Here is a 70465-nt window from a genome sequence, read left to right as displayed (position 1 = left end):
CCGAATGCCTGGTTCCGGCTCCGGCTCCGCTCCTGGTTCCAACTTCCTGCTGGTGCAGATCCAAGAAGGCAGCAGAGATGCCTCGAGCAGTGGGATCCCTGCTACCCACACGAGAATTTCAAGATCAAGTTCTCTGCTTTTGCCGGGGTCCAGACCCAGCCACAGCAGGCACCCGGGAACTGAACCGGTGGGTGGAAGTTTCCCTCTCTCTCTCTTGCTCTCTCTCTTGCTCTCTCGCTCTCTTGCTTGCTCTCGCTTGCTCTCTCTAATTCCTGCTTGACCAACGGGAGCTCACTCAGTCTTCTCACAGCATCCTGAGCCGTGGGGACCTGTGCAGGTGCCTGCCTCTCCCTGTGAATTCTGCCCAGCACCCAGCGCCAGCCTCCAAGGTGGAATATTTCCACCTCCTCGGCTTTCCTCTTAGCCTTGCCAGAGATCTCACAGCATGGACTTCACATTCCGAAGAGTCTGGTTTGAATGACCGTGTTCATCACAGCTGTTTAGGATTTGATTCATTGATCTGTGTTATTCTCTTTGTCTCTCTCACCCATGCCCTTGGCATCACTTGTTTCTCGTGCTGCTTTGCTTGTCCTTTCTCTGTGACAGATTAAAAACCGGTACACTCACAAAGTTGTCTCCTGGCACGACCCGGAAGCCATCCCAGGTATGATGGCGTCACCGTCTTCTAAATGATCTTGTTTCTGTTTTAAATCTTTCTGTAACCAAGAACTATCGAGGCGATGCTTTGCATTCCCATATGGCTTTAATTGTTGCATTGAGCTTTTTGTTGGTATTTATAGCTGATCGTCAGAAAATAGGACTTTTGGAATTTACGGGGTTGGGTTCTTTGTTGGGACCCAGGTTAAGGTCAATGTTTCTCCCAGGGATTTTAGGAGATTACTTTTTTTTTACAACTACCAAATAAATATTGCTTATCCAGGTCTTCTCTTTGAAATTCATCTACCTAACATATTTAGAAAACAGAGACATTGTTGTTAAAGCACCCTACCCAGGCTGTGCTGAGCCACCTCCCTCCTGTCTCTCCAGCAGTTTAGTTTGGCACCTGCTGACGCTCCGTCATCTGGCTGTCAGTCACCCCTGGCTCTGATCGTCTCGTAATGAATTTCACTTCGTGAAGTCAGCCTGATTTTCCCCAAATCGTACTGTCTCGGGTAGGAACACCGCTCTCTGCGGATCTTTTCCTTTTTCCTCTCTGGATCAGTGTTGATGCTCTGTGTGTCGTGTTCTCCACGGGCGTGTTGAGATCAGATTTAACACGACAGTCTGCATCCTGTGAAAGTTCAATGCATTTACATTTATTACACGTGGTGGTGAGCGATCCTGATAGCAGTACCGAGACACTTTCCCTCTTACTCATCACGCTCTGCTATTAGCACAGGGGTACGGCCTTTTTAAAATGTTCTCCACCCGGTCTAACTCAAAGCCTCATGGTCACTCATTTATCCATTGGTCTGAGCAACATGTGTGCGCACCCTCTGATGTGTATGTCATTGTGCCAGCCACCAGGAACCACGGGTGAAAAAGACGTCTCAGGCTCAGCCACTGTGAAAGAGCTTACCCTCCACAGTAGGAGCCACAGGGCTTGGGCACTGTGCACAGCCAGTGACACCTTTGCTCTGAGCATCCCATACCAGAGAGCCTCAGGCACGTCCTGGCTGCTCCTTGCTCCTGATCCAGCTTCCTGCTCACACAGCCTTGAGACAGCAGGGGGCCCAAGCCCTCGCGTCCCTGCCACCCACACCAGAGACCAAGGTCGAGTTTTGAACGCCAAGCTGCAGCCCTGGCTGTTGTGGGCATTCAGAGAGCGAACCAGCAGATGGGAGCTCTCCACCTGTGTGCCTGTCTCTCCCTCTCTGCCATCCAAATAAATAATAAATAGATCTTTAAAAAGAAAGGGAATACAAAGAGAAGACCAGTGATGCTCATGGGTCCTCGGGACCCCTGGGCGGGCGTTCCCACTGCTTTGCCTTTTGTAACTCAGTGAGTTCTCATGGCCATAAAATGCGTTTTGGGCCAATTTGTGAATGGAGAATCACAGAGTCTGTGCGCTCGGCGTGTGGTTGGCGCCAGATCCAAACACAGCCATCAGCATGCGCACCCTGACCACGGTGCTGGGGCCACCCCTGCCAGGCTCCATGCTCACACAGTCACCAGCTTGCCACATCCAGGCCCCAGCCCTCCCCGCTGTGCCCTCCTGATGGTGAACCTCGGCTCTCACCCAGAGAAGCCCTTGGGCCACTGTCCCCATGAACCCCCAGCTCTGCTCACTCTGGCCCATGCCAGAGAGATGGCCTCTGCATTGTTCCCAGCTTGCCTGTGTCTCCCACGCCCATGGGACCTTTCCCCTCCCCACCATCATGAGCTGCGCAGCCCCTGTCACTGCTGGGTCCCAGGGCCTGGGTGCAGGGACAGCCAACAGGCCCAGAGGCACATTGCCCTGGAAGAGTCACAGCCGAGGTCCTGGGGGGGACACAGCCTCCGCGCCACCTGCACCCTGTGGCTCCCCCTGCTGCACCGTCTCCCACGCTCCCTTCTCCGGGCGGCCTGCAGGCTGTGCCTCCCTCTTTGAGGGTCCTGGGCTCCTAGGGGACCTGAACTCCACAATCCAACGCACTGGCCCTGGTTCTGACTGTGTCGGAGGGAAGATTTCTGACGTGGGGAGTTGTTTTCCTTTTCCGCAAAGCGTGGCCTTCGGGCCCTGTGTTTGTGTTTCTGCGAACGCAAACATCCTAGCCTCGTGCCCGAAGCTGCCGGCTCTGCCCAGTGTGAGTCAGCATGTTCTCTACTCTGTGCCCCGCTGGGCTCAGGGAGGAGCCCCCGCCAGGAAGTGGGGACCCAGTGAGCCCCTAGGGCGTCTCAGAAGTGCAGGCAGGAGGAGTCCTCACCCCAGCGGAGAGGGAGTAGAGAGACGTGTCCTCGAGGTGGCGATGCTCTAGGAGGTGAGGGGACTGGGCCAAGAGCAGTGACAGGGCTACTGGCATCGCTTCCTCTCCAGCACCCCAGGAAGCCGGACACAGGGGCCTGGAGCAGACAACAGGCAGACGCCAAGCAGGGCCCATGCTCAGGTGGGGAGGGGAGGGCCATGGGTGGCCCTTGCAGCAGCCCCGGCAGGAGGCACGCACCTTGCACACTCTGCTGCCGCCCGGGCCTGGTCCTTGGAGGCCCTCATTCTGCGTAACCCTGAGCAGGCAGGGCTCGATCGTGGCCCCTGGGTGCCAGAGAAGCGAAGTGAGGGCCACCCCTCCCCCCAGCCTCCGTCTTCACCGCAGGATGACCCTCCGGGGGACAGCACAGGCCCACACACGGCAATGACAAGCCAGCGTCCCCTCCAGGGGCAAGAGCGACAGCTGGGGCAGGGACCTGGACGCCCTTCATCTCATCTGCTTTACTCTCCAGTGAGAGGCAGAGCCAGCGCTGACTTCTTGAGGGTTTCCCGTCTTCACCCAAGACCAGCTCCCTGGGAGCCCCGCCCTGGGCAGCTGCGAGAGGGGCCTGGCCACCTCCACAGCCCTAGCCAGCCTGGCCGTGGGACTCAAGCCGAAGTTTCTAAAGAATAAAATCTAATCCATGGTCATCAACAGGGAAAAAAAAGTCCTGATTCAGAAATGAATAAGACTCAGGTCTTGTTAACAGAAAACACAGCGACGCTTTTTTTTTTTTTTTATACACGAAAATTTTAATTGCAATGCATTCCATCCCAGGAAAGTCACAAACAGTGAAATTTTAGCAAATCACGGCCATCAGGAGCAGGATGACAGAGCTGGGGGAGGTTTGCCGGAAGGGACCCCATCTGGGTGATGGTGTCCCTGGAATATGACAGCCACGTAGCACGTGGAACCTGAATGTCACAAGACAAACCACGTGGACTGCGAGCCCAGAAAACACCCAAGGACGAAGAGCGTGTGTTTCGTGTCCAGGGAGAGAGGCGGTAGCAGCGTGGAAGGCGGGACCGGGGAGCCTCCACCTCCGTCTCCTGGCTGTTGCCGTGGGAGCCCAGCTCCCGGGGGACAGCGCTCTGCCTCCCTGCAGCCCTCTGACATCACCTGATGCAACATGATGCAAAGCGATAGGCATCTTGTCACAGGAGAAGGGCGCGGGGGCGGGAGCGATCCCACAGCTGGCGTGGAAACCCTCAGGAGGAGCCGGCATGCAGCCGGGAGCCGAGGGGAGGGGCTCCGGAAGTCCCTGGCCGCAGAGTGGTTCCAGTGGCCACGGCTGGGATGCCAGCGTTGGGTCATCGTGCGGTGCGTCCTGTAGCGTGGGGACGATGGGGTGGAGCTCGTGGTCTCTGGAGTCGCGTCCAGGCTGCAGCTCCTAGGTGAGCGTCGCCTCCCCTGCCCCCAAGCTGAGGATGTCACACAGGGCAGCAGCTATCCTGCCAGGCCAGCAGGGCTGCCTGCTGTGTGGACAGAACAGAGTGCGTCCTGCACTGTGGCGGCTTCTCCTGCCACGTGCCCAGGGCACAGCGCGGCGGCTATGACGTTCACGACCTCCTGCAGCCTCCAGGGTGCGGCCGGGGCAGAGTGGAGGGTAGCTCTCTAGGTCTGACTTGGAGCACATAACACCTTGCAAGCAGCTGCCACACAGTAGGCACCCCGCTAACACCCACACAAAGGGGAAGGGGGTGATTTTAGCCTCAGGGTGATTTTAGCCTCAGGGTCAAGTCGCCTGCCTCCCACATCGGACGGACCACCCAGGCTCAATCCTGGTTCTTCTTCCTGCAAACGCAGACCCTGGGACCACAGCAGTGACTGCTCGTGCATTCGGGTCCCTGCCACCTCCACGGGAGCCCTGGAGTTGAGCTCCCAGCTGCAGCAGGGACCAGTCCTGGCCCAGCCCTGGTGTTGGGCATTTGGGGAGTGAACCAGCAGATGAGAATGGTCTGTCCTTCTCTCTCTCTGCTTCTCACATAGTTGTGTGTTTAGGTTAATGTACAATGCTTGATTCGTCTGAGGCTGACAGAGTGAAGTCTGCTATCGCGTGAGCTTCGCGGCCAGCTGGTGACTAAGCTCACTCGGGCAATGACGGGAGCAGACATGCGCTCCACACAGAAGGGAGCAGAGCAGGCCTCACAGGGTGCCCCACTGTCCAGGCCAGGACGCAGGAGCCTCAGGGGCCGAAGCAGGCCGAGCCGGACGGCAGGCAGTGCAGAACAGGAGCACGCTGGCAGGTGCAGGGCAGCTCTCAGAACCAATGCCGTTCCTCGATGTCGTATTTGCCTTCTCCCTCACCGTTCCGGCGTCTGAACATCCCCAGGGTGACTCACATGGTGGGTTACGTGGCTAACAGATGAGCTGAGGTCCACCAGGTTACGGGCTGGTTACTGCCTTCTTTTTTTTTTTTTTTTTTTTTTTTTTTTTTTTTTTTTTTGACAGGCAGAGTGGATAGTGAGAGAGAGACAGAGAGAAAGGTCTTCCTTTTTGCCATTGGTTCACCCTCCAATGGCTGCTGTTGCCGGCTCATCACGCTGATCCGAAGCCAGGAGCCAGGAGCCAGGTGCTTCTCCTGGTCTCCCATGCAGGTGCAGGGCCCAAGCACTTGGGCCATCCTCCACTGCCTTCCCGGGCCACAGCAGAGAGCTGGCCTGGAAGAGGGGCAACTGGGATAGAATCCGGCGCCCCAACCGGGACTAGAACCCGGTGTGCCGGCGACGCAAGGCGGAGGATTAGCCTGTTAAGCCACGGCACCGGCCCTGGTTACTGCCTTCTGACAGGCCCAAAACACGGGCGGTGACCTCGCTCCTCTTTGCTGAGCGTGCAAGGTGCATGTGCTTGGCCACCTGCCACCTCGCCGCTTGTCCCCAGGCTCAGAAAACCAGATCCACGTGGGGTGTGGGGCTGAGCAGCATGGGAGATTTAATTTTTCAAATGTTTAGTTTATTTACTTTCATTTTTATTTGAAAGGCAAAGAGAGAGAGAGAGAGAGAGATCTTCCAACTGTTGGCTGATTCCCCAAATGTCTGCAGCAGTCAGAGCCAGGCCAGGCCAAAGCCAGGGACCAGGAGCTCCATGTGGGTGTCCCCTGCGGCTGGCAGGGCCCAGGTACCCCGGCTGTCATCGGCTGAGTGCCAGGAGCATTAGCAGGTGGAAAGTGGAGGAACCAGGACTCAACCCCGGGCACTGAGGTGTGGAACGCCAACCTCAGCGCCGCGCCCAAGGCCCACACTGCCCTGTGGGTGTTTCCAAGAGTTTATTTTAACTGAGACAGAGTCAGTTAAAGAAAATAAATGTTTAGTTTTGACAACTGTCCCTCAAGTGAGGTTTTTTTTTTAAGCCATCTAAAAGATCGTATATGCAGCATGGGGACACCCAGTGTTTCTGCAAACCTGGATGTTGCAAATTGTGTGTAATCAAGGATTACCGAGGACACGTGTACCACGGTTTGTAACACTTCTAGCCGCTGCCTCGGCTATTTCTGAAGACTATCGGTTCTTGAGAAAGACCTGGAAGTCCGCGGCATGGATACGGCAAGGACTCCGGCTGCTCACGCAGGAGCCTGTGTGGGAGCCGCACACTGGGTGCCCCAGGGATCAGCACCCACCGGCAGTCCCAGGGCAGACGGGAAAAGGGCTCGGCTGCGGCGCCTGTTGAACTGCTCATTGACCATTTGGTGATGTTCTGCCCTGGGCCAGGCTTCGTGCTCGGGACACTGGGTATAAAGATGCACAAGGCAGGGCCGGCACTGGGCACAGCGCGTTAAGCTGCTCCCTGTGATGCTGGTTAAAGTCCTGGCTGCCCCACTTCTGGTCCGGGTCTCTGCTGATGCTCCTGGGAAAGCAGCAGGTGATGGCCCAAGTATCTGAGGCCCTGCTACCCATGTGGGAGACCCAAATGGGGTTCCTGGCTCCTGGCTCCTGGCTCCTGGCTTTGGCCTGACCCAGCCCTGGTCACTGGGGCCATTTGGGGAGTGAACCTGCAGATGGGAGATCTCTTTCTCTAGCTCTCACTGTCACTCTCCATAGCTCTCTGTCTCTGTCACTCTGCCTTTCCAATCAATCAATAAACAAATAAATAAGACTCACGAAGCAAACGTTCCTCGAGAAGCCATTGCAGCTGGGGAGAATGGAGTTCGTGGGGGCAGGAGCAGACACGTAAGCTGGAAGTGCGGCTCCGAGAGGACGTTGTGGTGATGCCCCGGGTCTCATCCTGTAAGCGATGGGAAATCGCGAAGGCTCTGGATGCGGGAATTGGCCTAGATGAGTCTTGAGATGCTCGCAGACATACACATTCAGTTGCAAATGAGAACGCAGGGGCTGGCACTGCAGCACAGTGGGTTAAGCCGCCTGCCACGCCAGCTGCCCACACTGGAGACCCAGTTAGAGCCCCGGCCGCTCTGCCCCCAGGCCAGCTCCCTGCACATGCACCTAGGATGACAGCTGAACATGGCCAGGTCCTTGGGTCCCAGCACCCACGTGGGCGACCAGGACAGCGTTTCTGGCTCCTGGCTTCAGTCAGGCCCAGCTCAGCTGTTGCAAACATTTAGGGAGTAAACCAGTGGGTGGAAGAGCTCTCCCTCTCTCTGTCACTCTGCCTTTCAAATAAATTAACCCCCCCTCCCAATTAAAATGTAGGCCTAAATTTTCTGGAGCTATACTTCTGATACTAATATAAGCACCCACAAGATGTATCGTAACACTGGAAGAACTAATAAAGTCTTTTGCCTTTAAAGATTTATTCACTTGAAAGAGTTACAGAGAGGTAGAGACAGAGAGGGAGAGAGAGGAGAGAGGGGGGGGGTCTTCACTCCCCAGATGCCCGTAAAAGCCGGAGCTGCACCAATCCAAAGCCAGGAGCCAGGAGCTTCTTCCAAGGTCTCCCACCATGGTTCCAGGAGCCCAAGGACTTGGGCCATCTTCTGCTGCTTTCCCAGGCCATAGCAGAGAGCTGGATCGGAAGTGGAGCAGCCGGAACTCGAACCGGTACCCATATGGGATGCCGACACTGCAGGTGGCAGCTTTACCCACTATGCCACAGTGCCGGCCCCAATAAAGTCTTAATATCTTTCCCCCTCTCTCTCTCTCTCTTTCCCTGTCTCTCTCTCTCTCTCTCTCTCTCTCTCTCACACACACACACACACACACACACGCACCACTCACTGAGATTATTCCTCACCACTGTTCCCAACACGACATTGTGCTCCTGCAGCCCTGGGTGCGGGCCTGTACGCGAGCCAGATTGCTCAGGAGTTACACGGCGACGGTGGAAGGAGGAGGATTGGGCGCGCGACTACCTACCCATTAGATCATGTTCTCTGTGTATATTTTTAGAAATCACCCACTTAAAAAGTTTTTTGTTTTTTAATTCAGGGCCAAAAAATCATATCCGGGGGCCGGCATGGTGGCACCATGAGTTAAGTTGCCACCTGCAGCGCCGTCATCCCATATAAGCACCGGTTCTAGGCCCAGCTGCTCCACTTCCGGTCCAGCTTCCTGCTCCTGTGCCTGGGAGGCAGTGGAAGATGCCCCATATGCTTGGGCCCTGCCACCCACAGGAGAGACCTGGATGGAGCGCCAGGCTCCTGGCTTCAGCCTGGCCCAGCTCTGGCTGCTGCAGCCATTTGGGGAGTGAACCAGAGCGTGGAAGATCTCCTCTCTCTCTCCCTCTCTGTAACTGTGCTTTCCAAATAAATAAGTAAATCTTTTTTTAAAAAAGTAATATCCATGAACAAATGTGTCCCTCCTTATTGGCCGATCGAATGGCATTCAGGAGAAAACTGTGCAGAACCTAGCAGGTGGCGGCAGGAGACACGGGAGCTGCCGGGTGACTCTGCAGGTGATGCCCTCGAAGTGCTGCCACGCCCTCCTTCCAGTTGGGTAACTTCCAGCTGCGCCTGCCTTCTGGTTCCAGGGAGAGAGCCCTGGTTTGAAACCCAAAGCTGGAAAAAAACCTTATCATTCAGAAAATGTTCCCAAGGATATCTGCTGGCATCATATCCACAGTTCACCAGTTTCACGCGTTCAAGACCTCCAAATGTAAGCGTGCTGTGTGCAAAACCAGGTCTTCCCTCCCTGGTGCAGGTCCCACAACCACTGAGCGGGAGCGGGTGGGGGAGAGCGGCCTGCTGTGAACCCTGTCACCTCTGGGGCAGCTTGTAAATATCAAGTCTTTGTCTCCCAGTCTGTGCTATAGACGCACAAAGGAAGGAGGTATGGTCCACCCTCCACAGCGAATTACACGCCAAGGCGGTCTCAGGAAACGTGTTCTCCCGCACTCCGTGACCCATCTGAATAAAATCCGCCGTAGCCTAAGGGCTAAGAGTGCCTATGGCTGCACCTGCTTCCCGCACTCTCAGCACAGGTGATGAGCCTCGGTTTTTTTTTTTTTTTTTTTCCAGAATGATCAGAATGAGGTGAGAGGTGAGGGAAGACACCGCCTCGTTGCCTCCCTCGCTCTACACCTGCAGCCTGGCTGCAGGAAGCCACAGGGAAGAACTCCAGGAATGTTTACTTTCGAACATACAGACCATTGTTCGAACTCAAACAGTTCTAGAAAGACATGGAAAATGCAGGTGCTGGCCCAACCTATACACATATCTAGCTGCATAGTCACACGGAATAGATACACAGTGGTGCTTCCAAGTGTTTTTTGACAATGGAATGAAAACATAAGTTTATTTTGGTGCGAAAAAGTTGAAATCCTTTCAACAGCCTTCTCACAGCTGAGTCGTTTGAAGATTCTTCATCTTGTGTGAATTTCAAAATATCGGCACCCAAATTGCCTGCGTTCGATTCCATTTCCACAGATTTTCTGACGCACCCCCGCACCCCCGTCGTCCGCAGGGATTTGAGCAGAACCGGTCTTTAATGGGCAAACCCTGACGCGGGGCTGGGGGGGGCTGCTTTGGGTGTGACTGTGTCCAGTTACCTGAGAAACCAGGACGCGAGGCTGTAGCGGTGTTAAGGGGGTGGCGGTGTTGTTGAGATCAGGGTCCACCAGAGCGGCAGCAGGTGCAGGGTCCTGGCGTTGACTGAGGGTCTTGCTTCCACACACCCTCAGGATGTCCCACAGCGGCTGCAGAGTTTTCATGCTTCTGTTCTGGATGGAACTCGCCGCCTGGCCCAGCGCCAATCCGTAGGAGCGGGCAGGTGAGCGAGCCAAGCTTTGGCTGACATCATGGCGCTGTCAGGGAGGCCCTGGGCCTCCAGGCTGCTGCAGTTGGAAGGAACTGGCTGCAGTGAGCTGGCAGAGGGCTCTAACGGCAGGCCGAGTTAAATGGCCTGGAACTCAGCTTACCAGTAGGTTAAACACCAACAGCCTCCTCGCTTCCCCAGCGCCCTTAATTGGAGCATTTTCCGCATTGGAGGCCTCCTTTTGAAATGCAATACCCCTGGGAGGGGTCACACCTTCAGCTATCAGCTCACACTTTGGGAGAGAGAGCTTAGCAGAAAGAAAAGAGATTTAGGCAAAATGCTTGAGCGGGAAGGGCAGGGGGAGGCGCTGCAGGGGAGATGGGTGGGCTCAGCAGGCGTGCGGGCCGTGGCACCAGCATTCAAGACCAACCCTCTGGGCTCTGTACCGCGACCCAGAAGCCTAGGAACCAGCGGCGGTGCTGCTATGTCAGCCTCCTCAGCTGGGCTTCCCACGGGATCTGCGGTGCCTTCCAAGTCAGGCTGGGGACAAACACAATAAGCACACGATTGGCCCCCCTGGAGGAGGGGGATGAAACTTCTTCCCTTCCTTAGACTGTGTTCAGACCATCGGGGGGGGGGGGGGTTGTGTGTGTGAGATCCGAAGACGGGAAGAAGTACAGATCATTGTGAGGGAGAGGATAAAGTCATTTATTTATGAGCACACAGAGGCAGGAGCCCAAAGCCCCGCCCCTTCCTCCCCGCGCCCAAGGTCTCTGCAGGAAACCCTAGGCTGGGAGGGGCAGGGAGGGGGCTCCCTTCCGCTGCAGGAATCTGCTTCGCATCCTCCCTGCTGTGCATAAAGCTCAGGTCACTGCCCAGAGTGCTTCCGGGTTATCTTCTGCGTCTATGGAGGAGTTTAGGACCCAAGCCTGGGTTGGCTTCTGTGGACCCGTGGCTGCGTGGCTGGCCCCTGGTGGTCCTAAGTGGTACCCAAAATTGCCTTGGGAATAGATTTTGCTAACAGCACCTCCGCAGCGCCACTTGTGACAAGGGACAACACACAGGTGCAGCCAGAAGACACCACACGGCGTGGCTCCGTCCCATTTTCTTGTTGCTTTTCATTTTCTTTTGCCACAAAATTTGTCACTATCACTAATAGCAGCGGAGGCGGAGTTTACTTCCGCTCAACCTCAGCCGACGAAAATCGTGAGCAGTAGAAAGATCAAAGCTGTTAGTGTTCTTACACGGGATGAGGTGCGCCAAGAGAACGTGCTGTCATCTGACCAGCGAATTCCGCGAGCTTCTCTCATGAATGGCGCTGCCTGGGGGTGTCAGACAGTAAGGGGCCACAGGCACAGCTGTTGTCTTTCCAGACAGCCTGGGTCAGCACCTTGCACACGGAGTCTCCTTCGTGAAACAGCTGGAGCATCTGGGGTCAGCCGGAAAACCCCGGGGACCAAGGTGGTCTCGGCGCCCTGGGCTGGTTGTGGACCTGGGATGCGTCACGCTGCCTCTCTCAGCTCCAGGTTTCTCTCTCTCTCAGGACTTGACACTGGCCACGAGGAATGGATCCCTTCGTGTTCCAGAGTTGCTCCAACAGAAGTCAAGTCCATCAAGGGGAAACTGAGCACGTGTCGCCGGGATGGGTGACGTGGTTACAGCCTTTCCCTCACCGTGGCCTCGCGAGCACACTTAGCCCCGGCCCCTGGGCTTCCTCCCGTCTCCCCTCCACGCCTCCTCTGCCCGGGTGCCAGTCTGCTCTTCCTGTCCAGTCCTAATGCACAGACCCATCAGTACAACCAGCCATATTTTGTGGGAAAGGGAAGGAGGAATTGCAACTTCTTATATGAAAAATTCAAACTATTGGAGGCCAATGCTGTGGCGTAGCAGGTAAAGCTGCCACCTGCAGTGCCGGCATCCCCTATGGGCGCTGGTTCGAGTCCTGGCTGCTCCACTTCTGATCCAGCTCTTTGCTATGGCCTGAGAAAGCAGCAGAGGATGGCCCAAGTGCTTGGGTCCCTGCACCCACGTGGGAGACCTGGAGGAAGCTCTTGGCTTTGGATCAGCCCAGCTCCAGCCATTGTAGCCATCGGGGGAGTGAACCAGGGGATGGAACTTGGAAAAACAGAAAGCCCTGAAAGCAAAGGCTTCCTACTGCGTCGGGAAGACGGCCTCCACCGTTCCCGGCCCTGATCAGCGTGGACCATGGAAGGGCGCAGGCGCCTCTGACGCGTGGGAAGGCAGCGAACGGAGGGCGCCGCACACGGGACCCCGAGCAGGCTTCCAGGTTTTCCAGGGATAATTCTTTGAATTGGCAAGCTAAACAGTTCAAGCACACTTTCACAAGACAGATATTTTTTAAATCTTTTCTTTTAAGATATATTTATTTATTTGAAAGGGAAAGTTACAGAGAGGGAGAGAGAGAGAGAGAGAGAGAGAGAGAGACAGAATCTTCCCTCTGCTGTTTCACTCCCCAAATGGCCACAATGGCCAGAGCTGCACCGATCTGAAGCCAGGAGCCAGGAGCTCCTCCAGGTCTCCCACGTGGGTGCAGGGGCCCAAGGACTTGGGCCATCTTCTGCTGCTTTCCCAGGCCATAGCACAGAGCTGGATCAGAAGTGGAGGAGCCAGGATTCAAAATGGCACCCATATAGGATGCTGGCGCTGCAGACCAAGGCTTCAACTCACTGTGCCACAGTGCTGGCCCCAAGACAGTTATTTTTAATGATTTATTTATTTGGAAGGCAGTATGACACACACACACACACACACAGATCTTTATTATACTAGTCCATTCCCCAAGTGGCCACAGCAGCTGGGACTGTTCGGAGCTGAAGCCAGGAGCCAGGAGCTCCATGTGGGTAACACAAGGGCCTGGGTCATCACCTGCCGCTTCCCAAGTGTGGTAGCGGGGAGCAGAGTAGCTGGGATGGGACCGGCACTCCGTGGAAATGCAAATGCAGATGTTGCAAGGGTTGGCTTAGCCCGCTGTGCTTGAGATAACTATTTTTGGGGAGAAAAAAACCCATGTTGCAAAGAATTCGTATGTCCACCAGGACTGACATATGTGTTCGCGTGTGTGTGCGCACACATACACACAGCATAGACACTCATATACCTGTGTATGGTCATCCGCAGAGGTACACCGTATGCACACACACAGACTCTCGTAATAAGCATTTCTACCAAATGTGTCCCTTAACCCTGGATGCCAGCGCCACACGGTCCCCGGCCAACTGCAGACACTCAGTGTCACCAGTGCTCATGGCCAGCACCGCGGCCTAGACTGGCAGCTGCATGGGAGTTTAGTTTTACACTTAGAATTCAGCACTGGCCTCTCATACGCAGTGGGACTTGGATAGTTAATAGTGCTCAATAGAGCTTCATAAAATACAGAAGAGGAGAGAAGAGAAGCAGAAGTCTGTGGGCATCCACAGGAGCGGTTGATGGAATCCACAGAAGAATTTGATGGTCGGGGCCACGAGGGCACAGGCGCAGCTCCTCTGTTAGCGAAGATGGCCATGTGTGCAGGACCCCGGGGTCCCAGCGGCTGATGGCCAAGCTCCATCACAGTACACGCCCGCCGTGCCCGGCTGTTCCTCTCCACAGGGGCTCAGGGTTCTCAGACACAGAATGACTCCACGAGAGTCAGAGGCCGGGTAACCCCCACCAGCAGCTTCCCGGGGTCTTCAGACACCAGCCCCACCGCCCACAGTGCACAGCAAACCCAGACGGCCCCGGGGCGTGACTCCTAGCACCAGCAGAGAGCCTGGCTCTCCTGCAGCGAGTGGGCCCAGGATAGACCTTCACTACGCAGGAGGTAGCCCGTGGTCTCCTTTCAAAGATCAGAATCAACTTTCAAATCCAGAACCTGGACCCCTTTCCTGTCCGTGCGTCTGTCCATCCATGCGTCCATGCATCCATCCATGCCTCACACCTGCCATCGTGGCGAGCGGGGACTGTGGAGGGGACAGAGCTGGTCCGAGAGCAGTCGGGACGACGCACAAGGCAGAATTACTGAGTTCGTAAGCGCACCTGTTCCATTTCGTCTTCTTTGGGCAGGGCCATTCTCCGTGTTCCGGGCTTACCCGCTGAGGAGCAAGGGCTCGCCCCCGAGAGCGGGTGCTGCTCCGGGGAGGACCGCAGAGGGGCATCTCTGAAGAGGAGGGGCCTGCGTGGGGCTTGGACGGCCAGGGGCAGTCCTCGTGGTGGAAGTGAGAGGGATGTGCTGCCGACACAGCCCTCCAGGTTCTGGCCCGCGGTCAGCACCGCTCGCCCTTCGCTTCTGCGCAAGGAAGACCACGAGCGCGGTGCCAGGTCAGCGATTAAAGAGGCTTTTGTCCCCGCGACCTCCTCCCCGTCAGCCCAGCCCTCGGTTACATCGGCCACCAGCAGCCTTCGCTCTGTTTACTTTAAAGAACAAGCCACTGTTTGATTCGGTTTCTGTTCTCAACATGGACACCGCAGGCTCTCGGGTCTCCATCCTGGGAAGGAAGAGCCGGAGAGCAGGCTCATTCACATCAGAGCAGGGGCTGCTCGCAAACACGCACTCTCGCGTTTTACGGAGCAGTCACTTGGGAAACGCGTAGGAATGTCCCAGGTGCCAGCGAGATCGGGCAGGTGCACGTCCGTGGGACCCATCGCTGGCTCTGGCCGTCAGCGCGTTGCTTTTCCTGCTGCACTGCATCAGAGTGTGTGTGTATTTCAAAAGCTGGCTGAGGTTCCAAGGGGACCACTGTATGACGTGCTGAGACACGGCCAAGGGAGATGGCTTAGGGTCCGTCACAAGTGGGGTCACGCTCATAGGAAAACAGGAATACGAACCACGAAGCTCAAAGCCGTGAAGATTGAAGTAGAAAATATTGTTCCTCAATTAAAAGACGCGTAATCCCCCCAAAAGAAAAGCCCGCCGCAGACCGACGAGTTTCACTGCCCACGGAAATGAGGAGTCCGAGCTCGTGGAAATGAGGTCGCTCCCTCATCCTCTTCGTGTTCGGCACTGGCAGCCTGTTCTAGTGGCCTGCTTGGTTGACTTAATGCAGTGCAAATTGAAGGGCAGAGAGGGGTAGGAATTCCATCTGACACACAGGTTGCACCAGGGTCACTGCCTGGACCTCAGGGTTTGCCTTGTGGCAGAAAGAGTGGCGGCTGTGGGCGTGGGGAGAAGGGGCTTTAAGGAAGCAATCGTGAGCCTGGGCCGCCACCTCCAGCGAACCGGCCAGCCCCGGGGCACAGGAAAGCAAAGCCCTCCTCCCAGTAAGACTGGGGGCAACTTCCAGGTAACAGCAGGTCTCCTAGGCGACCTGACCCTCCTCCCGGTAAGGCTGGGGGCAGCCTCCAGGTAACAGCAGGTCTCCGGACAGAAGCCGCGCTGGCCTGCGATGCAGCTCGATGCAGATCAAAAGATGTGGGATTTTTATCATGACATCGCTGTGGTCTTCTCCACAGATGCCTGGCCTGTGAAAGCACTGAGGCTTACGGTTCATGGGCTGCCTGGATTCATGGGGGGCTGAGAGACAGAACGCAGGACAGGCAGGAGCCATTCCACGAGCTTGTGACTGCCCAGCTCGTGAGCCTGGAGGGGACGGGGGGCACTGCCTGGCCCTGGGGGGCACTCGGCTGGTGCTGCTCCACCACGCCCCGAGCAGTCTCTCCATCAGCCGTGGAGACCGCAACTCATTCCAGCAGCAAACGCCGGCCGACAGTACACGTCTTGGACCTGTGCCATCAGCAGGTGCGCGGGGTAGAGAACGGAAGCTGGGCACCCTGGTCCTTGTATGCAGCCACTGACCGCCACTCTCAATGGCTGTCAGCAGGGTCATCCACTGGAAACCCAGACGAGAGGGCCAGCTCTCACCTCCCCGGCCAGTCTGGCTTTTCCTGTTGTTTACACGCTCAGATGAAAGTGGGCTCTGTTCGTCACCACACAGAACCTCGCATGGAAGACAGAACAAACTGCGCCAGTTCACTGAACTCCAAAGGCAGCCAGATTCAAAGCTTTTTATTTTTGAAGTGCCAACAGAACAGGTTTTTAAAATTATTTTATTTATGTATTTATTTGAGAAGTAGAGCTACAGAAAGAGAGAAGAGACAGAGAGAAAGGTCTTCCACCTGCTGGTTCACTCCCCAAATGGCCACAATGGCCAGAGCTGAGCTGATCCGAAGCCGGGAGCCAGGAGCTTCTTTCCGGGTCTCCCACACGGGTGCAGGGGCCCAAGGACTTGGGCCATCTTCTACTGCTTTCCCAGGCCACAGCAGAGAGCTGGATCAGAAGAGGAGCAGCCGGGACTTGAACTGGCACCCATGCAGGATGCTGGCGCCACAGGCAGAGGCTTAGCCCACTACGCCACAGTGCCAGCCCCAGAACCGCTGTTTTTAAGACAGAGAAAAGGGAAGAGTCTCCACAAGACGCTACCTACGTGAAAGACGTCCAAGGTGTCGGTCGGCATGGGAGAGCTGTGGCTTCCTCCTTCTGGGTGCTAAGAGTGCTGCATTCGCCCTGGAAACAGCAGCCTGCATGCTCTGAGCGCACACCGAGCTGCCTGAGATCTTCCCCACAAGGGTCTGTGGCCCCAGCCTGCGTGCAAACGCACAGGGTAATGAAGGCAGCGAAGGGGTCCCTCCTCCCGCCTCCGGGTGTAACATGTTATTCACGTGAGAGCCGTCAGAACCGTGAATTAGATGAGCTTTGATTAAGAGGCCAAATTCAATCCCAAGGTGCCCCCTTTCCCTTCCACCCACCCCTAAATCCAGCACCCAGTGGGGAATACTAGGCTCCCCCTGCCCTGGTAACACCCCTACTACCAAAGAAGGAGGGGAGGAGGAACTAGATGGTTGGGAGGATGACGTGTTTGGCACAGGTAACAGACGCCTCGTGCTGCCCCGGCGCGGCTGTCTCACCTTGTCACAGGACGCCTTGCTCACCTCGATCCACTCAGGTCCAAGGGGAGCCTTGCCTCTGACGAGCCACTGAGACACCGCATGGTGCTGCACAGCCACGTTGAGTCTTCTCAGGCGGGAGATGCGTCCCCTAAGATGTCTCCTGAGCCCGAGATGCTGTGGTTCATCCTCCCTGTAAGTGGGAACTGCTGGGGCTTGGGGCACAGAGGGTTAAGCCACATCCCACTTCGGAGGGCTGGTAGGAGTCCTAGTTACTCAGGTGTACAGCCAGCTACCAGCTGACGCATCCACGGACGCAGGGGGAGACGGCTCAGCTGCTTGGGCCCCTGCCACCCACGTGAAGAACCCGGATGGAGCTCCTGGCTCCTGGCTTCAGCCCAGCCCAGCTGTGGCTGCTGCAGGCATTTGGGGAGTGAACCAGCATATGAGCGCTCTCTCTCTGTCTCTCTCTCTCTCTCTCTGTCTCTCTCTCTCTCTCAAGTAGATGAAAAGACAGATGGAAATGATTCTTGCCAGCTAGTCTCAGGTGTGGAAGAAGCTCTAGCCTGGCCCTGAGTACAGGTAAGATGGCGCACGGATCCCCGTGTTTGTTCCCCAGAGTTGGGTTTGGTCAGGATCAGCGCCTTCACCCATGTAACCTGTCTGTTCACTGTGCTGAGAGCCGCACACGGGCAGCATCAGCAGGGCAGGGTTGGGGCCTCCGCCGCGGTGACTGATTTACAAGCCAGAGCAAGTGGCACCGCTCTGTGTCCTGGTGATCACAGGGCCCCCTGGACTTGGAAAGCCCCCGTCCTCAGCTCCAGGCTCTTCTGAGTCGAATGCTGGCCGGTGGTGTTGGAGGCGGGACTGCCAGGGGCTGGGGAGCCCTGGCTCACCCCAAATGCAGCTCCTGTTTTGTGAAAACAGAGAAGGGGTAAAGACAGGGACAGAGGCAGGGTCACACCCACCCCTCAGCCCACCGCCCCCTGGCCAGTGCCAAAGGAAACAGGCAGCCTGGCCTCTCCTTGTGCAACCTCGAAAATTAATTTGTGCAGGGGACCGGGGGTGGCTCAGGACGCGGATCACCTGAGGTGGCCTTTGCCCTAACAAAGGCGTCCCTTCAGTATGGGGAATCGGTGTGATGGCCCCGGAGCTCAGAAAATCACCCACGGCAACAATTAGGCAGAGTCTTCCCTGACTGCCAAAATCCCACGGAATGTGGGAGGGGGGAGAATTTGTATGTAATCCAATTTAGAGCAACACAACAACAGTATCAACAAGTGAATGCTTTGCGGTTCTCCGCAGAGAAACCCAAACCCAGCGTGATCCGGGCACAGAGCCCCCGCAGGCTGGGTCCCGGGCAGCCGCAGCCGGACTTCAACTGCTCCCCAGCTCCCCACTCCCCTGCCCCAGCCGGTGGTCTCAGAGGAGCCACTTAGCCTGCAAAGCCTTGGTTTCCTCTCCTCTTCTGTAACACGGAACACCCAGCCTGTACTCAGTAAATGCTGGCTGCCCTTCAGGTCACTGTGATAAACAGGCTCCACCCCCGCCAAGAGGGGACAGGTGGGGCAGCCAGACAGCTCGGTGTCCCAAATCCCCTAAGACAAGCTCGCCGGACGTGTTCTCGGTATTGGCGCACAGAGCGGAGAGCTGCGAGGCAGAATTGTGCCACTGGAGTCGTCACCTCCAAGAAGGGAACTTCAACGTGGCGGCGCCTTGCAGGAGGCTTCCACGAGGAACCGAGAGCGAGGGCCACGCACGCACGGGCCTCAGCAGCACGGGCCACGTTTTCTACAGAGAAACAGCGCTCACACGAATGCTCACAGGGAGAGGCAAAGCCGATGGCCATGGCCAGTGAATGTATCTATGACGCAGACCCCTCCGGCACCACCCGTCCCGGGGGAGGTGGGCTCGGGGGTGAAGCGCCTTCCCCCCCAGTGTCTGCTTTCAGTGACTCCTCGTGCTTCCTGGGGCAGGCACCATGCTGGCTGCTGTTTCCAAACCCCACAATGATCCTGAAACGTGGATACGATTGAACCAGTTATCTGGATAAATAACACGAGGTTCAGAGAGGGCACCTGCTTGGCTCTATATGTTGGGAGGGAGAGAGCCACTGGGCGGATGATAGATGACAGCGCAAGGAGACAGGTGATAGGTAGATAGTAGCTGGATTGCAGACACGTGGCTACGCCTATATTGACAATTCACGGTATTTTGTTTGGGTATTTTGTTTGCCTGCGTTCCTTCCTTTAGATGGGATCCTGAACGCGGTGGGCAGGGCAGCAGTTGGCCAGGAAGTGCCACCTGCTCACCACCGGGACAAGAATCGTTGTCCTGAGCTACCCAGGGACCTGCCCAGGGGCCAGCCTGGGAACCCCTGAGAGCCAGAGCCGCGGTTTGGAAAATTTGTATGGATGTTGGAGAACTCTCTTCCTGAAATCACTAACACAAGTCGAATGAGGGCATAAGCCAGGGCCTCACCGTGTGACGGCGACACAGAGGCAGTGACAAGAGAGCTGCTGGGAGATGCGGGTCCCACAATGCCTGAGTGTCAAGGGTCTGTCTGTGGTTCCCAAAGTGAGGCGAGAGCTGGGAGGTGGGACTCCAAAGGAGACAGACGCTCAGCCGACAGCGCCAGTCCCAGATTCCCTGGGGGTGCAGCAACTGTGCCCAGCCACGGGGCAGAGCGTCCAGACGAGAGACGAGGGGGCCCCAGGAGAAAGGGGAAGGTGCAATGAGGGAGGTGGCCGCAGGGAAGCAGCAGGCATCGCTCTTGTCCAGAGCAAGAGGGAAATGCTCCCCAGGGACCTGCAGCACTTGAGCCTGGACTTCCTTCTGGAGGTCACCGGGGTGCCCTTGGAAATGGAGAGACAGCTCTGGCCAGCATGGCGGACAGCAAGGGTCACAGCGGGGCTCAGCACGATTCCCCAAGCCAGGTACAGGTGCAGAGTCCTGGCAGGGGCAGTGGCAAAGAAAATGGACCGGAGAGATGGATTCTGGGGCTGACCCCTGACTGGGCTTGCGGAGGGCCCACGGGCACAGACTGCCCACGGAGGAGGGGGCGCGTGCCCACGGTGGCTCTTGGAGCGGAAGCTGCTCCTGTCCTGTGATTGTGAGAATTGTCCAGGCACTGTGCCAGCTGGGGCAGAGCCGTGTGCTCTGTTCCCACATAGACCTGACCCCCGAGACAACACTGGTCCTTGGCACAGGGAGCCTTTGCAAGCCCGGCTGGGGGCAGCATTTGGGACCCCCCCCCCCTCCCCGGCCTCCCCTGGGCCAGGCCCCCCGAGCTGCCGCCTCACCCCAGCAGGTGCACAGCCGTCTGCTGAGCTGCCTGGGTCACAGATTCCAAAGGCAGCGGCCCAGAAACAAAGAAGGCAGCAGGGAAGGCTCACCAGCAAGGCCCCAGCCTCAACGGAGCGTGCATTGCAAATGAGACAGGGCAGCCTGCGTGGCCGGGGCCGCAGTGTTGGCCCGTGGGGGGCACATGAAAGCGCCTTTGAGCCCCTCCCTGGGAAGCGGCTCCCCCACAAAAGCACCTCTCAGTTTCCCGAGGGTTTACAACCCGCAGGCCGCCCCCATGGTGATGTGGTTTGGAAATTAACCTTGCTTCTCTTCCCACTGCTGTTTTACATATTAATTAAAGTGTTTTCCTGAGATCAGGAAAGCCTGCGGCTGGCTGGCTTCTGATAGGGCCCTCATTCGGGACGCTGCCGCCCCAGCAGGGCTGCACACGGCTCAGCGGCCGGCTGGCACTTCCCCAAGTTTGCAGGCCCTTGCCGCCCGCCCGCCCCGCCCTCCTGACACGGAACTCCCGCTCCGGGGCCGGGGGTCTCCATCTCCCCCACAGGAGCCCAGCGAGAGAGATCTCCAAGGACCTTGCTCCCACTCCCTGCCCCCACTCGGCAGCTCACTCTTCCTCGGTCAGCCGAGCTTGGAAAGGAATGCACTCCGCTCCCGCACGGCTCCCTTCTGGGGAGCTTGGGGCGGGCTCAAGTCTGAAGACCACCGGAGGAGGTCAGCCTGCTCATTCTCAGCCCGGATATGAGCATTTGCAAAGCATCGGAGGCTCCTAGTGACCTCGAGGACACGCAAAGTGGGGCACAGCGAATGCACCCGTGACCCAAGACAGTAAAATGAACTCACAGCTGCTTCCCGAGGGGTCAGACAGGTTAGCCCAGTCACCTTGTCAATTCTGAACTGTAATTTGCACCGCACCTGGGAACGTCTGTTAAAGGAACATCTTCTCCTATGCTTTTGGAGGGAGGGGCAAGCCCTTTCCCCCCAGAAAGCCAAGTGCAAGGTGATTTGAGCCATGCAATGCATGTTAAAGGGATGCCTGCTAATCTACAAGGAAAGCCAGCTCGGTTTATATACCAGCAAAGCCGGCCATGCTGGAGTTTCTATAGCAGTCTGCAGCCGAAGCAGACACCAGTGGAGGTAAGTCCAGCTGATTTACGCAAAGAAAATGAAGCTACTCCTCATGTTTTCCCTCCCCGGCATGGGTGTCTAAAACCTCAGAGGCGTTGGTAATGCCAGGACTATTGCAGTAAGAGTTTAGGGTTCGAGCACAGGAGGGGGTTGGGGGTACTCCCTGCCACCTGCCATGTACCAGCAGGGCCACCAGAGAGTCCCTCCCGCAGCCACTTCTGGGGAATTCCTACAGGCGGCTCCTCTTTGTGTCCATGAGGAAGGCAGGAGCCACAGCTGAAGTGGCTTAAGACCAGGGAGACCTGGGGGCTCCTGCGGCTGAGCCCGCGGTGATGGCAGAGCTGGGGACCCCTGTTCTTCCTGCCTCCCCACTCCTTCGTCCTCCACATCACATCTGCCCTGGGCACTTGCTCAAGTCCACAGAAGGAGTGCCACCCCCGCCCCGCCCTCCTTGCTGAATAGCCTGGGGGGGGGGAGCTTCCAGGTCCTCCCAGTCTGCAGTATGCTAACCACGTCCCCACCCAGAGTCAGGGGCCCCACCAGGGAGGACTGGGGGCAGGGAGCAGGGGAGGGGCTGCCTGGGGCGAGGGCCACCTCCCAGGGAGGAGGATCTGGCCCCGGGCTGAGCCAGCAGCTGCAGGGGGCAAATGAAAACATCCGTGACCTCAGCGGCCTGGGGCGGCATGAAAGGTATGAGAACAAGGAGGTGAAAAACCGCAGCGCTGGCTTCTGCTGTCCCCTGCCATCCGTGGTCAGGGACATCCCTGGCCGCGGGGTCACCTGGGGCCAGGAGTGTGGGATCGTCCAGGCCTGTCTCACTCTTGCTGTGGCTACCTGCCTGCTTCAGGACAAGTGTGGGAAGTCAGGGAAGGGAGATGGGAAGTGGCGCAGAACCCAAGCTGACCATGGAGCGGGGACCAGCCCGAGAGGTGCCCCTTGTGCCTCGGGATGCTGCACAAGCAGCCCAGGCCGCCCAGTGGCAGACGCCAAGGCTGTGTCGTGCCACCTGTGCCCACGCAGCTGTGGGTCAGCAGGTGACTGTTCCTCTCGTTCCTTCCATGCCTGGGACAACCGGGCTGCAGGGTGACATCTAGTAGATACGCCTGGGATTGTCCCAAGGCAGAAGCTGCAAAGCTCTTTGGGACCTAGGTGTGGGGCTGGCCCCTGTCACCCTCCAAGCTCCTGTGAGCTACTGCTCAGGGCAGCGAGAAAGCAACTTGCTCCTCCCCTGATATGGAAAGCTGCAGAGCTGCACGCGAGCCGCAGGGTCCAGGGCAGGACGGGAGCCGGGGACCAGCCTGGCAGCTATGTCTGCAGGCAGCTGCAGGAGAGGAGGGCACAGAGAAGATGAGTGTCATGGCCAGGAGGGGACAGGGAGCTTGAAATCTCGGCGAGAGATCACTTTCTGTGTCTGACGGGCGGCGAGTCCGGCTGGGAGCCGCTGGCTGCGGCTCAGTCATGCACCATGCGGAATGGCCTTCAGTGACTTGGGCAAAGATCGTCAGGGTTTCTCTTACGAGTTGTTTGAATGTCTGCCACTTATTTTAAAACCAGTGGACTCTCACAGGACCTGGGCCAGCCACAAGGTAGGGGATCAGGACAGATACTTGCTGAATGATTGTAGTTGGGTCACCTGTGAGCTAACTCGTAGGTAAGGCAGGTGAAGCCCGGGCAGGTGGAACACTCGCTCTGTTCCCCATAGCTGTCATTCTTGGTGAGCTGGTTTTTTGTAGGTGGTAAAGGAAAGTGATGGACGACACAGGGGCATGAAGCTGTGTGTCAAGTTTTACTCAAACCATCTCTCACCCAAAAAGGATTCTGACAACTGTGCAGTGCTGCAGGGAGAGGCGTGGATACCCGGCAAGATAAGGAATCAGAGCCTACACCAGTTTCTTAACACCCTAACTTGGGGAATCAAATCCAAGAATAGCGTTCAATTACTTTCTCAGACTCTAATTTACTTTGGCCCCAGCTGCTGCTGCTGCTACTGCTTCTTTGTAAAGATTTATTTGTTTGTTTCAAAGGCAGAGTTACAGAGAGAGAGAGAGAGAATCTTCCATTTTCTGCCTCATCTCCCAGATGGCCGAAATAGCCAGGGCTGGGCCAGGCCAAAGCCAGGAGCTTCTTCCGGGTCTCCCACGTGGGTGCAGGGGCCCAAGCACTTGAGCCATCCTCTGCTGCTTTCCAGGCCATTAGCAGGGAGCTGGACTGGAAGTAGAGCAGCCGGTCACGAGCTGGCGCCCATATGGGATGCCGGCTTCGGCGTCACAGGCGGTGGCTTCATCCGCTAAGCGACAGCACCAACCTGGCCCCAGCTGCTTCCTTGACAACCAATCCCCTGTGTACTCAGCTCCTCCTCTCAGACCTCTTAGGAGAAGAGAACCCCGTGTCGGCTTCGTCACTGCCTCCTTCTGCCAAGACCCACACGGAGGCGCCCCAACGCCCTGGGCTAAGAGAAGCCCCAGGCCCAGAGAGTGGGGTGACCAGGAGACATCACTGGACATCAGTGGCAGCAAGCAGATGTGCCCGACAGAGGGAAGCAGGCCATGCTGGCACCGATCGGCAGGGAGGTTCACGCTACAAAGGGCAGAAAAGGAAAGGCAGGCAGGAGCGCCTGTTCTTGGGCATCGATCGTGCAAATCACGTGCGGGCTGCATCTAGACGTCACGTCTGTGGCCGTGATCCGGACGGGCAGGGGACAGTGGGATCCTGTGTGGGTTTCTCCCTTCCCGTGTGCAAGGCTCCCCTGCTCCCAGCACTGCAGGGCGGATGAGTGTTGCCGTGGGGACCTGCAGAGGGAGGGGTGGCGTTTGTGAGCTGGAAGGAGTGGGTAGGGAGGGGGTGGGAGTGTGGACAGACCCCTAAGAGGTCACCACAGAAATAGTGCAGGGGAGTGGCTGGGTTAGGGGAAGGGTGGGCATGGGAGAGGCGGAGAGCAGACTGCAGCTGGCCTCCCATGGTCACCTGCTCAGTGGGCTGGGGGTGCTACTCTTTATGGAAGCTGGGGAGACTGGCAGGAGAGGGGCTCTGGGGGCAGGGCTGGAGGCTGTGCCCATGAAGAGGCTTCTAGGGTGTGTCCAACAGGCTCACGGCCCCGTTATGGGTGGGGGGCCCAAGATACCCGAGGCCCGTCCTGTGACTTCCCTGGCAGGCAGGTGCCTCTGAGGCTGTGGCTCCTGGGAGGGACAGTCAAGAGCCCTGCCCTGGGAGTGGGTAGGGTGCAGCAGGGCAGACGGGAACATGGATGTAGGACACAGGACAGGCAAGGTCAGGGCACAGAGGAGCCGCCGTGCCACACCAGCGCCCTCCAGACAGCACCGGTGTAGCCGGGGAGCAGAGTCTGCATCTCGGGGGCATTCGTGGGAAGAGAGAAGTCACCGCAGCCACACGGAGGGCTGGGGCAGCGGGCGTGAGCAGAGCCAGGCCAGGGCCTCCCTTGCCTTCTGGTGCCTGCGGCCGGGAGTGCGCCAAGCAAGTCTTGCAAACACTCAGAGTCTCAGGTCCTCCTCTGCTCCAGGACTTCACCAAGAGGTGCCCAGGGCCTTGGGGGGTGGGGCAACTGCCGATTTATGCACAATGGAACAGAGACACAGGAGAGAGAGATACTCATTGATCCCACGCAGAAGAGACTCCCATTTGCCCCACGTGGGAAAGGGAGACCGCCATTCACCCCACACGGGAGAGGGAGACCCCCCATTTACCCTGTGTGGAAGAGAGGGACCCCACATTTGCACCATGTGGGAGAGGGAAACCCCCATTCTCTCCACACGGGAGATGGAGACCCCCTATTGCCCACATGGGAGAAGGAGACCCCCTTTCGCACCATGCGGGAGATGGAGACCCTTATTCGGTCCACATGGGAAAGCAAGACCCCCATTCACTCTACGCGGGAGAGCAAGACCCCCATTTGGTCCACGCGGGAGAGGGAGACCCCCTCTTCAATCCACGCAGGAGATAGAGACCCCCATTCGCACCATGCGGGAGAGGGAAACCCCCATTCTCTCCACACGGGAGATGGAGACCCCCTGTTGCCCACGTGGGAGAAGGAGACCCCCTTTCGTACCATGCGGGAGATAGAGACCCTCATTCGGTCCACACGGGAGAGCGAGATCCCCATTCACTCTATACAGGAGAGCAAGACCCCCATTTTGTCCACGTGGGAGAGGGAGACCCCCATTCGCACCATGTGGGAGATGGAGACCCACTTCACTCCACGTGGGAGAGCAAGACCCCCATTCAGTCCATGCAGGAGAAGGAGACCCCCATTCGCTCTACGCAGGAGAGGGAGACCACCATTCGCTCCACACGGGAAATAGAGCCCCATTTGCTCCACGCGGGAGTGGGAGACCCAATTCGCTCCATGCGGGAGAGCGAGACCCCCATTCGCACCATGCAGGAGAGGGAGACCCCCCTTCACTCCACGCGGGAGATGGAGACCCCCATTCGCACCATGCAGGAGAGGGAGAACCCCATTCGCTCCATGTGGGAGAGCGAGACTCCCATTTGCTCCACGCAGGAGAGGGAGACCCCCCATTCGGTCCACGCAGGAGAGGGAGACCACCATTCGCTCCATGCGGGAGAGCGAGACCCCCATTCGCACCACGCGGGAGATGGAGACCCCCATTTGCCTCATGAGAGCGAGGGAGAGCCCCTTTCACCCTGCACGGATAAAGGTGATCCCCATTTGCCCCTCGGGGTAATGAGAGACCCCCATTCGCCCCACATGGGAGAAGGAGGCTCCCATTTGCCCCGCACTGGTGAGAGAGAGACACCCATTCCTCCCATCATGCCAGATGATCCCTGGGGACAGTGGGACACTGGTCGGCTATGCCAGGTGGGACAGAGGCTGTCTAGGCCAGGCAGGTCCCCAGGGAGCCACCAGGGCAGCCGTCTCTGGCCACCGCCGTCCATGGCGGCTCCTCCCACTCCCCCTCTCCCCCAGAGGTCTGTGGAGCAAGGAAGGAGTGTGTCAGGGCCCTGACTTTTCAGAGTGACCCCTCTGCCCACAGTGGCTCCCTGCTCACCCACACTTCTCTCTCCTGTCCCCAGCACAGGTGCTACCACAGGAGCCGTGAGACGCCCTGAACCAGGACCTGCCCTCGAACCTGATTCCAGGGGTGGGGGCAGCACGGCAGCCCCCAAAGGCATGACTGTGGCCAGCGGGGATCTAAAAACACAAAACGGAAACCTGCAGACTTGAGCAAGGCATGCCTCGTGATCTGGGCTTCTCTAAGCGCGTGGGAACCGTCGGGCCGCCCACCCCGTCCCCCCGGGCACGAGTCCCACCTGCGTCCTCTTGCTGGTCATCAGCCGCTTTGGGGACGACACTGACCCTTCGTCAGCAGCGCTTCTGCCTGTTTGTGCACAGAGTGATGTCACTGGCCATGCACGCGTCAGAGAGGCGCGGAGAGGTGGAAGAAGGCTGGGTCAGACACTCGGACACAGAGACCGGATTCGTGCAGCTGTCTCACTCTGCTTGTACCATTGCTCTGTGGTTAGCTACTGCTGCCCACCTCTTTCTGGGCCTAATTTACAAATTAGACTTTATCACAGGTGTTGTGTAAGAGGAAAAAGAGAGTATTATAACAAGTTGGGGGTATTGTCCATGGTTTGGGGCACCTGCTGGGGGTCTAACTTGGGGCTGATGTATTACTTGATCACCCTTCTTCACCTGGAAAACATGTTTCACAACGAAAATGTCCAAAGAAACTGAACTGCAAACACAGCTGCCTGTTTGTTTGTTTCGTTATTTGAAAGGCAGGGTTACAAGGAGAGAGAGAGGTCTTCTATCCACTGGCTCACTCTCCAGATGGCCACCACGGCCAGGGCTGGGCCAGGCTGAAGCCAGGAGCCCGGAGCTCCATCCGGGCCTCCCATGTGACCCCTCTTACCTTTCAAGGAAGGACTCGAGTCACTCCAGGTGTGTGCCAAAGCCAACCCATGCAGAGGCATGCCACTCGTTACGGTGAGTGCTGTCTGTGGCTCTAGGGACTACGTGGAGCCCTGGCTCCCTCGCTCTCTGAAGGGACCATTATGCAGCGACGCCACAGCGGTCACAGGGACCGCACTCTTGTGCCCGCGGAGTGAAGAAAGTGAAGGCTGGCGGCGCAGCGCTTCAGTCGCCCTGTGTCCTGCAGGACACGAGCCCAGGCTTTCTCTGTTGATTTCCTAGCGACTTTGGCTGTTCCAGAATTCTCCACGAATCACAGAGTGAGAGGACCCTGTGCACCCTTCGTGGCCGCATACGTATCTCGACTTCTACTTACAAGGCTTCTGTCCAGCGACCCTCGTATACTGTTCCCAAGGCGTATTTTACAAGTAGAGACTGAAAGTTCGTGCTTTCCAGAGAAATGACACTGAAATGACTTCAACCTCTATTTTAAACTTACACGTGGACCTTGGTGCAGGTCGATAATTAAAAGTCTCACTTAACATGACCTCCACGTAAAGGAAAAACAATGAAAGGTTTGCTTTCTTCTTTTCTCCAAGATAACAGTTTATGGAACAGTTAATGGAACTTAAGTGCAACTCCAGAACCAAGGAGGACTTTGGAAAGCCCTCCGGCGTGGACTTCCTGTCCAGCAATCAAACACGAGCGGGGTCAGCCTTTGCAGTGCGCTCACCGTCTGCCCCTGCACCTGCTGCTGCGTGCTGAGCCCCCGCGAGCTGCCCTGCTCAGGCTGAACCGTGGTCAACCACACCTGGATGCCTGCAGGAACAAGAGGAAGCACCCCCCTGTGTGTGGGGAGAAGGCTCTGTGAAGGGGGCAGCTTTGCTTCCCCTGGGAGACTTGCAACTGAGAGGAGAGGGGAGTGCTTAAAGCTCCCATACTGCCTTACGTGGCGCTCAATGCACCTGCCGGAGGATGCCAGAGAGGCGGCTCCGGGATCCCGAGGGCACTGGAGGCAAACCTATGGGGCTGCACCTTGCAAACGCGGCCGGGTGATTCTAGATTGCATGGCTGGAGTTATACCTGCTCGCTTCCAATGGTGCCTTGGAGAGTGACCTTCCTTTGGACGACTCCCAGGGCATAGGGTGAGCCGAGTGGGTCTTAGGGGATTCTGGAAGCCTGCAGGCTGGCTCTGGCCACCTGGGTGGACATGGCCAACCTGGACTGAGCAGACCAAGGCTGTGGGAGGTGACCAGGAGGTTCATGTCTTCAGGAAATGGATCGGATGGGAGGACGGACGGAGCGTGTGTTGGTTTTAAGAGCAGCAACCAGAAGACTGGCTTCCTGCCTAGGTAGGAGTGGCTGACCTCTGCAGCCTGGGGCTCCGGAATGCTCAGCGATGCAGCCCTCGGGGCTGAGGAGGAGGCAGTGGGGCCAGGGTGTCCTTGGGCCCTGGTCACAGCCTCCAGGGAGGCAGCAGGCAGCCGCAGCCGCAGTGCCCAAGCCCACACTTGCAGGATTCCTGTCTCCGGGGCAGATGGGCGCGAGGGAGGAGCCCAGGTGGAGGGCTAACCTGTCTCGGCTCACTTAGGACAGAGGGTGGAGGAGAAGCAAGCCGGCGGTGTTGCTCCGGCTGGCAGGGTGCCCAGGGCCCAGGCTGGCAGCCGATTCTCCAATTCTCCGCGAGCTGCTACTTCCCCCTAAAGCAGGGGCTGTGCAGCTCCCTGCAGGCAGGAAGCTGGGCGCTGCTTCGGGCTGCAGCCTCCCCTGCTGTGCTTCCAAGCGTGGGGCAGGGGGTGTGCCTGGGGGCACGGTTGCCTGGTAGGGGAACCCTGCTGGCCAGCGCCCAGCACCCCGCGGTTGGGAGGCAGACAGATACCTAATCTGCCTGCGCACCGGCCCGTGGTCGTTCCTGGGCATGCCCTGCATTCGTGGAAAAACAGCCTGCCAGGGCACATTCTTTGCACAACTTAATCTTTGGCTGCGTTTACAGGATGAGCGCTCCTACCCTCCATCAACAATGAACCGTGCTGTGACACCAGGAACCTCGTCATAGCAGCTTTTGACTTTCTTTGAGATGCCACGGGTGTTTTTTTATGACGTGACCGATGCTGGTGGTCTTGATAACAGTCACACTGCAAACAACGCTGACGTCAGGAGACACCGAGAACACGCAGCCTGGTGTTTTGTTTTTATTCCACGTGCCCATTGGCATTGGGATTTCACCAGGAGCCTTCGGAGTGACCCCACGTGGCAGCCTGCCGCTCGGAGCCCCACCTGGCCACAGCAGGTGCACCCACCCCTGAGGTTCAGGGAGCAGCACCTCCACACCAGGTGCAGGTGCAGCACCAGAGTTGGGGGTCCCCCGAAGCCTCTGCTCCCGCAGCCCACCCATGCGCATGTGAGAATGGAGAGAGCCAAGCACGCTGTCCCCCAGCGCTGCCACAGCCCCGGGGCTCTCAGGAGGCCACACGTTGTGCTGGACCCGGCTCTGCACTTGCAGCCCTTCCCCCGTGTGGCGTCACACCTGGCCTCACCAGGGCACCCGTGTCCTGCCGCCCACGGAATAGACCTCAGAGTGAAAGGGGAGCTTCCGTTTGCTTCATGCTGCGCTTCCTCCTCTTCCCCATCTCTGGTTGGGAAGTAAAGCAAAGCTCTTTTTCTTTTATAAATGTATTTGTTTATTTGAAAAGCAGAGTTACAGAGAGAGAGAGAGAGAGAGAGAGAGAGAGAGAACTTTGCATCTGCTGGTTCGCTCCCCAGATGGCTGCAGTGGCCAGGGCTGGCGAGGCGGAAGCCAGGCACCTGGAACTCCAGCTGATCTCCCATGCAGGTGGCAGGGGCCAAGCACTCAGGCCATCACCTGTCACCTTCACAGGTGCATTAGCAGGGAGCTGGATCAGACGTGGAGCAGCCAGGACTCCAACTGCTGCCCATAGGGGATGCCGGCGTCACAGGCAATGACCCACCACAACGCCAGCTCCTAAAGCTCTTACGGCAGCCCTTACGTGGAAAAACTTTAATAGGTTATTTGGGAATTCTCACTATGAGACTGAAAAGCAGAATAGATGACCAGGAGCTGGATGACAGGCCTCTCTCCACGTGTCAGCCACAGGGCCTTTGCACCTGTGCAATGGGAGAAGAGTCTACACATTCAGAGAAAAGAGCCTGCGACCCAAGGATCCTCTCCCCCACCAGCCTGCGGCTGATCGCTCTCCAGTGCGAGAGAACTCAGGGAACACGGGGCCCAGAAAGGATTTTCTGCAAAAGGCTATGAGCTTCGTTGTCTTGTTTTTAGTAACAAAATCCAGGCAATTAGATGAATCAACACTAACCGTGCCCAGAGGACCAGTGGCGGGAAACCAATCAAAGTAAATAGGGGATGAATAGTTAAAGACCCTTTGAAGTGCGTTACAGAAGAGTGTGGTTTTTTAAAAACTTGTGCGTAACAAATGCAGGGAAGACAAAAACAGAGGCCACGGAGTCGTCAGATGTCTTAGGGATGCTGTGCAAAGCTTGCATGTGTATTTTTTTTTTTAAGCTTGCAACTTCTAAGATTCTGGATCAACGCTCCCGGAGGGAGCTTTTCAGGAAATAATATCTTGTGTAAACAAGAGCATATTGCAGGTTCAGCAGTTCCTCTCCTCTCACTCCACGTCCTCTTCCATATGCAGCCGGTGAGCCACGCGGGTGAGCTGGAAGCAGTGGGGGTGGCGGCCAGACCTGGGTGCACCTGCTCAGACACTGGGGCTTTTTCTGCTAGACAGTGGGGGGGTGTTCTTCACCACGATGGTCGCCCTGAGGGATCCCTTGTGAGGGTCACGGCCCAGAAGCGCTCCCCCAGCCCTGTCCCGTGCGAGGCTGGGCAGCAGTCAGGACCGGCCTAAAACCTGAGCTCTCCTCTCTGCGTGTAGAACTTCGCTTCCGACCCTCAGACGCTGATCTGACGAACACGGCCTGTAAGGAACGCTGATCGTTCTCCCGCCTGTTCAAATCTGGCCAGTGCTTTGCACCAACATCAACTTGGGACCCCACGCTAAGTCCCTCTCCCACCGCCCATCCTCAGAGGAGCCTTGATGAGCTCTAAGACTGGGGCCAGGGGCTTCAGGCCACCTCACGCCCCCTCTCTGGGTACCATCGCCCCTGTCCCGATGGTCACAGTTCTTTCTAGAACCTTCCAAGGCCCTGCTTGCCAACCCTTGGTAGTTTGAGCTCTCTTAAAACAGCTTCCAAGAGAGCATAAAATTCAGTACCAGGGGCAGAATTATTTGGGGAGGGGGGCTTGAACGTGGCGATTCCACCTGCCACGGTCAGCAGCACCGTTCGTGTCTGCTCACGCTGGATTCGCGACTTCCTTGGATTCTGTCTGCAAATCGCCCTCCTTAGGATCTCTGTGGCCTCAGGAGCAGGTGCCCCACGTGGACACATATCCTGCAATGGAGAGCTGGTCCCATCGGACAGGGTTCCGGTCACTGATTCTCTGCGCTCTTAGCCGCCTGCCCAGGCGCGCCACCCCTTCTGCCAGTTCCCTCTTGGCCGGCCCAGCTCCTGCTCAGGTGTCCCCTCCTAGGACTGCACGCCAACGTCATGGTCACCGCCTTCCCCAGGGGCCGGCACGTGGCCGACTCTGCCTGCTGGGGACTGAGGGGGAGACAGCGGGGGGTGGGGTAGCTCTGGGGTCGTCCCAGCACTCAGAGACACCCAGGGGAGAGGCACCACCTTTCCAGGGTAGTAGGGGAGCGCGTGCAGCTCTCGGACACACAAGAGGCCCAGTCTAAGACCCCAACAATCTGGGGCTGGCAGAGCAGAAAGACGCGAAGACCAGAGCTGCAAACCTGTTCCATCCTGAATCCCCTTCCTGTCTGCAGGCCTGGAAAGTTCCAGAAATGCAGGTCATCAGCCTTCTTTGTACCTGCGGGCCTGGTAAGGCTAAAGCCTGAGACAGGCCCGCTCTGAACATCTGCGTCCGCCCAATTCACACGCTGAAACCCTCACCCCCAAAGTGACGGAGCTAGGAGTGGGGTCATGGAGGGTAACTCAGGTCGGGGGTGGAGCCTCTGCGAGCGGGGGACTGGTGGCCTTGCACAGGGACCCCACGGAGTTGCCCGCCTCCCTCTGCCCCGTGAGGACCCGCAGTGAGTAGGTCAGAGCCGGTCTCCACCAGGCACATGTCTACGCCCCACCCTCCGACGGGCCAGCACCCAGCACGTCCCAGCCCGGGAGCTGTTGGGAAAGGACCGTGTGTTGCTGCGGGACTCCCGGTCTGCCGTCTGCGGTCACGCAGCCCAGGTGACAGTGGTCACGGGGCCCAGGAGACATCCAGTCAGGCCATCGGGGTCTCTAACTCACTGTTACAAACCCCAGTGGACACAGCTACTGTGTTGCGGCTTTATGCCTCCCCGCTCCAGAAGACGGTGTCGCGATGGGCAGGATGCTTTTGCTGTCTGTCGGGGGGCCTGCACCCTGGTAGTCAGGGACAGAGAGCTCTGGAGGCTGCCTGTGAGCTGTTCATTCCGTGGCGAGAGCTCCGGGCCACCCCGCGGGGCAGCTAGACTTGGACTGTGATTCTGGTCAACTTTAGAGCTTGTGGATCCTAGGTGGGCAGAGGGAATATTCTGGAACAGAGAAGGGAACGTAGGGATCCAGACGCAGATGGAACTCAGGTCAGAGGAACCGAGGGCCTGGATCAGGACAGGAGTCTCCACCTGATCCCAGCTGCGCGCGCGCTAGGGAAGTCGGGCCAGCGTGCAGCTGTGGGTGCTGGCAGGGAGCCGGCAGGATGCTGGGTGGCGTCCTCTGGGGCCATGGAGGAACAGGATGAAGAGCCGAGAGGAGAGAACCTGCCAGACTCTCCAGGGCTGGCATGGTTACTCACCTGTCCACCGCGTGGGGTACCCGGTTACACCGCGCTCAGACCCCTGTAGTGGTGTACAATGAAGAGGGAAGAGGCGCCGCCCATTTTCCAAGGACTCCTGGTCCCCGACCTTTCATTAGTGGCACGCACAAGCTCCTGACAGGTAGCCTGAGACACGGAGAGCCCCCTGCTCCGGCTGACACGCCGGCCTTCCGACTGGCGTCCTGGCTCCCACGAGTCAGCCTGGAGTCGGGGCTTGTGTGGCACGACGGACCCTGCACCAATGGGCACCCTCCACGTGCATGGGGTGCGGGCGGGGGCGGAACCAAGCCAGTGGCATCTCGCCCTCCATCCAGTTCTGCCTCCTGACAACACTCTGCTCCAAGCTCCTCCCTGGTGTGCTGGTGAGCACTTCCGGCATCCACACATCTCGGAAGAAACTCCTCCTCCATGCTGTACATGACAGACAGCACTGGTCCTGTCCTGCAGAGAGCTAGCAGACTGTGGGCACCCCAAACCTTGCAGATCAAGCCTCCTACCCCGCGGGACCAGCAGACCCTCCCGGAACAGCTACCTGGGCACAGCAGGTGGCCTTGGGGCAGCAGCTACCCTGGCCCAGGTTTCCACCCTCCAGCACGTGCTGGTCCTGACTTCCACAAAGCCATGGTTGCAAAGTCACCTTCCAACTGGCCTTGACGCTATTTGTTTGAAAGACCTATGTGGTTCTGATGGAAGTCACCAGGTGTCACTCATGTATTTCTGCCTCCTAACAGCTACAGCCCCTGGGGTCCGATGGTGTCGCCGCTTCACAGGGATTCGCAGATCCCTGTGTGTGCATCGGGGCCAGAGCCCAGGGCAGCCGGTGCCTCTCACGGGCTGCAAGCCCTCAGCCCAGCCATTCACCCTGCTCTTCCCCATCTATAGAATGGGGATAGCAATTCCCACCTCCTGCGGGGATGAGCTGCGAGGGAGCTCCTATGTGTGGAGCATCCGGGCCAGCGCCCCGCACGTAGGAAGGATGCTGGGTTTGGGTCAGGAAGGGGCGCTGCACGGAGCACGTTGATTTTGCAGGAATTCTGTGATTGGGGCGGGGGGGGGGCTGTCTTCTGCTCTCTAGAACAAATGTTGCTCACGCCAAAACCCCGAGGCACAAATTAGCAGAAGAAAACCCCTGGAGGCGTGTTTATTTCATAAATAATGTCTTTTATTTATTGCGTATGGCTATAAGGCGGCGTCCATGGTCAGTATAACTACACACGATGCACTAGGATAGTCCAGTTTATTCTTGTCTCTGGCCCTATATACAGCGTGTACAGTGGAAGACAGAGCAAGATAAGTTAAGTCTCTTGTCATATCACAATAGCAAGAAATATATTTAACATCTTGATATCCAGAAACAATACGTACCCAAAAAGAAAACACTGTTCAATAACTGTTAAAGTTTATATAGCAAAAAATATTTTAAATTTAAGGTAAATCAGGCAAAATGTACAAAGACCCAATATACATCGTGAAGTTTTAGCAAACATAACATCTATACATTTTGGTTCCATTCTGTAAACTAAATTAAAAATGTAAATATTGCATATGCCTTTTTTTCTTTTTGAAATGTACAGGATAGAGGAGAATTTAGCATCTTATCACCTTCGCGTTTTGCTTGCTTTAAGTTACAGGGTGAACGGGAACCACCTGTCTAGTGTCACGGCTACAGTAAGCACACATTCCGTCCTGTCGTACCTGGGGCGGGCAGGCAGCAGCCGCCGCCCGCCCGGATTCGCAGTCCCCATACGACACAGAGACGTCGGGACTTTCTATACAGCTTGATAGAGGACGCCACGCACCGAACTCAGCCTTCCGTCCAACAAGGTGACGTGTGACTTCCTACAAGGGGAACCTTGAGTGTCCAGGGATCACGGTACATTCAGCTCTGTCTTGCAATGCAAGCCCCTGTCCCAGCCGCTCCGCGTGGCGGCAGCAAGACCCTCGCATTGCCATTAAATACATGTTTAAGACATTGGATTTTTTGGTGTTTCTCTACAGAAGCCTCGATGTATTAATGCATTATTCTATAGTGATATAGATCTATCTATTTATATATATATATATTTCTTCTCCAAAACGAAAACAAAATAAAAAAGCAAAAAACCAACCAACCACTCATGTGTCCAATGGATTAGTGTAACCTCTAGGTGACGGTCAGGGGACGCAGGGCTGGGTGCACCTCCGGACGGTGCCCAGGGAGCAGCAAGGTGTCGGGACATTCTGCTGGCCCAGCTCAGCAGTTCCGGTGACGTCTGTGGTGACTGCCACAACACTGATACATTTTCAGAGACTGAAAACACGGAACGAGGGCAGTCTTGTCGGGGTCTGCCCGGCGAGGGACGCGTACCGTGGGATTCTTTTCTCTCTCCATGAATACCGCAAGGGCTGGAATGCCTTTTTTTCTTTTTAATTAGTTTCGTTTTTTTCTTTTTTGTTCGGAAGGCAGCCTCATTGGCCAGCATCATAGCATTATATAAAGACAATACAATTTTTGTTTTGTTTTTTAAATTAAGTCTACCAAACCCGCGCCACCCCTGAATTGCGAGCAGGCCTACGTGGATTTTTGGTTACAGAGACGCGAGCCCCGAGGCTCAGGACAGCAGAGACGTGTGTGCGGGTGAGCAGGACAAAAGGTTTCTGCCACAGACACACGGATGCAAAGCAGACCCGAGACGTCTGCTAACGTGAGAAGGAGACAGCAGCCCTGCCCTCCCCGGCCCGCTCCCCAGCCCAGCTGCCACGGTGACGGATGGTCATCACCATTCATCCACCTTCAGAGTCCAGTCCCGGATCTCACTCCCGTGGGGACGCGTCAGTCCCCCGCTGGGCTGTGTGTGGGTGCGCGTGGCAGGTGCCTGGCGTCGGACACGGGGCACACGCCCCGCCACGGCCCTGGCCACACTGCTGCGGCTTAGCCTTGAACTGAGGTAGGACTGTGGTAGCTTTGAGAGGGTGCCAGGAAACACCAGATTTGACCACTTCCATGGCTGTCGGTAGAATCTCCCAGCATGCTGAGGGGCGCCTTTGCTGAGCCAAGATGAAAGTGAGGAGGAGATTAAGACACTGGCCCTGACGTCTCGCGGCCAATGGGAACATCCAACGGTCTTTGAGAATCGCTCCTTCAGCTAATTCTGTGTTTTTTTTTTCTTAAAAAATCAACAACAAACAGGACATGGACAGCACGACGGTGAACGCCCCGCGTGGGGGCACGAGAGGCGTGGGCGGCTCGCAGGGTCACCGCTCAGATCCCAACACGGAGGGCAAGCTGCTTCCAACCCGGGAGACGTCGGCTTCCGCTCTGCTGGGCGTTTCACTCTGCAAAAGGAGGACAGTGGTCAGGGGCGCCGCCGCCTCCCACCCCTTCCCGCCCCGGCCGGGGACTGCACCTTCCTGCGCACTCGTGGGGAGCTGCCCGCCTGTGCTGTGCTAAGATCCCCGAGAATTCGCACCCAGCTGATCTCCCTGGGATTCTCACTCTTTTCTGCTTTCTCTGATCCTGGCGGGACACACACGGCCCGTGTGTCCTGAAGCTGAGAGGCCACCCTCAACGCTGGGGCAGCGATGACCCCAACACACGACCTCCCTTGCAGAGCCGGCAGCGTGCGGGTCAGCGAACGTGGCAAACACTCCCTCCACTCCTCATCTTCAGTGTCTTACTGCACCACTTCCCCAGGATGTGCTATCTCATGTGTTTTTTTTTTTTTTTTTTTTTTTTTTTTTTTTTTTTTTTTTACAATACTTATTTGAAAGGCAGAGTTACAGGGGGTGGGGAGAGAGAGAGAGAGAGATTGATCTTCAGTCTGCTGGTTTACTCCCCAAATGGCTGCAACAGCAGGTGTGGGCAAGCAAAGCTGGGAGCCAGGAGCCTCATCCGGGTCTCCCACGTGGGTGCAGGAGCCCACACACCTGGGCCATCTTCCACTGCTTTCCCAGGTGCATGAGCAGGGAGCTGGATCGGAAGTGGAGCAGCGGGATGCTAGAATTGCAGTCAGCAGCTTCGCCCGCTATGCCACAAAGCCGGCTTCTATCTTCATAGTTTCAAAAAGCTTATTATTTTTATAAAGCTTGTGTCCTCCTAAAATTTCACAGGTGGGGGCCGGCACATGGCCATGGTGAGGAGGCTGTTTGGGCATCGGAATTCCACAGCAGAGCGCCTGGCTCACACACCTGGCTCCGGCTTCCTCCTCTTGCAGACCGCCAGGCGGCGGTGACGGCGACTACTCGAGCCCTGACACCCACGTGGGACACTCAGACCGAGTTCCTGACTCTTGGTTTCCACCTGGCCCAGCCAGGCTGTAGTGGGTGTTTGGGCAATGAAGCAGCAGACTGCAGCTCTCTCTGGCCGCCTGACCACCTGCCTCCCAAGCTAAAAACCACACACACAAAACCAACAGGCACTCACTGCAATGACTGACGCTTCACCCTAAATGGGCTTGGGTTTTGTCATCAGGTCCTGATTTTGGGGGGACCCCACGACTGTCCCCTAGTAGGCCAAGACTCGCATTCTACCTACAGAAGGTTTGTGACCAACGTCTGTTTTATTTTTCCACAAACATTAGCCAACTGTCTCACTTTAACTCTAAGTCCGTATCTTAAAACCCACTTTACAACTAAGTTCCTCAATTTCTCAAATTGAAACACACAGTCATAAAAACGGAGGGCTAATGACTGCTTAAAAAAAGGGACTTTCCATTTTCGCTGATCCGTTCACAGGACCGCCGATGGGTTTCAGAATCCTGCGTGTGAAACCCAACTTTCACCAAGAGATTTGTCTGAACGGAGGACGCACGAGCAAAGGCAACCGTTTCAGACACTGAACGAGTCGGCAGCCGAAACCCGCCTTTGCCACATGGCCTGCTGCACACCAGCGAGCCGGCGTCAGCAAGATGCGGAGAGTCACGAGGACCACGGGGTGGGACCCTTGGGCAGGCTGGGTGTCTGACTCGTGGCGCCTGACCTGGACGATGGCCACCATCCAGGCCAGCCACACACTTGGCAATGGCCTCAACACCTGCTCTGGCCCCCGCCCCCAACCCCCCACCCCCTACCCCAGGGAGGAGGAGGAGCTGAAAACGCTCCAGTCGGCTGGAATTCGGGAACCGAGTGCATTTCTGCCTCTACGCTCAGTCGCCTTCAAAGCCAGCTAAGGGATCGCTCGCCCTGAAAATCCATCTGGCTCAGGAGGACCAGGAGAACAGAACACAGCCCCCAACAGGTGCACCTGGTACCCTCAACACACAGGTGTTTAGGCTGCCTAAAGAGAGACTACGGCAACAATGTATTTATTCTCTTATCCCTGTTGATCCTGCTAGAAACAAACCAGGAATTTCAGGGCCTCTCTGCCCTGCCCATCAAGCAGGGATCCAGTCTTTCAACTCATCAACAGCCAAAGGACAAAGACACTCTGTGAGCCTGCAGCCTGCACACACACGAGTCCAGAGCAACACACACCCAGAGGGGCTGCACACCAGGAGCCACACCTGTGTAGCCACACCTTCTGTCCTGCTTGGTGTGCTGCTACCACAAACCCATCCACAGAAGCACCTGTGTGCAGTTTCTTGAGTAGAAACCAACCAACGAAAACCAACTTCAGTAGGGATGACAGTGATCCACACAAAGGCCAGGCAGTCTAGGCAGTCTGGCCACTCCTCATCTTCCTTCTGCTGGCCCCTGGACACAGGACGCTCCGCATGGTCAGTAGTCCCCGTGCAACACTTCCACCCCCTTCTCTCCCACTGAAAGGAGCACACGAGGACGCCCACCAGCAGGGACACAGGGCGGCCCTGGAGGCGCCACCTTCAGTCTGCTCTACGTCCCTTGCCCACCCCAGAAGACATCAAGTCGTGGAGATGCTGTCATTAAAACAGACGGGGAACTTCCATGCAATACGTGGGCCGAGTGTCCGATGACAGCGGCTGGGCAGGGAGCTGGCGAGGGAGGAGGAGCCCAGTGCACCACACATATCCCATCACCCTCAGCCAGGCACGCACACTCCTCGTCACACGGCTCCACCCAAACCCCGCCTCCATGGTCCTGCACTCAGGCCCTTCCCAAGCAGCCCCCTTATCCAGCCTGGCGGGGGGGGGGGACTGACTGAGCCTGCATCCTGAGGGTGCTCACACTCATAACTGAGCCTGCATCCCGAGGGTGCTCATGTGATGGACCCTGCATCCCCAGGGTGCTCACGCTCATGACTGAGCCTGGATCCCCAGGGTGCTCATGCTTACGACTGGGCCTGCATCCCATGGGTGCTCACATGACTGAGCCTGAATCCCATGGGTGCTCACACTGACTGAGCCTGCATCCTGTGGGTGCTCACACTGAGCCTGCATCCCGTGGGTGCTCACATGACTGATCCTGCATCCCGAGGGTGCTCACACTGACTGAGCCTGCATCCTGTGGGTGCTCACACTGAGCCTGCATCCCGAGGGTGTTCACACTGACTGAGCCTGCATCCTGTGGGTGCTCACACGACTGAGCCTGCATCCTGTGGGTGCTCACATGACTGAGCCTGCATCCCGAGGGTGCTCACACTGACTGAGCCTGCATCCCATGGGTGCTCACATGACTGAGCCTGCATCCCATGGTGCTCACATGACTGAGCCTGCATCCCGTGGGTGCTCACATGACTGAGCCTGCATCCTGAGGGTGCTCACATGACTGAGCCTGCATCCCGAGGGTGCTCACACTGACTGAGCCTGCATCCTGAGGGTGCTCACATGACTGAGCCTGCATTATCCCTTTGTCTTCAGCGCACCACCATCTACAGACATTCTTACACAGGGGCTCTGTCTACAGCCCAGGTTCCTGCTACATCATGGACAGCCTTATGGGCCCCACAGAGACCCCCACACAGGCTCCCTGCACAGTGCCCCAGAGGTGGGCACCACTCCACCAACCAGGGGGCAAAACTCCCAAGAATGCAGAGGTCCCTGAATTAGGATGGTTACAAATATTGATCTGCATAACAAGATGAAAACCCTTTGCCTCTGAAAATCGAGTTTTCTACTTGTAGTGGCAAAGAGCCCAGTGTAGACCATTGGGGTTAAACACAAGAGAGAGAAGGGAAAATAAACTTTTCAGTTGCAGGAGAAATTCTTAGAAAAATAAACCTGATAATTCAGTATCTCCTTGAATTATTAAAAGCAAACACTCTAATATTTAAAAAAAAAAGCCCAATAAGGTGGGGTGTGATAACAAGCCTGAAATTCTAAGAAAAAACGGTACTTGAACTTTCTTTTATATTGGAACAAAGACCACTTAGGAGGAGAATACAGAGGAAGTGAGTTTAGGCAGTAAGTAGCCTCCCAGCCACATCTGCAAGAGCCCAGAGCATCTCACTCCCACTGAGTTAGAACCCCTTCCTGCTGACTGCACGACCAAGCCAAGGACACATGTGACATGGGACAGGCCAGCCTCATCTCCGGGGAAGGGTGAGGCGAGTAGCTGGTGCCTGGCTCTGTTTAGCACCTGCGTAGTCCCCCACGAGCCCCGTCTTGATGTCTCGTCCCCCAGTGGCTGGGCGCGCTCGGGCCTCCCACACCGCTAGCCACCACACTTGCAATTCCTCTACACACTCAGCTTCCTACCCGGGAGCCTGTGCTAGTTTGCACGGACACAGCCTCAGCAGATGGACAGCCGCATGCAGACCTGCCTGTGTCCGTTAAGAACCCCGAGGTGTGCACATGATCTTTTAATTCTGTTTTCCGCAAGGTTTTTGAGAGTGGCTACCATAGTGAAGCCAATTAATGCATCTATCATCTCATATGGTAACATTCTGGGTGACAGAGGAGAGGCTAAAATCCATTTACCAAGCCAAAATGCCCAGCAGGATACAAAGCTACCTCCTATGCTGTCCTGGGATCCTGGTACCTGCTGAACTCACACACCTGCTACTTTATATCCTCTGATCTGCATCTCCCCACTTCTTCCCCATCCCCCCAAGTCACGGTCACTGCTGGTTTATTCTCTGCGTATATGACATGGAGAGTTCACAGCTAAGTAAGAGTTCTTTGATTAATTCTTTAAAAACGGCCTCTAAGGAGATTAGATAGTGCTAGTGTCGAATACAACTACTAGACAGTGCGTGTGTGGGGGGGATGTACTGCCTGCTGGAGGAAGCCTCTGGTCTGTGTTCTGAAGTCCCCAGCACTGGGGGACTTGGTGATGCCCCAGTCAAGCTTGCTGAGATAAACCAAAATGAACCAGCACACGGCGTCCGCTATTTCTCACACGTGGAAAAGCAAAATAAAATTGTCTAAAGGACAAATCCTTAGAGCTGTCTGAGACCCAGAGGAGAAGACAGCCAGTTTCATCTCCCACGAGGACATTGTAGGGCACAGGAGTGGCAGCCACCCGTCACTGGAACACAGGCTTGGGCTGCGGGGAGACACTGCCATGGCCCTAAAATGAGCACTCGGTGCTCCTGAGGGGGCTTCAGAAATTCTGGGAAAATGCAACTAAAAGCCAAGTTGTTTGGGTGCAAACGTTTCTGCAGCATTTTCGTACAACATGCATCATCCATGAACTTTGTGAAGATTTACGTTTTTTTTTTTTTAACCAAAATAAACTTGAGGTTTCTGCGTGCGTGCTCCCCCTGGGGAAGACCTGACACCCTTGGGGACAAAATCTTCAAGTCCTCATCCTTTAGAAACGAATTGCCACCCAGCAAGACCCTACAAAAGCAGGTCGTAAGAGCGACTGTGAAGCCAGCATCTCCCTCGCCCGTGGCTCACCTTTGTGGTTTTCCATGCATGGTGCAGCATGACCCCAGGTCAGTCCGAGTGTGACTGAACACTCCCTGCACAAGATCAGCAGGAGCCACACCCAGGGGACCGGCAGCCGGTAAAGGGCCCCGAGTCTCTTCCTGCGCTGGGGCCATTTGAGAGTGTGAAGGTCAAGGGAGAACCTTGGGGCTGGGATGCAACTCACACGGAAGCCGCAGGCAGCCTGGAAACAACGTAACTCTGCGCTCAGATTCTGTGCGTTTCTGTACGTTTTAGGCTCACGTAAGAACACTTACTTTACGTAGGCTAAAAATATTCTTTAAAAGGTTTCTTTATATATTTGACATGGTCCAGATGGACACAAGGGTTGGGGCTGGGCCAGGCCAAAGAAGCCAGGAGCCCAGAACTCCATCCAGCCTCCCTGTGGGTGCGGGGTCCTCTGCTGCCTTCCCAGGCGAGTTAGCAGGGAGCTGGAAGGGAAGCCGGGGCAGCCAGGACTCAAACCAATAGGCTGCTGGTGCCACAACAGCAGCCCCCCTAAAGAGTTTATGTCTGACATCATTTAAGTATTATTAGAACTAATTACTACATTTTTCCCATGAAATAAAGGGACGGGGGAATGCCCAAGACACTCACACGCACACCTCTAGGCAGCCTGGTGCTGGCCATCACCTGGACAGAGCCCTTCCTTCAAACACTCAGATAACAGGGCTAAGTCCCCTTGCACTCTGAAGCATCCACACACGTGGGACTTCAGCCCTGTGTCATTTCAAAGCCCCCATGTGGATGGGCACCCAGCTAGGTGGACGGATGAGGGACAAACCCCACTGACTACCACAAGGGCAGACTCCCTTCCCCTCCACGCAGCCCCAGGCATGCCCCCCGCCCCCTCCCCCCAGCCATCTCAGCCATGCGCTGTGGTGCCCGGCAGCTGGCAGTATGACTCAGGCTGGACCCCTCTGCTCCTTTGAACCCCATGCCATCCGCATGGCTGGGCCAGACGCAGGTGTAGACGGCACGGAGTCGGGCCCCAGCAGCCAGCCCTGTCACTGCTCGGCTTCCTGCCGTGGGGGCCCACTGCAGCATGTGAAATGTGTCGGACAGTGTGCACTCCTGGCCTGACTCACAACCTCTGGCTGAGGTCCTGCTGCCTTCTGTGTGGTCAAGCAGGACACGCGTGTAAGCACACGTGTGGGACCGCAGACTCCTGAGACCCCGCCACCCCAGCCGTGGCCAGCACACCTGCCATCAGCCCCGGGCTCGCTCCCCCTGCCCAGCTACACCCTCGAGGATGACTCCTGGCCGCTCACCAACCATGGAGGAAGGCACAGCGACCAGGGCAGATAGGTCCCGCCATGAAAGGAAGCCGCTTGTCTCAACGGGAGAGCCGGGAACAGAAGTGGGATTGTCCCCCCGGGGGTGACGCTAACTAGCACTGCGGCCGCCGGCTCCTTCATGCCGTGGGCGTGAGACAAAACACCCGGAAAGAGGCCCACGTGTGCTCAGGGGGAGACAGGGGCGGCTGCCAGGGACCTGAGGCATGGCCCCTCCCCCAGGCAGCCAGCAGCCCGGGCTCCCGCTGGCAAGGGCTGAGGGGGGAGGGACACCCTTGCCTCTCCCCCATGTATGGGACAAGGCGCGCAAGCCTGCAGCCCGCGCTGAAGTGCTTCCGCCACAGCCCAGAGGGAGTTACACCCAGACAGGCACTCTTTACTGAAGTTTCAGTAATGAAAAATGAAAGTGCCGAGGTACCAGCTAGGACAAAGGCCATTCACCGGGCAGGGAAACGAAACAGAAGGCAGCAGCTGATCGCCAGGCCTTCCTTGGAGAAGTGGGGGCCGGAAACCCACAGGGGTGGCCAGCATCACAGGGCCGGCCACGCCCAGGCCGGGTCAGGTTACAGCAGGTGCTCTCTAAGCCCAGAGCCAGGGCTGCCACAGGGACCCTGATCCCCTGCCTCTGTCCAAGCAGCCTGAGCTGCCCCAAGAGTCCCGTGTCCTAAAATGGCAAGGAGCCCGCCTGCAGCCCTCCCCACGCTGGGGACCCAGAGCCCAGCATTCCCCAGGGCAGCAACCCCCCACCCCCACCCACACACACTGGGGTGTTTGCAAAAGTTCTTCCTGGGAGCCTCAGCTGCCCAGGCCCTCCTGGAACGTCCAGGAGGCTGCGCTGCCCATGTGGCTGGGGCCGCCAGCTGTGACCATCAGCCTCCTGCCTCTCAGGCACAGAGGCAGGGGCCAGCCTGGGGAGACCTGTGAGATGTGAACGGAAGTATCCCCGCCGGCCAGCAGCCAGCCATAGGGACATCCAGCAAAATACACACTTCATTTCCCAAACTGCGCAAGGCAGCAAAGGAGGGGGTGAGTGCTGAGTGACAAGACAGCGCTGCCCACACCCCGGGTGCCATGCTTTCCTTCCCAGGCTTGTCACCGTCGCCTGCGTGCCCTTCCAAGCCACCTCCCAAGGGACCCAAATGACTGAAGCCAGGCCTGAGTGGAGACTGAGCACTGACCACACGCTCCTGTCATGGTCTCGGCAAATGGCCTCCTGGACAGCGTCCCTCAGCGATGCGCCACCCCGGGATGTCACTCCGGCCGAGGCACAGCTTTGTCCAACTTGGCGACACCTGACGGGGCTCTGTGCACCACAAGCTGTCGCTTCCCCGATGTCCCGCAGAGAGCCAGCAGGGCACTGTGCACTCCCACATGGGACGAATGACGACCCACAGGGTTAAAGTGAGCGACTGGAGGGTGACACCCTCATTGTAATGCTATCAAAACGGACGGGCTGGGGTGAGCCTTGGGCACCAGGGGCCAGGGGCCAGCTGGGACGCCGGCATCCCGTATCGGAGCGCCTGGGTTCCAGCCCCAGCTCCCCTGAGGCAGCAGCAATGGCTCAAGCACGTGGGTCCCTGCCACCTACACAGGAGACCTGGATTGGGTCCCCGACTCCCGGCTTCTGCCTAGCCCAGCCCCAGCTGGCGTAGGCATTTAGGGAGTGACTCAGAGACTGGAAGCTCGCTCTCTCTCTAATAAAAACAAACTTTTTACAAAACAGTTAGGCTTACGGCACTGTGTGAAATCATCATTCTTTTTATGTTTCAGAAAAATTAAGGAAACCAAGCCCAGACTCCGGACCAGGTGCCAGCGGTTTCCACACCACAGGGGCAGCAGCCCTCTGGGCTTCCCGCCTGCACCCCGGCCCCTCCAACAGCAGGCTTCTGTGAAGCCAGGCTCTGGGAGACACAGGCACTATATCACAGGGTCTCTGCACGCCCGTCCCTCCCCTGTCCACCCCAGGACCTCCGCACGTCCACCTCTCCCTGTCCACCCAAGACCTCTGCACGTCCACCTCTCCCTGTCCACCCAGGACCTCTGCTCGTCCACCTCTCCCTGTCCACCCAGGACCTCCGCACGCCCACCTCTCCCTGTCCACCCCAGGACCTCTGCACGTCCACCTCTCCCTGTCCACCCAGGACCTCTGCACGTCCACCTCTCCCTGTCCACCCAGGACCTCTGCACGTCCACCTCTCCCTGTCCACCCAGGACCTCTGCACGCCCACCTCTCCCTGTCCACCCAGGACCTCCGCACGTCCACCTCTCCCTGTCCACCCAGGACCTCCGCACGTCCACCTCTCCCTGTCCACCCAGGACTTCTGCTCGTCCACCTCTCCCTGTCCACCCAGGACCTCTGCTCGTCCACCTCTCCCTGTCCACCCAGGACCTCTGCTCGTCCACCTCTCCCTGTCCACCCAGGACTTCTGCACGTCCACCTCTCCCTGTCCACCCAGGACCTCTGCACGTCCACCTCTCCCTGTCCACCCAGGACCTCTGCTCGTCCACCTCTCCCTGTCCACCCAGGACCTCCGCACGCCCACCTCTCCCTGTCCACCCAGGACCTCTGCTCGTCCACCTCTCCCTGTCCACCCAGGACCTCTGCTCGTCCACCTCTCCCTGTCCACCCAGGACCTCCGCACGCCCACCTCTCCCTGTCCACCCAGGACCTCTGCACGCCCACCTCTCCCTGTCCACCCAGGACCTCTGCACGCCCACCTCTCCCTGTCCACCCAGGACCTCCGCACGCCCATCTCTCCCTGTCCACCCAGGACCTCTGCACGCCCACCTCTCCCTGTCCACCCAGGACCTCCGCACGCCCACCTCTCCCTGTCCACCCAGGACCTCCGCACGCCCACCTCTCCCTGTCCACCCAGGACCTCCGCACGTCCACCTCTCCCTGTCCACCCAGGACCTCTGCACGTCCACCTCTCCCTGTCCACCCAGGACCTCTGCTCGTCCACCTCTCCCTGTCCACCCAGGACCTCTGCACGTCCACCTCTCCCTGTCCACCCAGGACCTCTGCTCGTCCACCTCTCCCTGTCCACCCAGGACCTCCGCACGTCCACCTCTCCCTGTCCACCCAGGACCTCTGCACGCCCATCTCTCCCTGAATATTTTGCTTCCTCAGGACTTCAGGCTCCTCGGTGTCACAGCCGTCTTGCCTGTCCACCTCCCGCTTCCCGTTCCAGAGCACCTACCTCCACTGACAACGCTGCTTCAACATTGAGCCTCCCCCCAGGTTCCAAAGGTCAGCGACTTACTAAAGCTCCACTCCTGCATGTCTTTCTTTTTCCCTTGGTAGCTAAACCAATTTCTCTCCGGTCTGCATGCTAAAATTTCCCAAACATCAAAGTATTTGAAATATCTTGAAAGTGCTTCAATTACCTTTAAAGGAGCAAAACATGAACGTCGACCAGCTTGGCTAACCTTGAACTCTGAGCCGGCGCGGCTCTGTCCTGCCCACCTCCTCCTGCTCCCCACCTTCCCCCTGCCCAGGCCATGAGTGCCATGCCTGTCATTTGTCACTTTCTTCTTCGTCTGAGAAGAACAGTGAGAGACGGTAAAAGGTGCCAGCGGCTCCCAGCCCAGCCTCTGCTCCGGCCACAGGCCCTGGCTGCAGGAGCCGCGCTGGGGTCACCGTGCTGGGCATGGGGTGGGGGAGGGGCGCCGGTGGGCGTCACGCAGGAGGGCAAGAGGGGCCCCTGGACAGGTGTTTGCATCCGGGGAGGGGAATGGGTCAGGCCACAGCCCCAACATCACACAGCTGTGGCGTTGAGGCCAGCACGCACGGCCCTATCTGGAAATTACTCGTGCAATGAGTCACCGTTAAGCAATTCGGAAGCATCAGATTTTTGAAAAGAACTATGATTATGGGAAATTTTGTGGATCCCTTACGGGAAAACGGAGCTACACTCCAAGCAGTAAGGCTTCCATGACAAGGCACAGTTCTGCAGAGGCAGCAGAACTAAACACAGCCTGAACCATCGGCTCCTCTGCAGGGCGAGCCCGTGAGTGCGCCGGGAAGCCGTGCGTCCAGAGAAGGAACTGCTGTCCCAGAAATTCGGGGGCCGAGAACAAGCAGAGCGAGCAGGGGAAGGAGAGCTAACCGGCCAGCTTCCGAGCTGGAAGATTCTGGAAGACTCGATCGATAACAAAGGCAGGGCTGTCAGCAGGACCGGGCAGCAAGAGCTCAGAGCAAGCTGACTCCAGCCGGGCCCAAACACTTCCTGCGCTGTGGGTGGGGGAGGGGCAGGGACACCCGTTCTGTGTGTCCGGCCACGAGTCCCGAAGGGTGGGCACCTGCTGGGGGGCGGGGGTCCGTGCACATGGGCTGTAAAGATGGGGCAGATTGTTCCACATTTCCCTGTGTCTCCCAGACCCCTCCCCATGCTGGCAAGAAAAGCAGCTGCCTGGCCACGGTGCGCTGAGACCCGGCTGCGCCACCCACACGGACCCGGGGGCTTCTCTGGGTGCCTGTGCCGGGAAGATGTGGCTGTTTCACTGCAGAGCTGTTCCTCTGGGAGCTCCGGCTGCCTCAGCCTGCACAGCGAGGAGCCGGCTGTGTGCAGGAAGCCCTGTCTCCACCAGCCCCTGCAGCCAGGAGCCGCACACTCCTCACAAGAAAATCCCCGTTCCGAAGCCTCATCAGGACAAAATCTCCAGGATGTTTGCAAACTCCTTCACACGTACATTTACCATGATTGCATGTGGCTTTCGTATCAGTATTTCCACATGGTTTATTATGAAAAAAAAAAAATTTTTTTTTTTTTGCTTACTCAGTTAAAGTGAGTGTTTTGAAACTGACTGCAATGAATTTACACTCTTGGATTTATACGGCTCCAAAGGAGAAAAGAAAGATCTTGCAATGCCGCAACTACCGCACGTTGCTAAAGCATACTTGAAGTACACTTTCAATTGAATTATACGCATTGGCTCGACACGTAGCAGTCAGTGTCACGTAAGTTCCTCCCAGCAGCCTCCCCCAATGCAACTGCAAGTGTAGCCGGCAGAGCGCATGGGCACCTTGCAGATCTGTTCCCTGTGGCAAATGCTACTTGGGTCACTTTCCCTGCGGAAGACAAGGGAAAAACAAATGAAGTCCACCCTGTCTGCACAACACCACAGAAGCGGCTCACGGCAGCGGGTTATTCTAGGAGACGCTACCCGGGGTGTCAAGGTGTGGTCCCAGAACTAGAAACCAGGACCTCCTTCCAGGCAGGCACTTCCAGAGCTCCGGCGCGCCCGCAGCGCAGCACAGCCCTGGTACTTCCACCCCTGGTCTCTTCCAACAAAAAGCGACCGCCAGCTCACCCGCGCCTCGCTTAACCCCGGGCAGCGCCCAGAGTCCCTAAAGCACCATCTGCACTTGCGTCACTTCTAAATTTAGTAAGGGCACCTTAGTCGCCTTCCAACCTTTCTCTCTGCACTTTGTCTCCCCCACCCCTCCCCCCAGCCACCCTTACAGGCACCTGGAGTCCGGAGCCTGACGCACCTGCTGAGGGCTGGGTTGGGCAGGGCAGGGCAGGGGCCGGGGAGACCCTGGGGGCTCAGGCACAAGTTGCTTTGTGCCTCCAGCCCTATCTGGCCCGCGCAGCAGCAACATGTGCGTTACCGCAGGGCAGGGGATTCTGACCGTGACTCTTCTCAAGCTCAGCGGAAACACCACCACTCTCATCTGTCCCTGAAACACTCGGGGCATTTCCCAGTTCTGTTTGTGCCACGAGGCAGGCTCCAGCCAGCAGCGTGTGCGCGACAGTGACAATGGCATGGCTGGTTTGCAAACAAACTCATCATTAAACAGGTTAATGGCTCCTATCTTGGGAAACTGTTAGCGGACTCACTCACAGTGAGGAGTGTATGACATTTCACTTACAGGATAAACGTATCTGAAAATCACTGAAAGTGTACAGACATCACAGCCTGATCCATTAGCTACCACGTGAACCTGCACACAGCAGCGAGGACCCGGACCAGTCGGATGTCGCAGCCTTCAGATCTGAACTCTCCTGAGAATTGTCCGTTTTCTCTTCTTTTCCAACACTTTCATGAACTCGACTATTTGTCAACCGCAGCCAGCACCACCCAGGCGGCGCTGATCAGCCCATCCCCTGGGCTACAGCTTCCTGGATCCTGCTCCTGCGCTCTCCACTTCCGGCCCCAGCGCACCTTTTAGTCTGTGCAGGAAGCAGTCTACTGGAGTGTTTCAAAGAGAAAATCCTGCCACGGCTTCCAGGGCCACGCGGCTGCTCTGGAGGGCACAGGCCCCGGGAGGAAGCTGCTCACAACCAACCCAATGCAACCTGCCATCCTTTGCATTGCATTCCTGATGGTACTCACACACGGCTCGCCCACTAATTACATCAACGACCTTGAACACGACACCCGGCCTCCCGAGGCCACTGTTTGCACAACCTCAAAATAAATACGCAACGTTCTATCACTGGTGGCCAACGCATTACCCTCAAGATGCCCTTGCCGTGGTGTTGGCTTTCGGACGGTCACCGCGCTCTGATGCACTTGGTGCTGGGAAGGATTCTGGTGGCATCCACGGTGCTTGTCTCAGACACACGTGGGAATGGCTGGAGGAAGGAGGCCAAGTTTTCCACCTTGTAGAGCAGCCCAGGCCTGGGAAGCCGAGCTGGACCTCCCCGGGCCCTACCCCTCCCTACACACGAGCTCCTACTGTGGGATCTGCAAAGGCACCAGCAACACCGCCGAAACCAGAGCCCTCCAAGAACAGCAGAACTTAAGCTCTTCAAACTGGCAGATGCAAAAACGGGCTTAAAAAAATACAGGAAAAATTAAGAGGGCTTCTCCTACAACGTCCTATCTTCCTCATTAACTCTCCCAATGTGCTGGGAAACTCATAATATGCCGTGGAACAAAAGAGGGAAATGAAACAATTAAGTCTCACCCGAGGGAACTGAAAACCAAACTGGGGGCTGACAGCTGCCCGAGGCAGGTCTGCAGGCAAACCCCGGGCAAACCCCGTGCCCCAGCTGCCCCGCCCACAGGCAGGTGAGGCGAGAGGGAGCGAGGGGCCCAGAGCAGGGCCAGCAGAGGTCCGAGGCAGACCCCAACCCTGCTCCCCCTGGCTCAGGGGTTTCGGTAAGCCACTCGGCTTTTCCAAGCCACAAGTTTTCGCTCTGGAAAACGGGGCTGGAGCTGGCTCTGCATCACCTCAAGATGCTCCGGGTTACCCTGAGATTGTCCGGGTTACCCCGGGATGCTCTGGAGCGCCCCACGATGTTGTTCGTAAGGAAATGTCCCAACGGCATGACACGTTCGAGGTAAAGCATCCGTGCACCACCGCACGAGTCCTTTGACCCATGCAATGGCCTCTCAATACTGACCACGGCTGCATTCCACTACATCCGCCTTCCACAGTTCCAATGTGGTCACTGTCCTCCAGTTTTGGGACTGTGAGTTACACTTGGGCTTCGGAGGCAAAGGGTGAGCTGAGTACGGCCACAGAGGAAGTCATGAGGATTGAGGGTGAAGCATTAGTACCATGAAGGCATGAGTCATGCTGAACATAAACGCGGCTTTTAAGATAACCATGAAAAATCACATAATACAGTGAATGATATCATACTTATTTTTATGCTTTGAAAAAAATGGAAATCTAATCCTATACCATAATACTTCACTCAAGTATCAGGACTGACTCCACATGGAGAAATTCAAGTAACAGGAAGTCGGTCATTATGCTTGAAGTGACAGAGTTTTAACATGATTAGAGACTGAATCATTAGTATCTGAGTTTCAGTTACAAAAAAATTCACAGTCAACCTCTCGGAGAATGATGGGTAACATACTATGGAACTACACACACACACACACACACACTCCAGCCCCAAATATTTATTTTTGGAAAACCAGATACCCTTTAAAATAAGAATTAAAAGACCCAGTGATTAAAATGCATGTGATCATTTATCTTTTTTTTATTTTTATTTATATTTATTTATTTATTTATTTATTTTTTGACAGGCAGAGTGGACAGTGAGAGAGAGAGACAGAGAGAAAGGTCCTCCTTTTTGCCGTTGGTTCACCCTCCAATGGCTGCCGCGGTAGGCGCGCTGCTGCCAGTGCACCGCGCTGATCTGATGGCAGGAGCCAGGTGCTTCTCCTGGTCTCCCATGGGGTGCAGGGCCCAAGCACTTGGGCCATCCTCCACTGCATTCTCTGGCCACAGCAGAGAGCTGGCCTGGAAGAGGGGCAACCGGGACAGGATCGGTGCCCCGACCGGGACTAGAACCTGGTGTGCCGACACCGCAAGGCGGAGGATTAGCCTATTGAGCCGCGGCGCCGGCCTATTTTTATTTTTTGACAGGCAGAGTGGACAGTGAGAGAGAGAGAGAGACAGAGAGAAAGGTCTTCCTTTACCATTGGTTCACCCTCCAATGGCCCCAAAGGCCGCTGTGGCTGGCACACCGCACTGATCCGAAGCCAAGAGCCAGGTGATTCTCCTGGTCTCCCATGCGGATGCAGGGCCCAAGGACTTGGGCCATCCTCTACTGCACTCCCGGGCCATAGCAGAGAGCTGGCCTGGAAGAGGGGCAACTGGGACAGAATCCGGCGCCCCGACCGGGACTAGAACCCGGAGTGCCGGTGCCACAGGCAGAGGATTAGCTTAGTGAGCCGCGGCGCCGGCCGTGATCATTTATCTTTAACGTATACTGAGGATCAAAATATTGGGTCGGGGCCAGCGCTGTGGCATAGCAGGTAAAGCCGCCACCCCATATGGGCACCAGTTCAAGTCCCAGATGCTCCACTTCTGATCCAGCTCTCTGCTATGGCCTGGGAAAGCAGTAGAAGATGACCCAATTGCTTGGGCCCCTGTACCCGCGTGGAAGACCTGGAAGAAGCTCCTGGCTCCTGGCTTCGGATCGGCACAGCTCCAGCTGTTGCAGCCAGTTGGGGAGTGAACCATTGGATGGAAGACCTCTCTCTCTCTCTGCCTCTCCTCTCTCTGTGTAACTCTGATTTTAAAATAAATGAATAAATCTTTAAAAAATATATTGGAGCAAATATTCAAATTTCAGCAAAGGTACAATAAGCAAGACACACTTTATAAATCTTCGTTGCAGGTGTAAATATATAAAGCCATTTACCAGCTCCCATGTTATACTGTCTCTGGTCAAGAAAAAGTCACCTTAGGCAAACTCAGCAGCTCTCTAGTCTAGCAGACATCAGCACAGCTAGACTGATGTTTCTATCATGTGCAAGCACACAGCCAGCAAGTTTTCACCCAAATCTCCTTCCGTATTCTAATATAATGAACTGAACTAAGAACTAAGACTTCCAAACACACTAGCATCATGTATCGCCGGCACCCAGAGAACAAGGTCCTGGTAAAGAGTTAGTCTCCTGCTGTGTATATCATGTTAGGGCTCAGCGCCTCTGAGTCTGTCGCTGTCATGAAGGAAATCAAGCGCTCAGCTCAGCACTTCCGACTTCACCCGTTCTGAGAAGGACACCCGCCCTGTGCTCTGGCCTCCGCCCTCTACCTGAGAGGACGGGAACACATTCTGCCTAAGGAACGCAACACAGAAAGAGTGTCCCTGGGACAGCTGCGGTTCACAAAACCCAGCAGGTGGCAGGTAGCGGAACAGTCCCTGCCGGTGACTCCGGGACCCAGGAACCCTTGCTGTACATGGCTGGTCCCCTACAGCACCCTGCCCTCCTGGCGTGGAAACGCACATTCTGTGTGCAGAGAGAAGTTCTCGGGGAATCCACCTGTGCCCACCTGGGTGAGAGCTGCCCGAGGGGTGTGTGTGTGGGTGCATGGGGGGGGGCACCGTGTCTTCTGCACCCTCCGTGTTTTTCCCACTCCACTCGGCAACACAGATAAACGAGCAAGGTTGTATTGTCCCTTTGATCGCAAGGTGAAATGGGAACACTTGATTCTGCGCTGCCCTCACCCCTCTCCCCGCCCCTCCCGCCAAGAAAACAAAACAAAAAACCCTGTGCAGTTGCCAGATCTGATATCAAAAGTTAACCAGCTCTTGGAACTGTGCTTCTGCTGCAAAGCACATTAGTGGGAATTTTAACAGAAAACCCATTATGCCCGGGCTGCTACTAAAACCTCGGCAAGTTCTGCTCCCCAGAAAGAGAGCCTCATTTTAATACCAACAGTTCCAAAGAAAATAAAATTAAAATTCCCTTTTTGGGGGGTGTGGGAGAACCAAAGAATCAAATGTGTCCCCACCCTGATCTGACAACCAAGGAGAACGCAGCGTTACCCATCAAATGCGAGTGACAGCCTCATCCAGCCAGCTCGAACAAGGAGACCTCAGATCAGAGAACGGACAAATAAACAAGGGAACACATACGGCTTCCCTATTTCTTCTAATTCAGCCTCCAGTAACAGCCGGTTTTTAACCATGTGCATTCCACGTCCACGACAGGGCTTCAGAAAGCTGGCCGGAAAACGTGGCTTAGGAAGAAACTACCACGGATTTCAAGTTTTTGCACCAAAATAAATTCTATCTTTCACCAACTTTTTGAAGCGCCCTTGGATAGCCTCATCTGCTCAACAGCTCTTAGCACTTCAATCATCAAGGGTACTCAATCATGCAGCTTTGGATCAGGACAGTGTTTTCCTTGCATGACTTAATGGGCCACCCCCTTGCAACGGGCCATGGCTCAGGCGCAGATCTTCAATGCACAGGGGAGCAAGGCAGCGGTCATGGGAGACCGTGCCGGAGCTCCGACGACGGGGCGGGGAAGGCATCCACTCCACTCTCAGCTGCTCTGAGCTCTGTTCCGGCGCTGGGTGAACCTGTGAGCACCCTGTGCACCCACGTCCCTTTCCTGACTGTAGTCGGGGTTTCAGTCTCACTGGCTTCCCAGTACCTCCCTGCAGGAGCGCTTGCGACACTCTTGACGCTCATGAGCTCCGCGTGACACAGCGAGGGGAGGCTTGTAATCACTCCCATTTCACAGGCAGAGAAAGTGAGAGGGAGGCACTAGGCGGCTCGCCCAGGCCCACAATGACTCACGAGGATCAGCAACCAGAAACCTTGCTTCCTGATCCTGGCCCAACGTTTCCTTCTACCACGCACTATTTTTGTAAAGGTTTCTCTTTCAATAAAGGAAATGGAACGGGTCATGTGACTTTCATTCATGAAAGCCTGTGTGTGTTTTCATTAGCACCTTGGTTGTCTGTGCGTACAGAGCAGGCAGGAGCCAGCCAGCCAAGGCAGCTTGTCCCAGGACCCCGCTAGAAATACAAACTCTCTTAGACTTCAAAAGCCAATACTTTTAAACAGGAATCGTGATGTCATTGTTTCTGGAAACTGACAGTCCGACTGTCAAACAAAACTGAAATCCAGACGATTCTTATCTATGCCGTTTCACACACACAGAGACTACGGTGGAGCAAAGTCTCACCGTGGTGAAAACGACACTATTTATTGCATATTTTATGGTGTACACTGGTCTGCGATCCTAGCAGAAAAAAAAGCCACATAAAATGCATGTTTAAAGCACAGTGGCTTCGGTGACACCTTTGCAGACAACAAACTTCAATGGCAGGGAGGTACTCCTGCACCTGCCCACACACACACCCCGGTAACCCGCCCTGAACTTTTCAACTGGTGTCTGCGTCCAAGCCCCCTCCTGATTCCACCATGGACGACCACCCGGCACCAACTGCTGTGTCTCCAGTGCCACCGATCCAGCTCCCAAACACCACCCTCGTAACCCCAAATTATCCTGCCTCCACGCCACTACAGGGCCAGCAGCTCCGTGCGGGGGGGGTGCGCTTTCCACCCCATCTTCAAAGGAACCCAGCGCAAGCCTCACTACAAACGCCGCTCCCAGAGGAGGCGTGCAGCCTCCGAGCCTTACGCGCGTTTCTGGCTGCGTGGGTGAGCTGAAGGTGAGCGTTGGTTCTGAGTTTCTAAATGTCCCCTCCCTGAGGGGACAGAGCACAGTGTCCCTGCAAGCCGGCTAAGACGGCACACTCAGCCTCATGGTCCCTCTGCTCACGGTGTGCCGGTGAGTTTGCCAGGAGCCAGAGCTGGTGTGCCTTTTTTTTTTTTTTTTTCAGCTGTGGTTCTGCCACAGCGGACACAGCGTGGTGATCTGGGAGGACATTCACCCGGACAGCCACAGACTTGGGAGAAACGGCAACCACACCATCCCTCATCTTTGTTCAGCCGGCTGGGAGCAGAGAGCTGCGGTTTGGATTCCAGAGAGGTTAATCCCATAGGCTGGCAGGAATTTCACACTGTGGGAAACCCAACAAATCAGCTAACTCGGGTCTCTAAATAAACTTATCTCTCGCAGTTCAAAATTCTCCCTCGTCTGAGAAGGGCCTTATCTCACACACAAACCCCACGTTTGAGGATCTGCTTTATCAGAAAAGTCTGGAGTTCTTTCGGGTCTGTGAACACAGCTGAGCCCCCAGCCCCCGCCTGCTGCCACCGAGACCCTGCCCTGGAGCCCCCCGGTTTGGGTCAGGTCTGTGCCCCTGCTCACTCCACCAAGAGCTGGGGGGGTCCCCTCTGCTCAGGCCGGTTGGCTGGGTGGAGTTGTTACAGTCAGACTGTGCAAAGTATACTTGCTTTCACACTTACTACAACATATACCCATCTGGGCAGAACAAAACAAAAGTGCTCGAGTGTGCTGACCTCACCGTGGTGAGCCCACGGGCCACACCCTGGGGGCCGGCTGGCCCGCGCCAGCACAGACCGGTGCTTTGAAGCAACTCCCAGCACAGCGCCTTCCAGCCGCGGCTGCGCTCTGACAACGCATCCGAGGCGCCCGGCTCCGGATGCTAGGACGCAGCATCTCCCATCTTTTGTTCCACACCTCTAATGTTCAAAACGGAAGTAGCTTTTCCTCGGGGGGGGGGGGGGGCGGAAGAATGGCAACGCGGTCACTCTATAGCTGTGGTCCTACACCCACGGACCAACTCTGCCACGCACAGGCTAAGCCACCCGCGGGACTGAGGCACCGCTCAGAACAAAGGCTCTGCGGCCAGCTCCCTCTCCTGGTCCTCGCCCTGCCCTCTAACCTGCTGGCTTATTGCGCGCGCTGCTCAACGCGCCCAAGAAACAGCTAGGGAGGCAAAATCCATGCTCAACCCTGACCCTCCCGTCCCGCTCCCCTGCCCCTGCTGCGCCTCCCGCCCCAGCTGAGCCCCAGGGTCCCGCGCTCTGCCCTGGCCGGGTGTGTCCTCCCTGCAGGCCACGCGGACACGCAGGGTAAGGGCGCGCAGCGGGGCTGGGGGCCGCCCCCTTCCCAGGCCAGGCCCAGGCCGTGAGCTCACCTTTCACGGCCGCCGCCTCCTTCAGGCGGTGGGACAGGAAGTCGATGCTGGCGTAGGCGTTGGCCGAGGGCAGCGTGCCCGCGCCGGGGCCCCCGCACCCGCCGCCTGCGCCGCCGCCGCCGCCGCCCACGGCACTGAGCAGGCCGCCCAGGCCGCGCGCCCGGCTCCAGGCGCCCTTGTCGGCCGCCTGCGGGTGCGGCTCGTCCCGCACGTCGATGGCGATGTAGTTGAGGCCCTTCTGGAAGCCGGCGGACGTCTCCCTGCGCATGGGCGAGCCGCCGGCCCCCGGGCAGCCCAGCAGGCCCGCGGCGGGCAGGCCGGGCGTCCACGGCCGCGCCTGTGTCTGCGTCTGCGGGGCGGGCGGCTGCGCGCGGCGCGGGGATGCGGGGGGCTCCTCGCCCGCGCCCGCACCCCCGCCGCCCTCGCCGGCTTTCCTGAGAGAGACGTTTTCCACCGAAGCCGAGTTGTGGCGCTTGGAGTTGTGCGCGAAGGACGGGGACACGGGGGTGACCGTGGTGGTCGACGAGAAGGTCTCGGAGCTGTGGCGGCGGCGGCCGCCCTGCGGGTCGGCGCGGATGACCTTGGCCCCCCGGTGCGGGTCAGCGGGCTGGCCGGCCTGCAGGAAGGCCTCGACGCCCGACACCTGGTCCATGAGGCTCAGTCTCTTCAGGCCGGACGTGGGGCTGGATACTCGGGCCCCGTCGGGCTTCGGAGGCGCCGCGATGGGCTGCGGCGGGGTGGCGGCCACGCCGAAGGCCATCTCGGTGTAGTCGTCGTTGTCGCCGGTGTTGGAGAGCGCCCGGGCGGCAGCGCCGGGGCCCTGGGCCGCGGGGGCGGGGGCGGCCGGCGCGGGGGGCAGGCGGTACAGGTCCCCCGGCGCGGGCGGCGGCGGCGGGCAGCACGCGGAGGCGGAGGGGCGAGGGGGCAGCGGCGGGCACGGCGAGGCGGCCTCGGGCGACAGGAGGCCGTCCAGGGGGCCCGCGGCGTCCGCGCCCTGCGTGCCCGGCCGCGGCGACCTGGGCGAGCTGAAGTCCAGGTTCATGTAGTCAGAGAGCGGGGAGCGCTGGCGGCTGTCGCTGCCGGTGCCCGGCGTGCCCGAGCCCAGCGACGAGGCCGGGCTGCTGGCCGACAGCAGGGAGCAGGACGAGGCCGCCGACGCCAGCAGCGGCGCGGCCGGGGGCGACAGGCGCGCGGCCGCCTCGCCGAAGTCGATGTTGATGTACTCGCCGGGGCTCCGGGGCTCGGGCGGCAGCGTGTCCTCCTGCGGGCCGGGCAGCGGGTGCAGCCCCTCCAGGGCCAGGCGCGTGGGCCGCACCGCCCGGCAGCGCTGGCTCAGGGGGCCCTCCGGGCGGCCCCCCGGCCTCAGGGGCGAAGGCACTGCCTGGGGAGCCTGCTGCGGGTGTCCGGCCTGCGCGCTCCCAGGGGTCGCCTGCGGCTCCAGCCTGTCCTCTTCGGGGATACGCCCCACCGGGGAGCTCATGAGCACATAGTGGTCGCCGCCGCACGGGTGCGCGGCCTTGTGGCAGCGGGGCAGGGAGCCCGGGCAGCAGCCGGTGCCGCCGCCGCCGCCCTGCAAGGCCGCCGAGAAGTAGTCCGGGGGCGTGCCCGCGGCGCCCGCCTCGCCGGGGGACATGTTGAGGTAGTCCCCGTTGGGAAGCAGCTTGCTGTCGGCGCTCTCCATGGACAGCTTGGAGCCACACCACATGCGCATGTACCCGCTGTCCTCGGGGGAGCTCCCGGCCGGGGAGCCGGCCTTGTAGGCGCCGCCCGCAGGCCCCGCGAAGGCCCGGCTGGCCGCGGCGCGGGGCGTGGGCACAGCCGCCCCCGAGGGCGGCAGGGCCGTGGTGGCCGTGGCGGCGGCGCCGCGGGGCTGCAGGATCTGCTTGGGAGCCGACACGCTGGTGGGGCTCATGGGCATGTAGTCGTCGCCGCGGCCGCCCGCGCCCACCAGCAGGGCGGCGCCGGGGGTCATGGGCACGTAGCCGTCGTCGGGGCGCGCAAGGCCACCGGAGCCGCCGTGCGAGCCGATCTCGATGTCGCCGTAGTCCTCCGGGTACGGCTGGTAGGTGGGCCTCGGGGAGCAGGCAGGGCACGGCGGGCACAGGCGGCCCGCGCTGCCCGAGAAGGTGGCCCGCATCAGCGTGTACTCGTCCAGCGAGGCGGACGAGGGCTGCGGCGGCGCCGGGCGCTGGCGCGCGGGCGTGGTCAGCGAGTAGGTCCTCTTCCGGAGCCCGCGGTCCAGGTCCGGGGCGCCGTCCCCGGAGACTCTGCGGTAGGCGCGGCCGCAGTGGCTCGGGGGCCTGTCCATGCTCATGTAGCCGCACAGCTCGCCGCCCCCGGGGCCGTCCCTGGCCGGCGGCGTCTCGGAGATGGACTCGGGCGTGTTGCTCCGGTGGCTACAGCAAGCGCGGAGGTCGCCGGGGCTGGAGCCGTACTCGTCCAGGGACATGAAGCCCGGGTCGCTGGGCGAGCCCGAGGCCGAGGCGCTGCCGCTGGAGGGCCGCTGGCCCGGGGGCTGCTGGTGCTGGTGCTGGTGGTGGTGGTGGTGGTGGGCGGCCAGCGGGTGCGGCACGTGCGAGGGCGGGCCCGAGCCGTGGCCGCTGCTGGACGACAGGCTGCCGGGGCTGGTGGCGGCGGCGGGCGGCGAGTGGCCGGCCGCCACGGGCATGGACATGGAGCGGCTGTGCTGCAGGACGCCCCCTGCCGGCGCCGGCGCCACCTTGCTCGCGCGGCCGCCGCAGCCGCCGCTCAGGGTGTGCGAGCGGCTCAGGGGCGCGCGCACGGGCCCGGGGCTCAGCGGGCTGCCGGCCACCGACACGGGCCGGCCGCCGCCCCCCGCGGCCGCCGCCGCGCCGCCGTCGCCCTCGCTGGCCGTGCGCACCCGGCAGGAGCTGCACTTGGCGGCGGGCGGCGTGGCGGCCAGGCTGTCGGTGCGCGAGCGCCGCACCAGGCCCGTCTGGCTCGGCGGCAGGTTCACCAGGTGGTGGTGGCGGCGCGCGCCGGGGACGCTGATGGGGTGCGTGGCCGACGAGCCGGACGACTGGCTCTTGCTACGCGGCCGGAACTCGAAGAGCTCCTTGAGCGCCTTCATGGCCTCCAGGATGGTCTCGTGGATGCTCTGCGCCACCACCGAGTCGTCGGCCTGCATCCACAGCTCGCCGGGGCCCGTGACGGCCGAGCGGCCCACCTCGATGAAGAAGTAGCTGTCCGAGTGGCCGCAGCGCCGGATGTTCATGAGCTGCAGCGTCACCGACGGCTGCTCGCAGTTGAGCTTCACGAAGCCGATGGAGCGCGCCGAGAGGCACAGGCGGTACACGCCCGTCAGGTTCTTGCTCTGGCCCAGGCCCTTGGGCTTCAGGTTCACCTGCCACACCTCCCGGTAGGCGGCCGCGGCGGGCGCCAGCAGCCCGTAGCTGTCATCGGCCGAGCCGCCCAGGGCGCCGGGCAGGGAGGCGCTGCAGGATGCGGCGGCGGCGGCCGGGGGCGCATCGCCGGCGGCCGCGCGGCCCTCGCTGACCAGGTCGGTGAGCGCGCGGTACCAGCCCTCCTGCTCCTGCTCGTTGTCGGCCGCCACGGCGAAGTACTCGTCCTTGGTGTAGACGGCGATCAGGTACTTGTGCTTGGCGTCGGCGCGCTTGTTGATGTTCAGGCAGCAGTCCAGCGCGATGACCCGCTTCGGCGCGCCCGCCTTGCTCCGCCACTTCTTCTCGCTCTCGTAGTACTCGAGCCGCGGCGGCTGCGGCGCCTCGTCGGCGCCCGCGCCGGGCCCGCGCAGCACGAAGAAGCGCTTGTGGCCGTGCTTCTGCTTGCGCAGGTAGCCGCACTTGCGCACGCCCTGGTTGTTGTTGTTGTTGTTGTTGTTGTTCAGGTTCGGGGCCTCGCCGCCGCCCGCCGGCCCGGGAGCCCCCTGCGGCGGCGGGCTGGCCATCGCGGAGCGGCGGGGGCGGCTCCCTGCCCCCCGCCCGCACGAGCGCGCGTCCCGCGGGGGGCTCCGGGGAGGCCCCGCGCGCGCTCCTGGCCGGGCGCGGCCGCTGCCTCCCCGGCCTCCTGCGGGCGGGGAGGGGGCGGGTGATCGCCGGCCGGGCCGAGAGTCGGAGGTGGCGGCGGTGGCGGCGGTGGGGGGGGGGGGTCCCCGCGCCGCGGGGCCGAGCCTAGGGCGCGCGCGGCCGCCGCACCGGGGCCCTGGCCGCCGCTGCCGCCGCGCCGCGCTCCGGGAAGCCGGGGTGCGCCCGGGCGCTCGGGGTCCGCGCCGCCGCCGCCGCCGCCGCCGGGGCCGAAGCTGCTGCTGCCGCTGCCAGCGGCGACCCGGGCTCGTCGCGGTCCCCGCCGCACAGTGAGTAACACATCGCGCACCGAGTGACTGAACTAAGAGGAGCAAAACAACATGTGACTCGGCGTTACGCAGGCACACACGGCGCGGCCGCCCCGCCCCGCCGCCCGCATTGGCGCCGCGGCCCCCGACGGACGGCGCGCCGGGCCAATGGGCGCGGGCCGCGGGGGCCGGGGGGCGGGCCCGCGCCGCGCCCCGCCCCCCTTTCTCCCGGGGCCGCGTTTCCCGCCGTCCCCTCCCCCTCCCGCCGGGGCCGCGGGCCGGGCGGGGCGGGGGCGGCCCGAACCCCATTAATCAGAGGCTCGTCGCGGCTGCCGCCCCGAGCGGGAGAGGGGCGGGGGCGGGCCGCGGCGCGTAGGGCCCTGCCCCTGCCGCTCGGACTCCATTCAGCGGGCTGCGAGCTTCCGCCGGGAGGCGGCGCGGGGCGAGAGCGGGGGCCGCCGCCGCCGCCCCCGCCGCGCTCCGGGGCATCCCGCGCCCGGCGGGGCCCGTGGGCGGAGGGGGGGGTGCGCGTGGGCGATCGAGGCCCGCGCGGGGCCCGCCCCTGCAGGGGGAGCCGGGCACGGCGCCCCGGAACCCCGCCCGGGGCGCCCTTCCCCCGCACGCGGCGCGCGCGCTCCCGCGCACAGGCCCTTTCCGGGGCGTCCCGGGCGCCCTCCCCGGGCCAGGGCCGGGAGTGGAGAGCGGCTGCCGCGCAGGGGCCAGCAGGCCGCCGAGGGCGCGCGCGCGCCAGCCGGTCGGAGGCGGCTCTCGGCCCCGCACCGGGCCCCGCGCCCCGAGCGCGCCGCGGGCGGTGGGCGTGGCCGCACCTGTGCGCGCGGCCGGTGGCCTCTGCGGGGCGGGCGGCCCTGGACGGGCCCCGGGCGCCCCTGGGCGACTCTCTGGGCCGGCCAGCGGGGCGCACGCACAGCGCCGCATCCAGCTGGGCCGGGCGCTTAGGCGCCGGAGCGGGACCCGCCTGCCCGGCGGTTTGCCCCTCCTGGAACCCCGGGTGGGCTGTTTTTGGTGAATCGAGGCCTTGGGGTTTGCGTGGAACACCTGCTGCGTCCGTGGGCTCCTGGGCGCAGGCGCGCGTCTCCACGGCTCCCTGGGACTGTGACCCCGGCTGCGCTGTGGCCTTGTCATTTTAAGCACGTGTCCAGCTAGGCGTCCATTTAGGAAGCCTCGTGGGATCGCCTTCCATGTTACCCCCCTCCCTCTAGAAAGTGGGGCCCGGGGCGCTTGGGCCTCAGGTGTGTGCACCTGCGGAGGGGAGGGGCCGCCCCAAAGGCGGCGACCAGTGCTGCCCAGCAGTGGCTCCGCAGAGGGGCCGGATGGAGGGATTTCCGTCTTGGACCCTGAGAACACATCCGCTTCGGGGTCCCTGACACCTGCCCGGGCGTGCCGTACCCCGAACAGCGGACGGGGACGGTGGGGACACCCTCCTTAGCACCAAGTGACCCTGCCTTCGGAGAAAATGTCCTCACAATGTTTCATTCTTGTCTGATCTTTTACAGAACACGTTAGCTTTCCGTGTTCGGTGAATACTTACCTGCTTGCTATGCCATGGCAGGCGTTAGCGGTCACTGTGTGTGTTTATTTTGGCTTTCTTGGTTTGATTCCTGCCTGTCCTGGCGGTAAACGCCAGCATTTTGAGTGAGTGGGTCAGACACAAAGCACCAACTCCCAGGCATGGCTGGCCCACCGCAGCTGCAGGCCACGCGCCATGTCCCGGCTCCTGGACCGCACATCCAAGGCCCGAGGCGTCCCTTCTCCGGAGCTGTGGGCCCGCGACCCCTTGCAGCCAGGAGCTGCGTGTGTTTGTTGTTGTAGAGCTCGCGCTGGGCCTCGTGGTCTTCCAGCTGCTCTCCCAGGCTTTCCCAGCGGGTGTCGGCTCACATGGCTGCTTGTGTGGCCTGCCGCCAGCAAGCAGCGTGGATGACATTTTTTCTCATGGTCCCAGACCTGTCACTCTTTCCCTTCCCCCACAACAAAACGGCAGGAGGGTGTGTGTGTGTGTGTGTGTGTGTGTGTGAAGGTAGAAGCCTACGCCATGATGATCCTCTTAGGAAAACCTAAAGTCCCATCTGGAGTCACTGAATTACTTTCCCCAAAGCCATCAGTTTTGTGAAAGTTTAGCATCTGGAAACGCATCAGGAATCCATGACACAAACAGGACCACTGAGCACCCTTACTTCCCCTTTGTTTTATTTAAGGAAGCATGTATAGAGAAAGAACCGAACATGTAGTGTTTGGGAGTCAGCCCCCGCCTCTCTCTCTCCCTCATTTTTTTTTTTTCCCAAAGAAACCTTTTATTTAATGAGTACAAATTTTGTAAGTACAGCTTTAGGAATATAGTGATTCTTCCCACCATACCCCCACTCCCACCCCACCTCCTCCTCCCTCTCCCCTTCCCAGTTCCATTCTCCATTAAGATTCATTTTCAGTTCACTTTGTACACAGAGCACCAACTCTACGCTAAGTAAAGATTTCAACAATTTACGCACATACACACACACACAGTGGGGACTGGTTTTACAGTTAATTCGCAGAACCCAACTCATTGAGGACAGAGGTCCTGCATGGGAAGTCAGTGCACAGACTCCTGTTGTTAACAATTCACGCTCTTATGAGTGACCTCGGTGACCACTGTCCCTTGTTCTTAACACTAGGAGCGGACAGCATGTTGTGGCTAGGTGAACGCAACCCAGAGCTAAGCAGATTGCGAAGCGCTATGGCACCGGTTAGAAGAGCTCCGATTCAAAATGCGTTTGGGGAGATGTTTGGGAGATATCTGTGTTCATTTCACAGGTTAATGTCAGCGGATACTTAATCTTCAGAACGCCTGGTGACATTGCCTCCCCAGGCTGCTTGATTAAACAATGTTGTTCCGTAGCTCCTGCAATAATTTCCGTTTCTCTGGAATGAACCCTATGCAGACTTTCCCTCATCCAGACTCATTAGGGGCTGCCTTGCACTCCCCAGCCAGCCTCTCTGCACAGATCTCTTTGCTAATGTGTTTCAACTGAAATTGCACAAGAATTTTGCAACATGCTAACTCTGTCTGTGCAAGGGAATGATTTACGGGTTGCAATGTAACTGCTGTTTGGATCATTAGTATCTATGCATGGGACTGCAAGCTTTGAAGGAATCAAGATGTGTCAATGGCTTGTTTAAAGAATTAAGGTTTGTTAATGGATGGTATCACTCCCTCGGAAATTATAAAGACTTTCCAGTCTAGTATTTATTCTGCTCATTAAAAATATTGATTAAATTGTCTTTCCTAAATGCTCACTTGTGCAGCATTGTTTTCTAAAATAGATGACCACTTAATGTGCACATGTAGTAGAACCAACTATTACAACCTTTAAAATAAGAATTCCAAACAGCACAGGAAATGAATTAACACTGTTTTGGAAAACATTTATCTCGTAGGTACAATTGTGACCAATCCAATATTCAAAACATTTCATGTGAAATGTAATTGTGTTGAAGAAATACGAGAATGTAAATACTCCAAAAGCGACTACAGTGAGGGACTTAAAATTCTTACTAACACTCATCTGGATTTTGCTGTGTTTGGATTTTGCGAACGCATTTCCATTAAAAACAATATAAAAAAAATTTTTTTTTCCCCAAGACTTTGCGCACTTGAAATGTAAATTGCACACTAATGGCCGGACAGCCTTGCTAAGGCCTGGAAGGGAAAGATCTCCTCACTCACATTGTGGGTGCCTGGGTTCGTGCCCTGGTGTTGTTTGCTGTCGCTGTCCTTGCTGTCGGATGAAAATACTGTTTTTTTATCTTATTTTATTTTTCCTGCCAGAGCACAACAAAATTGTCTGCTTCCCAATCCGTATATCACGAGCGGTTGACATTAAAAATGTCTCTAAAATGACACAGCTATATTTTCCGGGGAGGGCGGGGGCGGCGCCGTGGGGGCAGCCGGGAGTATCCTTGCCCAGGGTCCGGTGCAAGCTGCCCGGGGCGGGGGCCGGCCTGGGGCAGCAGCTGCCCGCCGTGCACTGGGGACAGTGTGGGAGCCCCGCTCCCCTGCGCTCCTGGCCCACGCGCTGTTCCTGGGCTGGCCCTGGGAGGGACCTGCTGCCTAGCTTGTTTTGCAACTCAGCCTGGAGGTAGCAGAGGAAACGGAGCCCGCTCTTGTGAATGCTGCCACCAGCTGGCCGCTTCCCCCCAAGGCGGCTGCACAGCTCCCGCGTGGCTGCTCCAGGGACACTTGCTTACCCCCCTCCTGCAAATTCGCTTTGGGGAGCCCTGCGGAAACCACCAGAAACAATCCCAGAACCGACCAAGAAATACTGGTACTGAGTGACCGGGGGCAGTAGCAGGTAACAGGCGAGGGGGCAGGAGGTCCGCAGGTGTGGGAGGTTTAAGAACAGGATCCTGGGGGCCAGTGCTGTGGCACAGTGGGTAAAGCCGCCACCTGCAGTGCCAGCATCCCATATGGACGCTGGTTCGAGTCCCGGCTGCTCCATTTCCCATCCAGCTCTCTGCTATGGCCTGGGAAAGCAGTAGATGATGGCTCAAGTCCTTGGCTCCCTGCACCCGCGTGGGAGACCTGGAAGAAGCTCCTGGCTCCTGGCTTCAGATTTGCGCAGCTCCAGCCATTGCGGCCAACTGGGGAGTGAACCAGCAGATGGAAAGACCTTTCTCTCTGTCTCTCTGCCTCTCCTTCTCTCTCTGTGTACCTCTGACTTTCAAATAAATAAATAAATCTTAAAAAAAAAAAAAAGGATCGCACTGAGCTAATGAGTTTGCACTTTCTAACATGTGTTATAAACCGTCAGCTCGTCTGGGAACAGGTGCCCAGGACATGTGCACCAAGGGCTCAGGAAGCTATGAAGCCAACAAAGCCAAGGCCGGCGTCGAAGCTCAAGACTGGGGGTGTACCCCGTCCACAAGGTTTGCTTGTCACACAGGCCACGCTTCCGTCATCGTCCCCCCTACGCTGACCTCTGAGTCCCAGGTTCTTTCTAGAATAAGCACAGATCATCTTGGAGGAGAGTGAGAAGCAGCGTTTTAACTGTAAATAACAAAAGCACATTTTAGAAACAAACGGGAGCAGAGCAGTTTGAACTCAGGCACTCAGGACTGCTGCTTCCGCTCCAAACACACAGGTCACTTCTTCATTGCTTCGGTCTCCCTTGGTGTTGAGTGCGAGTGGTCAGAGACAGCCAGCTAACTGGACGTGGTTAGAGCCGTGGTTCCAGCCGAGTGAAGGGGTGAGGAGGCCTGTGTTTGTGACCCAATCTGCCCTTGCAGTCCCTTTATCCAAGAACAAAGGTAAAAGCTCATCTACACGGTAGCCAAAAGACCCCTACCGAGGGGGCAGCTCCCTGGTGTGTCCCAGGATGCCGGTGCTCCGAATGGGTGATATGACAAGCCGAGGTGATCGCTACCTGCCCTGGGAGGCTCGGTGTTTCCAGAATGTTTGAGAAGAGTGGCGGCTTCTTTGCACACGTGCCGGGTTTGGGATTTTGCCTTGCTTATAACACTCCTAACGCAAACATGAGCTAAACTAAAATAACTTAAGGGAACATGGTTGGTGAGGTTGAAAACAAATAAGGCAACAACTTGTGAAATGTAAGCAGGTGCCGGCCAGGGCCACTTCCGGCTCTCTGTGAAGTGATTTCAGTTCAGATAAAAGCGCGTCGAAGCATCACTCCTGGCAGTGTAGACATCCGGCTGCATTTCCATGTCTGCCGGTTCTCTGTAAACGTTTCAGACGTCAGCCTAATGTTCTCCTAGAAGAGAAAAAAAGAAGTTATGTGTTGCAGCTACCTTACAGTCCTATTTCACACAGTAAGAAAGTCATTTTAGATAGTAAACGAATTAAAAAGCTGTATTTCCACTGCTATGAAAGAAGCATTGGAAATGAAATAGAAATACATCCATATTCTAAGACTTGGTATTTTTCTGCTTTGGTTTTGGTGAAACTGTGCCTAATTTCACACTCAAAGTACAATACAATTCCCAGTGGCACCTGTGTCTCTGAGTACAACTTTAAAAAGAAGCTAATAGATAATCATTTTGTCTTTCTCAATCAAAAATATATTAGCAAATATTAAATTGCTTGACACGTTCAATATGTGCTTAGCCTCCTATTTGAGTAATAGCCACAACATAGATTCTTTCTCTCGTGAGCTTTCTTTACTTTCCCTTACATAGTTAGGGAATTCCTTATTTTCTTGTACCCTTTGCTATAATATTGTCTCACATAATTAGAAAACAGCAATCAGTGTGTTATCAAAACCAACATCTGGCCTTTTATTGACCTTTCTTAATACTTCCTTCTGGGTGTTGCTATTTGAGCCTCTTCTTGCTAATGGTGATTGGTCCACAAAGGGTCCTCTGTGAGCCTACGAAGTGTCACAAAGGATCAAACATCACAGCAGGTCACCAGGGAGACTCCCAGGAGAAGTGATACAGCTGAGGCCCCTCTTGCTTAAACAGATTTATCTGTTGATGAATATTATGTTTGCACTTAGGAGAAGGGAAATGGGTACATGAGACCAAGGAGGAGGTAAACCGAGTCAGCTTTTCATTTTAATGTGTGAGTACTAAATATGGAGTGGTTGACACTTAAATTGATTTACAAGTGACCCAGCCCCACGGCTTCTGTGGGGTCTCTGGCACCTGCGCCCGAGCTGTTCAGATCTAGTGATGTGTGCCCCCGGCAAGCAGCACCCATGCTCCCAAGCTCTCACCCAGGGCTTAGATGTGACAACTCCACCTCTCAAATATTGCATTCTCCGCTTTATTTCCAAATGTTTCTTGAGTACAATTCAGAGATTTGCTGTTTGTTTTCTTCTCTCTCTCTCTCTCTCTCTCTCTCTCTCTCTCCAAGTTCTTAAGGTTGCCTTTCTGATTTCTGAATGGTGTTTGGAATCTCAAGCTGATTTCATAGGTGGAGAAAACCCTTTTTTAACTCTCTGGCTTCATTTTCCCGCTGGTGTCCCGAGTTGTGATTGGCTTTGAGCTTTAAACGTGATGATGCATAAGGAACACGTTTTAGTGGTAAGAACTAAGTGCTCGTTTTCCAAATAGTGTGCATCCATTTAAGAGCGAGGGAGGCGCTTCAGCCACGAGCTCTCTTTCCAAGTCGTCCGCTGACATTTCACAGGAAGTGCAGACAGTAAATAGAGTCTCTATGTTTCATTTCATGACAATCAGTTTTAATTAGGCAAACACTAGGCATTCGACTTAGTCTATGTTTAGCTTGATTTTTTGAAGGTCGCATTTGAGACTACTGTTGCTGTGCAGCCGGCAGTACTAGGGGAACCATTCTCTTAGCAAGGAATCAGACCACAGGGGCAGTTCCTAGTTACGTTATCTGGTTATAAACTCACACTGGCCCAGCGAACTGTTTGTTTCTATCAGAGCTACTGGTCACTGCTGTTGGTCCTGTGCATCACCAGCCCGCTGAGCCTTAGGGGAGGAAGGGTTGTCCTGGGCCACGGCCACTGCCACTGCCTCCCGTGGGCGGGGTGGGGGAAGCATATAGGCCCCTGGCCTCTCGGCATCCGGGCATCACTCGGGAGGTGCCTGCAGCGGAGCGTCCAGGAGCTCAGCTCTCCCCAGGGGCAGACCCACGTGTGTGGTGCTTGGGGGTCAGGCGACGCTGCCGTCTGTGCTGCGAGGCTCCAGCCCCAGCGCGGGCATCCCTGCACAGGAGCCCGCTGACTCACTCACTGGGGAGGGAAGTGAGATAAAGCCTTAGTGTTCAGGAAATGCAGTCTGCTGGGACGTGGGGAGCAGCATGCGAACAGCCAAAGCGGACGGCCAATTCTCAGTCCAGAAACACAGTGCTGGGGGCGAGTGGTGTGTGACTGGCCTTGCATTTTATTCCACTGGGGAATAAGACAGATTTTTCAATAACTGGAGTTGGCATAGCCAGAAAAGGCATCGGAAGACATGTTAAAGTTGGATTCCAGTCTGGGTTCACTGAAGCAGTGGATAATTCAAATAATTAAATACTAGAACATGATATCATAAAGTTTGGGAGAAAAGGAAAAAAAAAGATGAATTAGACTTTTAAAAATGGCAATCTGGGGTGGGAGGTGCAACTCAGCAAAACATGTAACGCACAGAGATCGCGCAAGGCGGGAACTGTACCCAGTATCATGGATGAGTGCTACCTTCGTGCTTCTGTTAAGACCTTATGAGCTCCTATGATAAAGGGACCAAAAATATAAAAAATGGGAGAATGACTGAACACAGTGTTCACAATAATGAAAACAAATGTGAGAAAGTCTTAACCATCAGAGGCTTGTTTAACCTTTCTGGGAATAAGATAAATGCAAATTAAAGCCACAGTGCACTCACTCCATCACTCAGCAGGGTGGTGCAGCTGAAGCAGCTGGGTTTGCCAGGGCTTGGGGAGCTGCTGCCGTGGCCCCAGGCCGTGGTGGGCCACACAGAAATCGCATCTCTGTCCAGACACCAGAGGCCAGCTTCCCCCACCCACAAGTTAGCTGCCTGTGTGAGGAGCTGGCTTGGAGTAGAGAATTCTGCACACGTTCATGGCAGGCTTGTCTGGAGTAGAAAGTGCTGTTTGAAACGTTTTCTTGGAGAATCTGCCTCACTGTGATGCTTGGTATACTCTTGTGGGGGTTGTACTTCTGTGTTCTTAGATTCAGTGTCTACACTGTTTTCCCCACTGAGTATTTTTGTAGTTTTTGGAGGGCTCATGCACTTTAGTACACGAAAGTGCTCTGATTCACCTGCCTGTTGCCCTAGGACAATTGTCATCTTTGCTGTGACTGTAAAACCCACCACAGAAAGGGACGGTTCATTCTTTCCCCCTTGCTACCTAGATCTCGCTTCCCGAGCTCACCTTTAATGACAAGGATCCTTGTATTAATTTAGAAAGTTGGGCACAGTGGTTAAGGGGCCGCTTGGGACACCCGCATAGCATATCTGAGTGCCCGGTTTGAATCCTGGCTACTCTGCTTCCAACCCTGCTTTCTGCCAGCGAGCACCATGGGAGGTGGGGACTGCCGTGTAGAGCCCCACGCGGCTTCACGGCATCTCTACAAATACCGTGATGAGAACCTGCTCCCTGGACTTGTGTGGGCCACTGCTCTGTCTACGGCAGGTAGCATTCCTGAGATTGCTTGTGGCCTAAGAATGATGAGGTAGGAGTCATAATGATAGGGTTCGTGCCTTGAGCCCACGGGAAGCTGCATGTGAAGTTACTGTACACGTTTTGATCACCACCACACACATCTTTCAAAGAACCTGTAAACATGCCACAAATTCTGCTTGAGTTTGGCCAGTCTCATCCAGCGCCTCAAAATCTTCAAGTTAAGTAATGAAGTCCTAAAAATTCCCCCGGCGAAAACCAAGGGCAGCAGTAAAGAGATGTACGTGCCCCGGATGCCTGCCACTCTGCTCCCTTTTCATCTCACAGTTAGGTAACATTACTCATTTTCACTTTTTTTTTAAAAATTATTTATTTACTTGAAAGGCAGAGTTATAGAGAGGCAGGGAGAGGGAGGGAGGGAGGGAGGGGGAGAAAGAGAGAGAGAGAAAGAGAGAGAGAGAGAGGTCTTCCACCTGCTGGTTCACTCCCCAATTGTCCTCAACAGCTGGAGCTGTGCCA

The 70465-nt window shown here is 57.5% G+C and overlaps 1 protein-coding gene across 1 annotated transcript; it reads right to left on the bottom strand.

The window, feature by feature from the left end:
- Window positions 1-36315: 36315 nt before the first annotated feature.
- IRS2 (insulin receptor substrate 2) lies at window positions 36316-60479 on the bottom strand. Its single transcript, XM_062193945.1, has 2 exons — window positions 56532-60479; window positions 36316-36501 (listed from the first exon to the last, which is right to left on the bottom strand). The coding sequence occupies exons 1-2, from the start codon at window positions 60457-60459 to the stop codon at window positions 36497-36499; spliced, it is 3933 nt and encodes a 1310-aa protein (XP_062049929.1). The 5' UTR covers window positions 60460-60479; the 3' UTR covers window positions 36316-36496.
- Between the last annotated feature and the right edge of the window lie 9986 nt (window positions 60480-70465).

Source organism: Lepus europaeus, chromosome 6 (assembly GCF_033115175.1).
Source record: "Lepus europaeus isolate LE1 chromosome 6, mLepTim1.pri, whole genome shotgun sequence".
Classification (NCBI taxonomy): domain Eukaryota; kingdom Metazoa; phylum Chordata; class Mammalia; order Lagomorpha; family Leporidae; genus Lepus; species Lepus europaeus.
Note: the sequence above shows the minus strand (reverse complement) of the source record. Positions and strands in the feature narration are given on the sequence as shown.

Coding starts and splice junctions, on each gene's coding strand:
- IRS2 (XM_062193945.1), bottom strand. CDS start 60,459: ATGGCCAGCCCGCCGCCGCAGGGGGCTCCCGGGCCGGCGGGCGGCGGC.